The sequence below is a fragment of the Thermobia domestica genome, unplaced genomic scaffold, assembly GCF_964235325.1.
Source record: "Thermobia domestica unplaced genomic scaffold, izTheDome1.hap1.1 HAP1_SCAFFOLD_197, whole genome shotgun sequence".
NCBI classification, from domain to species: Eukaryota; Metazoa; Arthropoda; class Insecta; order Zygentoma; family Lepismatidae; genus Thermobia; species Thermobia domestica.
In genome coordinates, this window is record NW_027655925.1 from 9,445 (window position 1) to 81,533 (window position 72,089).

Genomic DNA, 72,089 nt, shown 5'->3' on the forward strand with positions numbered 1-72,089 from the left:
ATTCTAGAATGTTCCTGCAGTTTGACATGCTTTTCTCTATATGCCACAAATTTACATTAATGGGAAAAGAATAGCTATATTTAATTGCTTAATACTATATTATGTTCCTGACATAATACTACAATACAGATACGTATTATACATGTACATTGTAAATAAATAAAATCTTACTTTTCTGCAATTTCTTGGATCCGAGACACTTGTACCTTGCTTCCGTGACAAATAGTCACTGCAGGGAAAGGAATTCTATAAATTGGATAGTTCGTATCTCCAACAACAGTGATGGTAGGGCTTGTGGCATATTTATTCCAAACAGATAGAATCATGTACACAGCTATTGTACCACTAGCTATAAATGTCAGCAACCAAATTAATCTGAAATGAATATCCAAAGAATAATTTTGTTGACAATTAAAATAAAACAAAATATAGTACTATCTAGATTGTCAATAGTTCAACGCTTTCTGTTCTACAGGCTTTCTATGTTGTACAATGAAATATTACATACACCCGTAGGTTTATTTAATTCTAAAACTGCATATAACTTTGCAGTATGGCGTCATTTTAATGAATAAATGCCAGTCAGCTTTGTCAACCTTTCCTGTTATTACTTCGATGTTACGAGGATTATTATTATTATTATTTTATGATAGGCTACATCTTAGATTTGTTAGATATTCCATGTAAACTCAGCTGTATCTGGAATTATGTTCGTAATTAAATAAAACTTATTTTCTTTTCCTCCTGTGTGAGGTGTAAATTTCGATATAAAGCCACATTACATCGTTTTGTCTAGCCATATTACGAATTTCTTTAGCGCTGACTTCTAACTATCTGTATTTGGAAAGATTTTCTTTTAAAAAGTTAAGTTCCATGCTGTTCTCTGAGAGCAAAGACGATCATCTATAGTTTCTTGAAAGCTTCTGTTTCCATTACTTCTAGAGTAAGCAAATTCGTCATGCCATCTCGTACAATGTACATCCTGAAAATAAGTTCTGTTTGCAACTTGAAGACACAGCTGCGCTACAATCACATCTTGCACCCTAATAGGTAGACTCTTTGTAAAGTAGAGACGTCATTGAGAGTATAGTGATTTGCAAACATTTCGTAATGAGTTGGGATAAGATTCAAGAAAATGGAAACACCAGTCAAATGTAAAGTGCGCTAAGTCATACAATATTTTTAACACTTAATGTGTCAAGTGTCAACAGCCGAAAATTATGTCAAGTTGGCGATGTGTATGGTGAACAATGTCTTATTAATAAGTAAATGGAACGCTTACAGACTTTGCCGGGGAAACATAAAATTTCCAGATCATTCAAATCTTTTCGCAATTGAAAGTTTTCTTCACAAGCCAGAACTTCGGTGATGACGATGCAGTCAAACAAGCTGTTACCACTACATTATCATCATGAGACCCAATTTTCTTCGATATGAGGATATAAAATATTTTCTCTCATTAAAAGGTAACCGTCTTAATAGGAGAGGAAAATATATTGGAACGTAGCTCAAGACCTATAGTTAAGAGTACTATAAAGTGTTTTGTTCCCTTTCGTTTCATGGCGAACGAAACTGTCTAAATTACCCTTATATATATATAATGTGTGTAGGTAAGCGGTAGACTTTTATGTTGAAATGTCCTTGTTGCTTTCAAACTACTAATAATACATAAAAACAATGGATTTTCTACATTGTAAATATCAATAGGATTGAACTTGCCTGACATACTCTGTAGTACCACCAGACTAATATTTTCGACAAGTTGTATTTCTGTCATATGGAGCTAGATCAGGTTATTAAATATTTATTTGTTAAACTAAAACTTACAGTACCACAATTATTGTTCAATGTCAGAAGCAAAGGGCACTACAATACTAGAAACAACCAAGCTTAAGAGATCTCTACAACACTAGTAAGGCAAGTAAGACTGAAGGGGCAATTCACATTCAAAGTATCTTAGTGCCAAATACTATGATCAAGATATTAGGTATTTCCAATAAATAAGAACAAAATTATAGGGGATTACAACTTTGACTTTCTTCGAAGAGCTGTATTTCTAAAAACACTATTTATGTAAGGACATTCAATCACGTAGATAGTTTTCAATAGTCGTAAAGATTGTAATGCTTTTTACAGCAATTTGACGTCAAAAACCGTTTCGGAGATATGATAAAAGTTTGCAATATTGCATAAGATTATGCAATTCCGAGAAGTTGTTATAATTTCATTTACCAAAAATTACTGTTATAATGCTTTATATAAACAATAATTACCTTTGATATATGCCAAAATTACGTCATTTTAAGCAGTACAGTAGAACCTCTCTAGCACTTCACTTTTGGGACTGGGGGTATGGTCGGAACGCAAAAAAGGTTGGATTATCAGAAAATACAGAAAAATACGGATTTACAGTAAAATAACCAATCTTTGAACTCAAAAATGACTGTATTGTTCTCTACAGTAAAAACAACAGTCAGCACTAAAAACTGCACAGTACAGTACAGAAAACACGCACAACGAAAGAAACGATACAAGAGATGACGCAGCACTAAAGCGGATATGTGGTAACAGCAAATAAACAACAATGGGCCTCGTGAGTTACCGACGAGTCGGGACAAGTTCGAAACAACCTGAGTGGTGGACCAGCCGTGGACGGACGAGAGAGGTTCTACTGTTATATGAATCTCAACCTTCCACTTTCTATATGTCCAGAACAGTTTGAGATATCAAAATGTTGTAAGTATTATCATTATTACGTCTACTTTACACTTACGTGCATGATTGATTGTGGTACTTACCTAAGCAGCATTTTGAAATATGTTTAAATCCTACTGACTTTGTTCCTATTTAAATGAAATGCGTCACATCATAACCATGCTTGACAATAACGTATTTCGGATGCTCATTACCCCGTCTGTTTCACTTACTTTCTTGCTATTGTGGAGACAAACTTTAGATATTTGTGATCCTATAGTGTCCTTAGCTTGTAACACTGAATAGTAAATGTGGCAGTAAATGCGATAAAGTTTTATTTTCAATTGGCAAAATTGTTTACTTAGTGGTATTGCAGGGTGTGTCAAATGACTTCCTCCTGTTGATATTTTCATCTTACAAAATTAAAGATCTTACAAGATTAAAGATCGTTTTTTTTTTTTAAATCTTCCAGTTTAGAAATAATAAGAGCACGTCAAGATAAATACTCCATCTATATATATAGAGAAGAGAGAGACAGAGAGAGTTATGGGTGCTGAGTCCCCTTCATCTCCAAATTTACAACGCATAAAATGTAACTTAGGATAGTTAATTGTATCTTTATATTCAATATTTGTCTAAAACCCAGAAACACAGCCTGAATTTTACCATGTGATTCGGAACTTAATCATCTTTTATTTCTTACCAGGTAGATAGTGGCTTTTTGAATTTATTATTTTACGTAGAATTCTGTAGTCTCGTCGTAAATTTACGTTCCTGAAAAAAGAATCGTCTATCTCGTAGATCCAGTCTTCTCTCCTGAAAATCTAATGAAGTCAAGAGATCATATCGTGAAAATGGAAATACCTTGATGGGTAACTACTTTTAGTTGTGTTGTGATAGCTACGTTATCTTAACCTTCGCGAAAACAATTTAAGGTAGAATATTCTTTATGAGCGTAATTTTCATGTAGCCTATTTAATATTTATTCATCTTTTTTTTTTTTTTTTTTTTTTTTTTTACCATTTCACTTTTAGCCATCAATTTTTTGTAACCACCTAGTATTTATTGTAATGCGCACGGTATAAATACGAGGGCATCACAAAAGTCATGGCAACTATTTTTTTTCACTAAATAAAAACAAAGCAAAAAATTCTGATGTGTAAACGTTACATGTAACGAGTCGAATGAACATGCGTATTCCATCAGGAGTCATCCTGCTTCGCCACGCAGGGAAAAAAATTTCGTCGCAATCTCTCCCCTGTCAAGTTGATGGCCATCCTAGTGAATTGCATTAGGGGGTGATTTTGTGCCATTTCGTCCCACATGACCAAATTGTAAGCGCACTGTATTACTTCCGCACTTTCCTGCAACAACACCTACGTCTGGCCATTCGATATAAACTTCCTGAATGCCTACATGGTTTACATAACCTTCGTGGTAACACCTGAATATTTACACTATGTATAACCTTCGTGACAAGGCGACAACCCATATAATAGTGTGTATACAGAACTTTTTCGCGCGGTGGGAATGGAAAGTCCTCGAACATCCACCGTATTCGCCACATTTACCACCTTATGATTTTGACTTCATATCAAAACTGAAGAGGCCAGTCAGTGGAACACACTTTTGGCCATATGAAGACATTACCACACCACTGAGCCATGAAATCAGAAGATTTGCTCATGGTGAGGAAACTGGTATTCATCGCTTTGATTATAGTTGGCAGTATTAATTGATTCTTCGGAAGCAACTTCGAAGGACTCTAGATACCACTGGTATGTGTTTCTGGGCTTTACGAATAACTTAATGGTTTGTAATGTTGTAATCCGAAGTAAAACATGAAACGAACGATTCATTATACCCATTTTTTCTCGTGCTATATAATGATGGGCATATGTATGTTCATCCGATACACTACATGTAAGGTTTATATATGTACTAACCTACTTTTCGTTTAAAAACAAGTTACCATGATATTTGTGGTAACTTGTAATATAAAACAAAAATTATAAATATTTTTTAGGCACCTGTCAATATAAGAAAGTTGTTTTAAACCAACATATCGAATGCCGTGAATAGAGTTATTTTCCAAGAAGAATTGAAACCACGATTGACAGTCCCTAAGATTAGAATGTTCCTTGTCTTCTTGCTTTCTAAGGGATGAAATAGATGGGTTTTGTCTTAGTCCACTGTTCTTGAAATCTGAAATTGTTTTCTCTTCGTATGATGCCATCTTCAATTAAAAATAAAATATAATTAAAGTTTTGATATACTGACACTTGGACAGCAACAGACTTCCTGAAATTGGAAGAATCTTTGTAGCACACTTTTAAGACCAACGTTGGCTAAAACCGTTCAAAAACTTGTGTGACTTCTGTCTCTTGGACCACATATTCTTATTAAGTGAGCACTGCTAATGATTTCAGAACTTTGGCCCATAGATCACCCGTTAAAAAAAAAGACATCAGCACAGCTTTTTTTGGAATTGATCTGATATAAGTAAAGAAATCAGCAAAATATTAACAACCAAACATCATTGGCTACCAATAGCTGTTTCTTGTCCAACTATGTAGCTGCTTGCAAAGAAAAGAATGGAAATGTATATGTCCAGTTGTCATAAACTTAGCAACCAAAAAAGTGTTTTTGTTAAAAGTCTGGGAAATATTCAATCAATATAATGGTGATGTATTTAATATTGATTTTTTTAAATAAAATTATATTTCAATATTTTCTTTCTTTAAGGAAGAGAATTAAATGGAAAATAAATATTGACTTCCACTCATCTGAATCATTCCAATTGTTCTGAGTCAACATGAATGTTTGCTTTAGTTTTCCTAAGTCATAATGAAATTGCTCCGATCAGAAACTACGAGGTATAATATTGTATTTATATAATTCTTTAGCCATTATAATAATAACGAAAATTACGTGTGTGTAAGTGGGGACAAATACATTAGAGCATCGGTTATTCGACTAACCAAGTTAACCGAAGTAATTCATTTTTTAAAAAATAAAAAAAGAAAAAGAAATCCCGTAGCGACCGGCTCAACTTTCAAATGACGTGCGTTGTAATGTATGAGCAGAAACTGAGGTGATACGGCAATTGATATAAATTAATAAAAATAAGAAAAAAAAGTTGAAAAGGGAGTGGAGAAGGCACGAAAGCTCGATCCGGAGTCACTAGTATGGAGCTCTAATTCTATTTTTTCCTCCCTTATAAATCTTCCACCCGTAGAAATGGAACAACACCACACCCACAGACACTGCTGTTAACATTAGCTTTTAAACTTCAATACTATTTCATGATGTAGTTTTGAAAAGTACTTTAATGTGAGTTTCTTACTTTATATACACATTTTCTGTGTTTTGTTGTTTCAAACTGCTATACAGCAATTAATATAGACCTATTTATTTTAACAAAAGAAACACTGACCAAAGCTTAAAACGCACTTTATTTTAAATTATAATAACGGTTTCGGATATCTAACATATCCTTCTTCAGACAATATCGAAAAATCTTATTATAATTTAAAATAAAGTATGTTTTAAGCTTTGGTCAGTGTTTCTTTTGTTAAAATAATCAATCCAAAGCCATGGATAGTCTACCTATTTATTATATTGTACTACTATACGTACAGTGATCCTTCATTTTGTAGAAAGTCTGTATTTTCCGGAGTTAGTCAGATGCATATTATCTCGGATAATCCGGATTCTAATATACCTTAATTAGACGTCAATTATGGAAAAAGAAATCTAGATTCTCCTTAGAGGTTAAATTATTCATTTGAATCATTTATTCTAGAAAGAACGCAGTCATAGTTTTATTTTTTTTAAAAAGAAATAAGTAGACCCAAAAAATTGTTTACCATTAACACAGTTCGTTTGGCTTCAAGTCTTCCTATATAATTTCAGGCAGGATTTCAAAATACACTTTACATATGAGTTCCAAATTTTTTACATAAAAAGAGTGATTTCTGTGGATTTTCGTGTGTTGTGGATATGTACCCTTTCTAAAATAAATACAAGACAAATTAGAGAAAACAGAGGCCACTGTACAAAATTGGGTACAATTCATTTTTCATGAATGCTTTAATGAAGGATAAGTGTACAAAATAATGATAAATATTAAAATATGTGTTTTAGTTTCTCTCTTGGCATTACAAACTGTACTCTATATTATTCTGAGTTGTAGTCAACCACACCGCAACGATCTCGTATAAAAACTCTGCCTCCTTACATATTTGAAAAAAAAATTGATGTCTTTAATTTTTTAGTCAATAATATAGTTCTGTTTTAAAAAGCTTGTTCAAGAGAAAAGTGACATGTATTACATTAGGTTTCTTAAGATGGAATTTACTTTGATCCAGTTCATTGGTAAACATATTTTCTTTAACCGTTTCGTTGTCCATTTCAGAGTACTATAGTTAAGATATTTTAAATATCATTCCTTCTTTCGTTGGCATTGTTTCAGCTGAAGTTACATATTTTTTGAAAGAATAAGACCACCAGATATCAAAATTCAATATGATATTACTGTCTTTTAATAATACTGTTTCAATTTTTTGTCTCAAGCCCTTGTTATTGCCAGTATTGTCATAGAGGAATTTGGTGGCGTTGTATACTCTTCTGGGATGTACACTCTGTCATTTCTAATAGCTCACTCTAAAATAAGCGGGTTTTTCTAACCACACTAACTATGAATGCAGTCGAATTAGTAATGCACCTCTTCTCACTCAAGTCTGAGTACCTCAATAGGGTATATATAGATATAGATATAGAAATACATATTTTAAAATTTAAAAAATGATGTGATTTGTGCTCTTTGAAAATAAACAATTCAATTATTGTACAAGAAAGGGATTCACAAAGAGTGAAAAAGACAAAAAGCAACATAATTCGTATAATGGAGAACAATCAGCATATAATTCAAGAGAAATATAAATAAGTCTGATAGACGGATAGATAATTATTGAGGACAGTTTGTTTCTGTTTTGGGGAAGAGGGTGGTATACACTGTACTTTTGTATATACAAATGTAAAAATACCATTACACAATTGCTTGAAAGTGGTGCTAAGTCTCTGGGTTAATCAAAGTTAAAGATTCAGTTAGACATATATAACATACAGAATATTAAGGTTTTTACTAAATATGAATATTTTCACAAGATATTATGAAATATAAAATTTTAGCACGCTATTTTGATTCGACACGTCATGAAATATCAAGACCTTTGTTCCCCTTACCCTACAAGGCATGTCTAAAATGTGAAATTTCATATTTTACCTCTCTAGTTATTACATTTCGTATAGTCTTTTAACACCAAATAAGGACGATAAATAGGCTAGTCTTTGCTTTTTTCAATATACATAAAATTATATTTTTGTTTGTGATGGTACTTCATAACTAATAACCAACAATATGACTCAAATCAAATAACTGATCAGACAAGTATAAGGTAGGAAGAACATGTTGATTCAATCATTCAAACAACATTTTTTAGGAATGTAGAATTGGGGACCGTTCCTAGCTTTAGGTTCTGGGGTTCCGTTTCAAATATTTCACCGTGTATTACACCAACCAATTGCTTGTAGTAATTCAGAAATATTTTACATTTGTCCATTGCTCGATCTGCTTGTTCACTCAATGGTGTGATGTGCTTTGTGATATCCATTCTGTCAAACACACAAAACTGTTTTTGTATTCTGGACAATATCGCTTTTCACTAAACCATTGGAACACACACTAATAAACCTTACTGTATATTCTCACGGCATTTAAACTGGCCTTTTGCATGTAAATAATAGCCACAACAACAAATTTTCTTATTTATACGTAACAAAAATCTTGTCTCTTCTATCTTCTTGCCATTGCCCGAGCCTATAAAATCTGTTATGGGTAAATTAAAAGTTATAAACAATTGAAGTAAGATAATTCTTACGTTGTGTATTTTTTTTCTATAGACTGTAAACCACACATCAGCTGCATTGAACATACATAGAAAAACTTTGAAAAGACTGTTTTAATTGTCCACAACATTACAGTATTTAACATACTTTACTAACAAAATAAATTTATCCATTGGAAAATTTTCTTCAGAAAAAAGATAGCAGTATGTTCACCAGAAGAGGTGTCAACGAACTATGTAATACCAAAAGAATGACATATTTTTTTTTACTAAAATAAGAAAACACTGTGTTCCTTTAACACAATGGCCCTGTTACATAAGTTCAGGTTAAATTTTTAAACACACTTGGTGATACTTGAACACCATTGAATTCGGGACTAATTTGTTAAAACTGAAGTAGTTAAGCCAAGTTTTGATACGATAATAAGCAGTATGGAGTTATTTAACTAACATACCACTGGTGTTGTTTTGTGTACGGTTGCCAATTATATTCACAAAAATATCTCCTTTCTAATTAAACTTAAATTACTATTATGACGGATAATAAAGTATGTGGTATAAATTATTTATAAATGATTACGAGGAACGAAATATAAAAGACGGTGGGAAAGAAGAACATAGTGAATTTTAATGTTGCGACTTGACAACCACGCTTCATGAATGAAAGAAGAGCATTGGGAAATGACCAGTAAAATAATCAAATATTGTGTCACCTGGCTTAGCGCTATTTCGAAAAGTCTTATGGGTTCAAGTATACCAACAACAAATGTAAGAACATCTACAGCAGATGGAAACACTTCTGCTAATATAAATTTTGTCAGAAAGTTCATACGCTCACATAGCTATTTTACTAAAGATCACAGAAACTGTAGTATGTTGTTCGTTATTTAAAATAAATGACATATATAGTCCTTGCAAGCCAAAGGGCATGCTAAAAGTTACAAGTGTAGTTACTTATGTTTTATACGCAGGATTTTGAAGGTGCTGAGACCACTTCTGCTAAGTCACTGTTCTTAGCTAATAAAAGGCACTATTCTTCCAATAGTAATATTTCTTGGCATGCCACCATGGGCGTGCCACTAACAACCATTGGTGTATTTGAAAAGAACAAAGTAGCGATATTCGTATTTTGGCATTCCTGCGTTCATTCACCTAGATTTTTAATATTCCACCTCGCCACAGTATGATTTTCATGCTTTAAAATTATCACCACCATTTAATTTAATTCACTCAATACTACCTCTGTGTCTAACTGATAATTTCAGTCCCGTGGCGATGAAGTAACACACTAAAGTAATAATCATTCTGGGTAAACTCTCCTTTGTTAAAAATAAGATGTATTAACACTATCATGTTTTATTGTTTACAATTGTGATTATGGTTTCATCAGGTATACTATTACGGCACTTTGTCATGTTGAAATTAGACCACCGAACTTTTGTACACTTTTCTGCAGTTGATTTGAAATAAAATTCCCAATTGGTCAAAGAATATCTATATTTGTTTTATTGTATTCAATATAGATGAAAAAAATTACAAGATTCCCAAATACATTGATGGTAGCTTTTTGAACAAGCCTGTTGATACGTTCAGGTATTGCTGTACAATAATATATCATCGATGTACTCGTGATATTGCAAACTTTATTTATCAGGATCGTAACTTCCATTTTCATAGAAATAGAAAAATCTATTTGAAAAGACAGTGATCTTTCCCTTGTTAAAAAAAAACTAGGTTTCTTGTCATATAACATATCTAGAACGTAAATGTAAATAGGTGATATAGTTGTAAAGTAAAAAAAAAAAAAAAAAAGGACCACCGAGAAGGAAAGCAAACGGATGAAATAATAGAAACAGTTTAACTATAACTGCTTATTAAGATTTAATGACTCAGTTATGATATAGAAAATTCTAGGAAAAAATATTTTCCCTACATCCTGCATTAATTCTGCTTAAAATTTGTAGGGTTAACAGATCTATTTCTCTCATAAATAAAATGACGGAATTGACCAAAGTTAGAGACAAAATTATTGACCAATACGTAAGAAAGATATAAAGTCGTTTTACTACATATTTTACTTCTGTGTGGCTTCACATTCTTCTTTCTTTCGTATATTTTAGTTAGCTATAAGCTAAATTATTTTTAAGTTATTTTATCTAGTTCATGTTCATAATGAATAAACAAAAAGTATCTAGTGAGATTTATTAAAGCTCGTTTACTGCTATTAATTTCTTGTATAGTTTTACACTAGAATATATTGATCGTCATCTTGTTCTGAAAACTATATGTTATTATATCTGTATCACCATGTCAACTTTTACAAGAAGGAAAACAATGTTAGAATAATCAAAGATGTTATAAATAGAGGATCTGCCCATATGTATCTTCATCCTATTAAATCGATGAAGCCGAAAAACAACCGAGCATCGGCACGTCTGATTGGCTATTCTCGTTTCTGCCATCGTCTGATTGGCTACTTTCGTTTCTGCCATGATTGTTGGCTCAAAACATTGCGATCCTATTGGGCGGAGTGGGCAGAGTAGGGGTGGGGAAACTGTGACGTATGGCTTCAAGATTTTGTTGTAAGGGCATATCCTAAATTTTATAAGATCCTTGGAAATAATATATGTTTATTCTTTCCCGATGTTTAGCTTGTTGTATTTAAAGCACTTTCTGTTCAGCTGTTATCTTTGTAGTAATGGCTCTGAAATTGTCTTTAGAATGATTTCATACAATGGCTAGTGAGTTACACAAAAAATTGATATAAATTCGATTTTGTAAATATACCCTGGACTATATATTATATATTAATTAAACGATACTCTTATATAGAATATACTGAATAAAATTCAGAATTAAAATTATGCACAGTAAAAAAGATTTTTGCGCTTTCTAAAACATCTTTTATGATCAAATATTTTCGTTATACACATTTAACTTATTTGTTTCCATGCTTTTTCTGGTACTCGAGAGCTTATCTTTTTTAAATCTCACGTTAAGCTGTCGGTCAACGTTTTATATAGCCTCGCTGCTGAAAGGGACGCTAAACTCAAATCAAATAAAAATCTATCTTCCTTCTTCTCTCTCTCCCTTATATATATAATCCTCACACCACACATAGTTACAATTTGTGTGGATTATGGCCGCAGTTTGAGAGTAAAAATTTCCGCCCGCATACATTTTTCGAATTCTCTTATATATCCTCATTCTCTGCCGTATTTATTATCCGCAGAACAAATTACCCGCAGATCTGATTATCCCTATATCGTCAGTTTAATTTCATCACATGTAAATATATGTTTGGCTATTTGTATTTAAACAAAGAATCTTAAAAAGAGATCAAATCTACTGAAAAATGTGAATAGGGAAAGTTAACATGTGTACGTACTATTGTTTAATAATTTTCAATACATTTCAATAAATTTTTCATGATGTTTTAAAAACAAACTCGAAAGTGAAAGATAAGACATATTGTCATTCTTATGTCGAAAGATAATGTTTGTACAACGAGTTAGCCAGATGGAAGTGTATTCTTCACTTTTGGCATATCAGAATATGGTAATCTTAACTATAAATAGTATATACATGGTGTTAATGAACTATATCGACAAACTGTAAGAGGTGACTCCTCACATCAAAATAAGAAAAAAGTTCATATGGACCTATGGGGAAAAGTGCATAGTTTCAGAGCTAGGGCTGTCCAAAATCGCGAAAAAGCCAAATTTCAAGAGGCCCTATTTCGAATTTGGGAAACTATGGATGGTGGCTCTTATCAGCTTAAAGGAACTCATGCATACGCAGTCCAAAAATGCACATTTCATTAATGTTTAAGAGTGTACAAAGTATTCCCTGCAGGGTGAGATTTTCAGACATGCCATCAACCGAATTTTGAGGTATGCTGACTTTATGATTGGTCCAAAGCAGGCAAACGATAAGCCTTGATAGCAGAGAACACAGAATCCTTTGGCGTGATGTCAGAAGTGTTAAGGATCGTCAGCAGCACGGTTTCTCGTACTTGGGGAAACACATGGTGCGATGTTTTCTTTCACGCTTATAAGTGAAGAAAATGTGAATTATACCGTGACGAAATGCATATCATCACACGTTATTCTGAACACAAGAAAAGTTGGAGCTACGGATTCCTAATATTTCCGACTTCCCTCCGAAGTATTGGATGTCCATTATTGTTAAGGCTTACCTCCTGCTTACTTTGGACCCTCCTTGAAAAAGGGCACACCTGAAAACTCTATTGAAAGCATATATGAGAATTACACCCTGCAGAGAATACCCTGTATACCTATTGAAAATTGATGAAATATGAACTTTTGGATTGTGTATGCATGGCTTCCTTTAAGCTGAAAAGGATCACCATCCACAGCCTCCGAAATTCGAAATAGAGCCTGTTGAAATTTAGCTTTTTCGCGATTTTGAACAGTCCTAGCTCTGAAACTATGCACTTTTCGCCATAGGTCCATACGAACTTTTTTCTTCTTTTGATGTGAGGAATCACCTCTTACAGTTTGTCGGTATAATTCATTAACACCCTGTATATATCTAAAATTTTCAATTACTCAATTGCATTTATCATATCCTTGTATCAACGCTCTAAGTATAGTATCATTTAAAACTGATTAGCGAGTGTAATTATACAGTTGACGTTATTTCGCAGTAATGGGTATGCATTTCTGTGTAATCATTCTGAAAGTCGGAAAAATTACATAATATTGAGGGTCCTGCTCAACATCCTTTCGAAAATAAACGTTTCCACTTCCTATAATGTTTTCAGAATAAAATAGACTTATACAAATAGTATTTGATATTTTGACAATAAAGAGTAAATTGACTTTCTTCCATATTTTTATAGTAGTTATCCTATTTATTTGATAGTATTAATGACTCCCATATTTAATGCAATTGATCTATTTTAAATTTATTTTTGCAGTTACGGTAATGCTGCATACTCAATAGTTTCTGCACTAACTTTGCAATATGCAGTGAAACCTCAGATCAAGATGCAAAACATGATAAATAACTTAAAAGAATGTTAAGTCGCTTGGTAAATAACAATGCATCTTAAGTTACAAGTCACTGAACAACTTCTATAATTTTCTATGTAACACTGAACAAAATCATTCAAGATATGATATAGTGATAGGATGAGTGTGTGATACATCTTCCCTTGCCTTTGGTTGTTTCTCATCCTCTGTCAAATTGTTAGTGCTTGAACATTCGCAGCTCAAGAGCCTGCTACTCTGTACATTTTGTATGCAAGTTTCTTTCGGAAAGCAGCGTGATGACTTCTTGCTGAAAATATACTGCATTCCGAGACGAAAGATCAACCAGTAAATGGTTTCTATACCACTAATGACACTGCAGCCAAGAAATAGACTTGCTATTCCACCCAAAGAAGCTGAAAAAAAAACAACACAGAATTATACTTAAAAGGGATTCAACAATAAGGAACAAAATAACACTAATCCACATCCTATAATTCTCTATGTTTATCTGTAGTGAACAATTAATACAGTGACGCGTAAGAACATACCGGTACATGTTGAACAGTGTTAGTAGCAAGTAATATTAAACATCAATGGAAATGGTCCATCATCAATAATATACCTAAGTAATTGAATTCAGATTAACTAATAAGCTTTTCACTTAATACCTGTAATAGATTTCTCTACAGTATAAATTCGATAGATTCTATCCAAGGTCATGTGGCTAACATTCTTTTCCTGTATTTACTCATAGCCTTCACGTTTCTCTCACTCTCCAGTGGCAGATTTAGAAGGTAAAAACTGGAAGGGTCAAACAGAACTCAGACTGTGATAGGCATATCATAAGCTTACAATAAACTTTCAAAAATTTATAATTAATGCCTTAAATTATTTTTGTCACTCATAAAATTGGGGGGATCTAGGCCTCCCGACTCCGGGCTAGATTCGCAACTGCCACTGTTTTCATTCCATCAGTCCTTATGTTATTCGTCTTAACATGTTACTTTTATCCTTCAGAACAAAAGCACGATACTTGAAAAATATAATTTCCATGTTTATATATGTGTCAATGATTTTGCATTATCTGAATACTCTTGTTTCTTGTAGAATCTAGGAACTTAAAATAAGTACATTTTCATAATATCCAGATAGTTTCATAGCATCACAATATATTTTCAATACTACCCTTAATGCCGACGCAATACTCCATTTGAACTAAATCCTCTACTACATTTTAACTTCGGCGTGGGAGACCCGGGTTCTATTCCCGGCGGGAGCTCATGTGGTTCGGATTCCACGTTAGTCGATAGATCCACGTCTCATATAGCCTCGCTGCTGAATGGAACGTTAAACTCAAAATCAATTCAATGCAATACATTTTAACTTCAAACCGTTGTATATAACAATTAAAAGTTATCTCTCAAACATAAACATGTTATTGCCTTCTCTATAAACTAGATTTTTGTATAAGATAAACTTGATGTATTTATTTTTAAAACATGTCGTGTGTGTGTAGGAATGAAGAAAATATTAAGGGTAACATTGACTTTCAACTTCAAACTAGTATATCCAAGTACTCTCTAATATAATAAAAATAAATATAAGTACTATGTAATATATAATAAATATAAGTTGTATCGAAACTATATATTAACTTTCATATCTACTTGTTTGTATATTTTTGGTTTGTGAGCTACCAACATTCGCTTAGAAGCATAGAAAACTTTCTAATTCTTTTACTGTTTAATCTACTGACATGCTGACTTTCCAACAAAGCACACTTTGTAGCAATTTTCCTCTGAAATAAACATTTTCACAACGGAGATATTTAAAAGAAAATTTGTTATTTGTTTCAACTATAAACAAGAAAGGAGCAGGATTTTATCGTATGATCATAAGGGAGCACTATAACTGTTATCTGTGAAAATAGATTACTCTGTAATTACTGTAGGTGAGCAAACGAAACCTAATTTAATATGACATATACTTTACGTAACATAATAATGCAAGCTAATTTAACTTTCAAAAAATTTACTATTCGGCAAATGTATAATCTCTTAATTTTTTGGAGCTCCTTCGTGGTTAAGCAATTAACGTACGCGCCTTTATGGTGGAAGATCCAGATTCGATAACTGGAGGGAGTTCATATGGTTCGGATCCCACGTTAAGCAATAAGCTCACGTCTCATATAGCCTCGCTGCTGAAACGGAACACTAAACTCAAAATCAAATCAACGTTAATTTATTTGCTTGATGTCATATAATTTAACGTGAAATTCTTTACTAGAAAGACAATTTGTAATTAAATCAAAATTTGAAATACTCATATACAAAACCAATACTTACATACGAGTCCAATCCAATCGAAGGAAGGTGTGTGGTGATATAAAACAACACCTATGTGTTTGTAATAAATGTCAATATAGCCGGTAACAGAGAGAGCGAAAGGATTGTTTCTGAAAATAAAAGCAAAAATTTACTTTCTTTTCTTTTTTCACAAGGACTGCATAATTATTACAATCTACACCTTAATTATAATAAAATGAGTATTGAGTTCACTTTAATTCAGATTATTTCTTCTGGAGAACATGCTGCCCAGTAGTACATATTTTTGCAAAGGACTTCTGGTTCAATTCCGTTCCATATCATTTCGTGATGGATAACATGATAACATGTATCCACAAATATACTTCATATTTTTTTCGTTTCCCCCAACTTTCTTCAATTCACTTATTAGCTCCACAGTAAACGCCAAGAGACCCACAATAAAAGCAGTAGATAACACAGCTCCACAGTAAAGCTCCACAGTAGCTCTACAGTAAAGCTCCACAGTAGCTCTACAATAAAGCTCCACAATAAAAGCAGTAGATAAAACACACACACACATACATACACAATTGAAATCCTTGTCACAACAGGATTACAAAGCTCGGGGAGAATAAAGTACAAATAATAGCTGTTTTGCAATTGACTTTTGTTTCAGCACTATGACATCGTTACCGTTCTTATTGTTAATATTGTCCATGTAGTAAGTTGTGGAAAGTGAACTTGACGGTGCTAATCCAGTACGATATACTTCACTTGCAGAGTGGCAATATTATCTTGTGACTTACTAAATAAAACATTAAGATAAATAACATACGGTAATTTGCAAACCAATACATAAAATAAAACGAGGAGTGGGCACTTAGCAACCAATAGTTTGTTTAAATTATCGTTCTTACATTATTGATGAGTAAAATCATTGTTGATGCTGAATTGCAAGTATTGTTATGTATTAGGTAATTGATGTGAAACTTCTCGAATAGGAAGCGGTGCATTGTATGTCTATTTTCATTAAAACATTATCTACTAAATAGTCTTAAATAGTTTCAAAAATTATCTTTTCTATCTTAGGTATTAATGCTGCATTTTGAAGAAATCATGTTCAAGGACATTCGGAACACATCCATATAACCCTCAGCATTACATCCTTCAAGACATTGATAAGATTGGATCTACCTTGTCTTATCTACCAAATGTTAATTCCACACCGAGCCTACGAACACCTGACAATTGACCATCGGAACTTCCTCTGTGACTACAATACTTCGTACCACAATTATAATACTACAAGATCAAATCTACTTCACATATAATTAGAGGCATTAGCAATATAACAAAATCTAATAAGAAACTCTAATGGTTTCGAAAAGATGATAATCTGCGATTGAATAAGTTATATTACTGAAAAGTAGACTTTCTCGCCCTGAAATTTTCCTACGGCAATACTTGATTCAATAACGTGCATCAGGTATTTAAAAAGAAAACTTGTGAAAAGGTAACAGTGAAACTTCAATCGACAGTTTGGTGGTAGATTATCTAAGATGGTGATAATTCGGTAACCAAAACAAAATTATATAAAAAGAAAACTTCATCTGTCTATGGCCTGAAGTTATAACACACCAAAAATTGTAAATTTGTGTTCCAGCTGCCTCTGTGTAACAATACAACAAATCGCTGATTACTTCAATTTTACGAATATACTATAGGTAGCGGAACAGATAAATGAGTAAATTATTTATTTAATAAGTGAGTAATAAACAAGTAAGTGGATAGGATATAGAGGTATCATTTTTTTAGTTTGTTAATTAGTAGAACAACCTAAAAGCATAAAGAGCATAACAAGCATAACAACAATTTACACATATGGTTGGTACCTTCAACATGCTTGTGGTTGTCTAAGGGTCCAGAAGAAACTAATTTTAAAAGCATAATTTTAGAAAATAAAGCATAAAGCATAATTTAAAATATTTAGCACAATTGTTGGAAAATTCTGTTTAACTGTAAGTTTAACATACTGTATTAATATTTTTTAAAACCAATATTTACATTGCAAAATCATTGAGAACATAACAATGCAACAATGAAAAGCTTATTTTTACTTCTGTCAACTTTTTGGTGTAATCTTTTGATGTACAGAAAAGAAAAAAGGAAGAAAATTTTCCGCCAACAATGAATAGTACACAAGAAATCCACAATATATTGTTATGTGTACCTCTTGAACTTGAGCATTTTTTGTACTTTTTGGTGGCATCTTTTACTTCCCCCCTCTGTATATTTGCACCTCTAAGGCGCACACAAGTAATAAAAAAACTGACTCGAGAAAAGCATCTCTTTACAGTGTATTAAGTAGAAAGTTCATGAAATATAAAAGAAACTGGTTGCATAAAATATTAATAAATAGATCAAGATATTTAAAATATTTAATGTATAATAAATATTGTACGTTATGTAGGATTAATGTAAAACAATGATTGAAATTAACAATAAAGCATAATTTGAAAAAAAACATAATTAAACAAAACATAAAGCATAATGTGGGTTGCTCAAATAATTAGTAACATGTATTACTTAATATAACGTAAGTAAGATGAGTTGTTTATGCCCATAGTACACATTATGAAATTTATCCCGTACATGAAACAGTATTTGAGGGATTAAGCTTTCAGAACCATACATACATACATAATCTATACTCGGAACGAAATAAAGAACAAATCGACGTTTGGAGGAGCACGCGTAGCCCTATTGCACGAAATTTGTTCCAATGAGGTCTCCGTTATGCTCCTTTTACTTCCGTTGTGAAACACGTCTGAACGGCTGCAACGTTGTAATGTCCCTTTTAACAGAAATGTTCCACCTGTAACTACCACCAAGACATTTATGATTAGCCCCTCTCAACTCTTGCAGTGACCTTAATAACTCCGTGACGTAGCTTTTCTTCTCAACACAAATATCCATGTGGCTTTGAGCCGTGAGTTCGTTTCTTAATTTGCTTTATGTTTACTTTTGCCATTGATAACTTAGTGATAGAATAGCCATTCAGCACCGAGAAACCAGAATTCAAGTTCTCCTCTGTCATATGGCTAAAGTTTTCGTATTATTTGAGTGTTTTCGGTTGACACCCCTGCATATGTCCACGGCAAATATTTATCACATGTAAGCAAAAGCATTGGATGTAGACGAAATACAAGGACTAATCCTTTCGTCTACATGTGAAATATTTTCCCAGAAATAATTAATGGATAGTATTATTTTTCTTTATATTCTGTGGAAAGCTGTGTTTGCAGTAAAGAGTGACCTTATATAACACAATCTTGACGTTGTGTACAAAAATATATAAAAGTATGAGTACGATTAATTAACGAGAACGAAAATTACAGTAAATTATTTTGCCGATGGGACTTTTAGCATCTTACACAAATATAGAAAATTAATATAGACCAATTCAAATATTTATGTGTAAATGACAAAACGTTCAGCCATAATTCTTTTAAATTAGGTATATTTGAAAAGGATCTTCTGTCACAAAGATGATTAAGTGTGGCTCTGGGATCTATACATCTCAACTATAGAACTATAAAATATGAATATGTAAACTTTTAATATTAAATCTAATAGAGCATGAATCTGAAGTTTAAAGGTTGACCATGGAAGGTTCGTTCTAATGAAACAATTTTGGAAAAAATATTTTCATAAGGCCACATCAACATGGACGACGGACGACCTTTTTAAATTTCTAAGTTAAGGTTGCAGACACAATGAATTGTATTTTCAACTCAAATTATTATGCATATATACTTAATAACTAAGAGCAATATGCAATTTTAGACTACTCAACCCCTATATATATAATGCATCATCGTACTTACGATTCTGCATAGTTACTGCGTACATCATACGTAATATGATTGCAGACCTGCTGGCATCCGCAATCCATTCCACGCTCACTGCGATTGAAGCCCGAAACTTCACCTGGTGGTTTATGTCTACGTAGATCATCTACAAAATTAACATAGTTATTTTTATAAGTTTTGGTGATCTTAGGTCAGAATTCTACCATGCATAATAGTGAAAAAAAAAAAACAACAAACAGCAAAACACTGGTGAGCTCTAGCAATAACATGACCAACAATCTTCTCCGAGCCTTACAGAAATAATAAAATATTTAAAATTAAATTCAGTTGTAAATAAGATCAACTAATGTCCAAAATTATCAGTGCAACACGCACAAATAGAAAATAATAATAATTTTTTGCTGACGAGTTCCAATGCACATTAACCGATACTTGTACATAATTTTTAACTATATTAGTGAGTGTTCATTAGCTGGATAGCTTTGATCACTCATTACTTTTGACATAACTCATATTCTCCATTCCATTCTTTAAAAATCCTTATCTCAGAATCTTAAAACCAGGATTCGTCTTTCAGATGTTGTCGATTTAGAAGTTAGGACTTGATCAACGTTAGCTTTCCTTTGACTGACAAGGGACGTATGCGAAAAGTGACAGCTAGATATTTATGAAATTTGGTACCCTGACTAACTGCGGATCGCTAATCATCGTGGTAATAGTCAATCGGTGCCGAAATGCCTTGTTTGTCCGCTACGTATAATACGTATACCACGACCACGCAGTGACCGGGTGAGGCAGTGCCTAGTTATATCCTAAAAAACACCGAAAAAAACAGATTATGAAAAATGTATGTAGGTAACCTGATATCTACGGAAGGGGACACGTGACCAAGAACACGGCAGTAGTGTCACACAAGAAGTCCTGTCAACCCTACACAAACTCATAGTTTTTCAAATAAAAAGTATACAATTTTATGGCATTAAAACAATTGGCACGAATCATGAAAGAAAATAAGCAAACGTTGGGTTATCAGTATTGTCAAATAAAAGAGGTACGAGTCTCTAAAGTTGAGAAATTATGGGATTCGTGCAGAAAAACGAACAAATGTTCAACAACAAGATCGCGGGAGGAAAATTTATAGTAGGGAGTAAACCACAGCATCGAATGACTAAAGGGCTTGATGCTTCACATCGAGTGTGCCGCTAGGGCGAGAAATATACGTATTTTGCTATATTATCTATGTTTTTTCTGTTGTGTGTATTGCTGTATTATGTGAAAGTAATATTTTATATACTGTACAGTATATTACTGTTAACCTGAATGCAGTGTGTTTTGCTTTCATCGTTGTCTCGCATGTTAATGCTTCATATACTCTTCACTGATGGCTATCACAGGTCGATTCTGACGTACTTTCTTTTCACAGGTTTGTTACCTTTCGTGCCACAGCTTTTTTGTAATCTTTTCAGGCGCTGCACCGTCGTTTCTGTGGTTTGGAAGGCATGCAGGACCTTATGCAGCGTTGTAACCCCAAGAGAGTTCGTTTTATAGCTTTCGGAAACGGCTTGAGATATCGATTCCTCACAAACGCCATTGAAATTGCTGCACTACAAGAAGACTTCCTGTTCACATTTCCGCATTATGTCACATGGGACTTCTTCTTTCTACGGCTACTCCAACGTGCCCTTTTTAGGTGAATTCCGTATCAGGCCCGTTAGTAACTGGAAGCTGTGCATGCTGTAGTTTACTCCCTACTGTACATTTGTTCCTTCCGTAGTCTTGTTGTTGCTGTACATTTTTTGTTTCTCTGTACGGATCCCATAATTTCTCAACTTTAGAGACTCGTATCTCCTTTATTTGACAACACTGTTAACCCACCGTTTGCTTATTTTCTTTCATAATTCGTGCCAATTGTTTTAATGCTATAAAATGTTATACATTTTATTTTTTTAAAAAAACTATAAGTTTGTGTAGGGTTGGCAACACTGCTTGTGTGACACTACTGCCGTGTTCTTGGTCACGTGTCCCCCTTTCTTAGGTATCAGGTTACCTGCACACATTTTTCATATTTGTTTTTTTCCAGTGTTTTTAGGATATAACTAGCCACTGCCTCACCCGGTCACTGCGTGGTCGTGGTATACGTATTATACGTAGCGGATAAACAAGGCATTTTGGCACCGATTGACTATTACCACGATGATTAGCGATCTACAATTAGTCAGCGTACCAATTTTCATAAATATCTAGCTGTCACGATCAGAGTTGGCGTGGGTCAATGAAAACTTGACCCACCACCCACCGTGACCCACGACCCACCGTGACCCACTCTGACTCACCACACACCATGACCCACTGTGACCCACCATGACCCACCACCCACGGTCACCCACTCTGACCCACCACCCACCATGAACCATTTTCATCCACTTTGACCTACTCTGACTCACCAAAATCCATCATCAACTCTGAACACGATCTACGGCCTCTTCTGAACTGACTAAAGAGTTTACACTTGTAATAAAACAAGACTGTGGAATTGTCACTAATCGGAGTTTGAATTTCTAGTCAATCGCTCAAGCACCACTCTGTTACAATAACGGTGGATCTGACCTTTACGGTATAAAATGGTATAGTGTTTGTCAGTGAGGAAACTGAAACAGTTCGAGGTGGGGGGAAATTAGTGTGTGCCTAAAATATACTTGTACTAAGAGAGTATTCTTGCAAGTGCTAATTTCTGAACGCATTCCAAAAGAAACTTCTATTCGCAGGAAAATACCTCTGTAAATATGGAAATGGTTATGGTTTCTCAGTTCACAGTATTTTTCTCACAAAAAACTTGAAAAATCAGTTTTTCATAGTTTATAAAGGTACTCGGGTACCCAATGTGAGAGCATCTCCATAAAGTATGCTCGTAATTGTAATTTGTGTAACCACTAAAACACCACGTTAAATTTAAGTTACAAATATGGATAATTGCAATTATTATGAATATTTATTCAAAAGTAGTTTACCTAAAGCAAAGAAGAGACTTACTAAAAAGTTGGTACAAAGTTGAATAACACAAATAAGCCATTAGTAATACAAGTATACATTTTCCGTAACTCGTAATTTTCCACCTTAAAACAAATCTGAAATCGGATTTATTTCCTGTTGGTAACTTTTTGGCGGTAAATCATCCGCAGTGGAATGATGTCCATTTCTTCAGCCAAGAAATAACTAGTTCGTCTACTTTGAGTTTGTCTAGCGGTGGGCCATTAACATTGATGAGCAACAAGTTAGACAATGTTTGAGCACTTAATCTATTTCTAATATCAGTCATCTGTAAATTCATAAGGGGTAATCCCCGTTCGCACTCTGTCGTGGAAACTGATAATACTTCTACCCGATTTCTGCAACTTCTCATCGACAATCTACTTGTTAGACTTAAGTCTGATAACGAATTTTCTCGGTCAGTTTTGAAATACTCAGCAAGAAGTATCATCTCTCTATCACCATACAACATCTTTTTCATATCGACCATGTCAGTTGGCAATGTCGACCCATGTAGAACAGAAACTTCATATACCAGGCCTTTGATAGGGAATCTTGTGAATAAATTATCAATTAAAGCCTGATAAACTGATGATTTCTTATTTGTTTATAAATTTAATTTTTGTAATTACACATGAAGGTTTGATACCATTACCAATTTCCCTCCCCCGTCTAAAAAGCGAAAGGGAACGAGGTTTCTGTAAAGTATTCAGAGGTGAATGGGAATTTCCCTCCTTCTTCAACTTCAATTACCACACTGCTGTTTGCCATGTGCCAAATTACGATGAATTTCAATTAAACTATCATAGTATAATTATTTCCTTGTTGAATTATCAATACTTTTCAGTGGAAAAAAAGATGAAATTTCAAAGTTCCAAATCAAAGTAAGTAGACCAACGTAAAGAGAAAAAAGTGTAAAATTTTCCATACAATTATGGGTACAATCCAAACTTCAAATTTCGGTGTAATTAAGCTTACAGTACAAATTTTATGCCTATTTTTCTCACAACTTTATGGGTTGATTGCCCTGTGCTGTGAGCGCTCCATATAATAAACATAAGCTTCAGCAATTATTATAGCAGAAAGCAATGGGTATATGAAGCCAAGCACTATATTTTTTGTTTCTGATTTTTTTCTGAAATAACATCGATCGTTTTCGATCATTTTTACAAGCCAACTCACTACCAATTTTCCATATATAGAAAATGCCCCCCCCCCCCCACACACACACATAAAGGAGAATTTAAAAAATGCTAGGACACATTCTGTTTATTTTCAATAAAGAGTTAATACACTGAATTTCAGCTCCGTAAGTTTAACGGTTTCCGAGATACTATTTTTTTTCCGCAAAAATTCGGATACTCACTACCTCCTTAGGATATTATGCATCATAATAAAAGGAATATAACATCCCAATTTGGATTAAGGTCTAACTATATACCAAAAGTAATTTCATTTGACTTTGCAATTTGACCGTGATGATCAGGCACACATAGTTACATTCAATTTTTTATAAATAATTTATATATTACAGTGATTCAAAAATGTATTTTTTCCAGTAGTTAGCTCTAAAACTCACAGGTCTCGAAAGCCAAATTGTAGTGTAAGTGCTATTGTTATTATTACTATTAAAAATATCAATATCCAAAAGTGCCGGAAGTTCTTTTTTCACTTGGTTAGATATACTCACCTCAGGTAAGTAGACAGAAACAAGTGGGAAAGAAAAGGAAATGAAGGTCTTGAAAGTAAAACGGAGACAAATTTACCAGTCTTCAGAAGATACTCTCTACAATGCAGTGAGCAGAGAGGGTCGGTAGATTATACTGAGTCGGTGGGTCGCAGTGGATCACGGTGGGTGGTGGGTCGCAGTGGGTCACGGTGAGTGGTGGATCACAGTGGGTCATGGTGGGTAGTGGGCCACAGTGGGTCACGGTGGGTGGTGGGTCACAGTGGGTCACATGCTGTTGACCCACGACCCACTTGACCCACTGACCCACTCCATCTCTGGTCACGATTCGCATACGTTCCTTGTGAGACCTATGGAATCTTAACCAAATTTGGTATACTCGTAAATATTAAAATACCTATTTTAGACACAGTTGGTCTACTTTTGAGAAATCAATGTTGTTTGCGATCTTTTGCATTGATGAAACTTCTCCTTTATCGTCTAATATTATTCTCAGAGTCTTAGAGAAACTTTTCGTTTTCCGTTGATTTTTTAGTTAACTCTCGATTTCCATTTTACACGTTGGCTATTTTAACTATATTCTGCAAATTCCAAAAATCACAAGCTCTGTACCAATTTAGTATAAAAGCATCTATATATCAAGTCTTTTCTACTTGTATTTCACGTCAGAGCCTTTTAATATTTTTGTTTCTACTTTTAGATAATTTTCCAGGATTTTCTGGGAAACTAGACAGGAAATTTCTAATAAAATGATTGGAAAAACTCGAGTAAAAGTTGCGAATAGTCTGTGGGATGAAAATAAACATCAGAAAGAAAATAAATTTGATGATTAGTACAAATCGATTATTGATATCAAGTATAAAAGTAAGAGGAGACAATACACATCAGACGAACAGTTTTCAGTATCTCAGTAGTGCTATTATTAGCGAAGACATGTAGTGCGAATGTAGATATGAAAAACAAGGAAAGGAATGGCGCAACAAGCATTTATGAAGGAGAAATATTTATTTTGTGGATATTGAAATAAAGAGTGAGGAACTATTACAATGGATAGTAGTAGTCTATGAACAACGAAAAACGATTACTAGCTCGCAAAATTCAGGTATGGAGAAGAAAGCAGAAAGTTTGTTGGGTCAAAGGAATAATCAATGAGGAAGTTCTGATAATAGTATATGCAAGAAAAAAAACGTTGGATACAATTACAAGGTAAAAGAGGAAGAGAAACTGGTTAAATACAATTTGTTGAAAAGGAACTGTATCTGAAGCACTTGACATAAAGTAGGATGGAAGGAGAAACAGATTAGGTGAAGAAGGCTACAATAATGGACGGTATTAAAATCGATAATTGTTACATAGATTCTAAGAGGTTACCTGAATACGGTTGACCTTTTCCTTAGGATTGGTTTAATAGTTACTGTAACGTTCTTAGTTTGTAACTCTGAATAATAAATGTTATATTATAAATTTTCGTTTAACATATAAATTCTGTTACAATCTAATATACTGCACTTAAAAAAAATTCAACTAAATGTTGGATTGGCAACATAATCTAGTGGTGTAGATGGATCAAGCACAATGTACTTCCGGTTCGTTTCTGGTAGTTGTCAAAGAAATGTAGGATGGACTTTACAATGATTTTACTGTATTTTGTATTTGACATATAAACATTATACTGAAACAGTTGCATTTTTCTTGTCTAAATTTAGGAAACAATAAACTTGAGAGTAGAGAAAAGGTTTAAAAGGCAATGAAACATACATGTGAATTGTATATCTTTTTATGTTTTTTTTTCCCTTTACCTAACAGTCATACTGTATAGTTCCAAAAATGGAACTTTCGAAACCTTGCACTTCCGATGTCACAGGACGTAATGCGTATTTGTCTCACCCATTGCGGAGTATGTCAAATAATATTCCCCTGTTGATATTTGCATTGTATTAAATTTCAGTGTTTTCTGATGTATATGTTTAAAAGTTACAAGGGTATTTCAAGATAAATGGTGTACTCTATACATACATATACTATACATACAAGTATAGGATATACTCTTACACATGGTGGGGCAAATAAAAGTGGCCCGGACGAGTGATTCGATTGGACGTGAATGTATGCATGGAACCACACCACGTGAGGCGCATACCGCCTGTACGCACCTCACCATCGGTTCAGATCTTAGTCTGGGCTGTGTCAGTGTGAGTTGAGCAGTGCACAGATAATATGGTACTCACAGTGCAGCAGAAGATGTTCATTGTGAAAAGTTACGTGAAAACAAATTCGTGGAAAGAGTGTGGTCAGTTGTTTGCTCATGAATTTCATAGTGTCAAAGTACCAGCAAAGAGTGCAATGCAACGATTAGTCCGAAAATGGCGTTAGAATCTGATTTAAACAAGGCAAAAAAACATTCCGAAAAGTGTTCGAACACCTGAAATTGTGGTCATTTTCATTCATGTGGTCATTCAGGAGATGAATGGTGGTCATTTTCAACATCTGCTATAAGCAGGCTAGCGGACTGTTTCCTTTCCTTTGCTGTGTTTCTTTGTACCATGGAGCTCTATTCTCCGGGCCACTTTTATTTGTCCCACGTTGTGTTTGAGTACACAAGCAGGCATATTGTATGTTCACCACTTACTACGAATATCGTATAAACATTTCACATCTTCGTAAGTTGCATGACATTCTCTTACACCTGAAATAAAATAAAAGTTATTTTCATTTTTTTCTCTTTCACAGGCATATGAAATTTATATCTACAAACAGACAGTCATGTAATATATTCCTTTCCTAATGATTTCAATGTGATGACACATTATACAAACTTTGCGCTAGAATGCACGTACCAATAAACATTTTCTATTCAGTAAGAAAATAGTATACGTAGATTGCAGTGAATAAGTGTAGTATTATTGCAAACAGATTTCTCAACAATCATGAGTAACGCAATTCAATAGTTCAGAATTACTATGATTTCAACCTGAACACATACGGTGGCCTCTTGAAGATCTCTGTTGTGTTTTTTATGTTATAGTGTTATAAAATTATAAAATTAAGAATTGCGGTTTTGCGAGAGGTTTTTATGTACTATTAGTTTACCATACTTTTAATGCTAAATGTTTACTTACTAAACGAGAGAGAGATGAACATAAAACTGAAAATTAAAATTATTTGATTGCTTAATGAATATAAAATAGTGATCGCTGTAAGGGTTTGTATATTTGCTGCAGTGTTAAATATAGCGTTGTTATAGATAAATTTTTATTATTTTTATATACCTGCTAATTTGTTTGATATTGTTTTTTTTTAAATGCTATTTTGAGACAACTTTAGTTTTAGTTTTGGTTATTTTGTAAATCAGTTGTTTAATTTAAGATACATGGATTTTATTTGAAGATTGGCTTGATTATGATTAATCTTGGCAGACTAATAATACGGTGTAAATGACTGATTATTATATTCAGTGCCGGATTTACGTTTGATCGGGCCCTAAGCTATTGAAAAGGGTCCTTTATACGTCAAGCTTTCTTGTTCAGCATCAAAATGTAGCCGTTTCTAGGTTTGAATATATGGTATATGCTTATTTATGGACCTAATGGGTGTCAAGAAAGGTCAATTACAAGCATGGATAGGAAACAGGGGCTCCATTATAAGTGAGACTGGATAGGGAAGGCCTCATTACAAACGGGGCTGAGAAATAGAGCCCTATTACTTGCTTCATGAAAGCCTAATACATAACAGTACAAGACACCATTGTTGTATGCGCATTTTATCTTATTTGCTTTTTCTTGTTATTTGGAAATTACGTTACAATCAGTTTTTTCTTTAAATTTTGGGCCCCAAGCGTTTGGGGCCCTAAACTATAGCTTGTTTAGCTTATGCGTAAATCCGGCACTGATTATAATGTTAGTGGGAATGAACTTTAGATTACAGCTTTATGATTTAAATAATATTGAGTTTGATGTGTTGTGGTATGAACTTAAATAGTTTTAATTTTTGAATGGTACGAAATTTTCGCTTTTTAATAACTTTCATTACTATGCGCCATTTTGATTATTTTAAGGTTTTAAATAAGGATTTTTTGTGAGATTGTTATCCTAAGTGTCTCTTGTTGTAGGACTAAATGCCTGACCCATAAATTTAGGTTTATGAACAAAACAGAATTATGTTAATGGAGAGAAATTTCTTCGAGCAAGTTTTTTACAATGAAAACCTTTAACACCATTATTAGCATATAGAATAAATTTGCAGGTAATATTATATCATTTTTTTTTTACATTTTATGTTACATTTTTAGAATATAATTATTTAAAGCGATTTTCCGCTTTCTTTTACTCTTTAATGGAAAGATAATATTAAAATTAAAAATTAAATTTTAACTTGAAACAAATCATAAATATTGACCTTTCACATCATGTTTTATTTTTATACATGACACAGGAAAAAACGTAGATGTGTCCGCAACCTCCGTATTGGAGAACCATAGGCTATTGAAACTTTTGGAGACAATCGATAGAGCAATTAAATGACACACCTCTCCAAAACAAGTTCGTACTTTGTAGAATGTGGGATTTGTTGAATGCAGTTAATATTGCATTCAATCTTGCCCACTTTCAAGTGATACACGTAACAACAAACAAAATAGAGCAGAGTCCGGGGTTCGATCCTCCAACTGTCCTTGGTTAATCAGTTGCCGCCACTGGAGACCGGCACTCAAAACCTGGAGTTTGAATACCAAGTTAAACGTGTATTTTCATCAAACGAATGCTAAATAGGAGTCGGTATGGACTCTACATTTTAAATATAATATAACAAGAGATAGAACATTGATCATAAGCTGCAGACATAGATCTATTAGAGGACATTTTGTCCATTACCTATAACGCGAATGATAAATGTAATATCTATAAAAATATGTCGTATTTACAATGAACTTTCGATAATCATTTAGAAGATACATGAGCTTGAGTGGGTAGCAACAGACAATAAAACGTCGAAGGCTCGAAGCTAAGAGAAAAATCATGGAAGAAGAAATGTGAGGACTAGAAAAAGACAAGAAGATGTAGAATCATTCAAAATAGGCAACGAAACAATTAAAGGAAACTGAAACGCTTGAGAAGGACAGGCATCAATCAATAAGAAAAAAATACTCATTATTTTCCGGAGGTGATTTAAATGAAGACCCGATTCGTGCAACGGATATCAGAGATAAGTTCATTAACTTTTAGTCGATCAAGCCCATTTCGTCCTGTAAGGCTCTGATACCGCACGATCAAAATGCAGTTTTCACACAGTAATTTTTAAATGCTAGTATCTCATTCCCTAATTGGATTAGAAGCATGGGAGAAGGAGTATAAGCAAAATAAATCAAAGATATAAAATGTATGATTTATGTCCATTAAAGTACGCATTTCTAAACGGGACGCCGGAAATGGAAAATGTATATATCTTAACGAAAAAATTAGATTAACCGTTTAGTCTCCCGAAATATGTACCCAATGATTATGAAAATGAGCTAAAACTATTTATTTGTCACGAATGATAATTGTATTCTCACCATAGGACTAACACAACGTAGCCTTTAGCCCCAAAGAAAATTACAACTTGGCAATTTAACAACAACAACAACAACAAAAGTTTTCAATACATCCTGAAAATGAAATTTCACATAAAATAAGTTAAAAAGGCAGAGAAAAACAACTGGTACTCGCTCTTTGGTATAACAAGCCCAGGACATAGTGTAGTACCTTCTATCTTTATACATAATAATCCTTGAAACAGGCCACCACAGACAATGGAGCGTTACACACTATAAAAGCACTTTACTTCATTTTTGTAAATGGTCCACAGTGAAAGAATCTTCCTCTTTACCGCTGTGCCTAGGAAGTGTTTATATCTTCAAACCTCTTGTCCCTTACTAAAGGTAAAGGTTAGGTATCTGAACTCTCTCACAGGTGTACGAAGCGATGTTGGTACATTTACCTTCAGCCAACTTCAAAAGTAATTGCCAACTTTTCACGGAACTCGTGATGTTTCTTGCATGGATGGAAAGTCAGGAAGAATAAGAACGTGTTGAGTATACTCTCACTGAATAGATGGAAAAGCCATTAGATAGTGCATTTGATCGTCACTTGGTTGAAGTTATATGAATTTATCATTTGATAGGTCAAGTCAACGTAGCCCATATGGGTATTGTAAGTAATTAAGCTCATCAGAAGATGAGTTTAGAAATGAACTTGCAATTTCTTCATTGTCGTTCCATTCAGAATGGGTCAAATTTAAATTGGTTCGAATTTAGTTGAAGTTTTTTGTCTGAAGATTGGTTTCCACTCATCATATTACTGTTATGAATACCTATTACTTCACTATATAACATTTTTTATAACAATTGCATTATATGACGCAATTAAATATTTGGTTTCATTGAAAGAAAGATGGGTGTTTGCTATGATATTTACGATTCTCTTTTCCCTAAGTCTTTCAGGACAGTTTAGAAACTATGCTACATGACCTTGTTTGCAGTGATAATACTGTGCTTCATTAGTACATTTATTATTATGCTTTCTTACCACAGTTTTTGCATAGTTTTCTGTTTGCTTTGCATGTACGTTTGGTGTGCCCGTATTTTAGACACCTATCAACTCATTGTCTAATTGGGTAAGGCTTAACTTTACGAATTAAGTAGTATAATTTGATTTCGTTAGTAAATTTCTAGAAGTGAATGTAAGAAATACTGATTTGGTTGCAATTGTAGTATTATTTGGACCATTTCTCAAAATTCTTCTCTGTGATGTTACCGGTATTTCCGCCTTAATATCATTTGACAGGTTATCCATGGATATATCAACTTATATATCTTTTATGATTCCTATTGAATAAAGAGCATGATTGGGAATAATAAAAGACCAATTTTGTTTATTATGTATAGGATGTTTCAGGAAATTATAAGCTACCTTGCCACGAGGAAACACACTTTTAATAAATTCCTACCTATCGCTGTTATTTTACTTATTCCAACTATTTCTGCTATAAAAAGTTTCCTACTGACCTTCATAATGCGCCTTTTCCGTAACTATTAGCCTTCAAAAATTCAAGAAAAGGCACAAGATGGTGACAGTTATATTTGTTCACTATATTATCTGCTTGTTTCGAATATGTTTTGCAATGATTGTTATTCTTCCATGATACATGAACTATAAAAATGATTACTTATATACTTACAAACTAAAATTAAAAGCAAATATAAAACTAAATACTAATTTACGAATAACTAGAACAATCTCACCAAATACACCACATCATTGCTATGTCAAGTTTTCGTGAAGAAAATACATACGTTAAAGTTTCTAATCATTAGTTAAATTATAAGATTTATGCACCACTGATAATAGTCTGCTTCGAAATATGTTGCACACAGTCGTCATATTCTACACACCTTGTTCACCCGACCCTATGTCCTGAAATTTCTTGTCACGATCCGGAAAAAGCATTCATAATCGCATGTTATTTGTTATTGTTGTTTCTAGTAGATCATTACCAACCAGTGTTGCCACACTTGGTACAATTGTACCAGATTCAGCCCTTTTTCTCATCCATCGGCCCGTTGATACCACGCTGGCATTTTCAGCCCCTTTTGTGAAAAAGTTGGTACAATTCTACCCATTTCAGCACCATTTAACAAATATTGTCACATTATCAAATGTTGAGTTACTCGTACTGTGTTGGACTCTTAAGAAATGCTGGTGAACATTCATTCCGTGAAGTTGCACCGCATAACGCCACAAACTTCGTGTAGAAAATTCGTAATTCGAACTATACCGGGGAAAAAATGACGCTAGATGGGCGCATCCATGCCGCGCAGGAAGGAGACGAAAAAGAAGCAGCGTGGTAAAAATTTTAGCTTGAAATTTTTTTTTTTTTTTTTTTTTTACGTACACACACGTTGAATCAAATGTTGCATATTTTGAAGAAGACCAGCGGGTGCTGAAGTAAGTTGTCGTTGAAAATATTCTACATCAAAACAATAATACCACCAGTGCCGTACCGTGGAAAATCAGCGCCTGGGCGAGAATATACGACGTCGCACCCGTACATATGACAGGTCGATATAGTATGGTTGGCACGAAGCGTAATAACATTTTCAAATATAAACCCTGGTTCTCCTTGATTTTGAGCACTTTTTCTTACTTTTCCTATATATATATATATTCCTATTCTCCCATCCGAATGTTACACTCTCTTACTTCAGTGCCCGGGACCGCCCCCCCCCCCTTTACGGCATGGTATAGCACGAAAAAATACATTGACTTAGTTGCCGACTTACCGGGCTAAGTTGTTTACTAGTGACGCCATATTGCGAATATAAAAATACTCGAACATTTCTGCGTTTTAGAGATCTATATCGACTCGTTGTATCAAACTTTATGTATAATCCTAAAGATAGATCAGGGATGATCATACGTGGGCAAAAATATTTTACTTTTTGACAGAAATGAATTCAGCCCTTTTTGTTTCAATTTGGTACTATTTTTCAGCCCACTCCAGAGCTAGGACTGTGGCAACACTGTTACCAACCCCATCTTGGAAGTTCAGTAACAACAAAATTACCAAATGGCCTATTAACCTATGATGTGAGTGTAGCTATAATCGAAATTGTGTGTACTATTGAAAGTAAGTTAAAATACAAAAAGACTCGAGAAAAACTTACCAGTTCTTGGATAATAATAAGGTGTACACTTGCAATGGTCTTTCGTATAATTCATTCTGCATTCTATGTGACAATTTTCCAGATTATATACTGAAATGGTTGAGAGATTAACTTCGTCAGAATAAACACATTTTCTTTTGTCCTTATTTACGTACCGAACACCATCGGCACTAACTGTAATAGATGGTTCGATTTCTATCTGCATCCCATAAGATCGTCTACTACGCACAAATACTCCTCTTTGGACATCTGGGTACTTGTCAGGATCGTGAATGTATATCTGGAATTTAAGAAAATAAGTAAATAGGTTGATAAAGTATTTAGAAACGTCAAAGATTGGTACTTATTGATCATTAAACATTTTTATTATATAGACTAATCTGTTTCTTTTTATTGCAGTCGTTTGATACTCCTGGTTCTAATATATTAGTGATGTCGTGTATTGTTGAAGTGAGTGATTCGCCCTCTCTGTAATTTCAACCTCAAACTGTATGAGTAAGTCTCTATTGTTTGACGAAATACACAATGTTTTATAAAAATTAGGGAACAATTGAATTCAGATTTTCTTTCTTCATAGATTTTTAATGCCAATGCCATAAAGAAAATATACAATGAGTTTTGTCATAATCTTTTAAAAAAATGTGGTTTTCATAGGAAAATTGTTTTGCATGTACACTCATGTCCAAAATTATTGTCGCATGTCTATAAATATGTTGTTGTAAGAATATAATTTGATAACGAATTCGTCCAGTATTTCTTATAATGTTAGGATGTGTATAATCGGCAAAGACATGTATGTGGCAAATTTCATGTCAAAAGAGCAGTAAATAAGAACAATAAAACGAAAATAAAACTTTTATTGTCTATTTTGCAACATTTTCTTTTACTCATTCTAATCTTTGTATTTATAATTCTTTTTCTATGAAATTTACCACAAATATAAATTTCTCGATTATATGCATGGTATCAGTATTAAGAGTACCCTGCAAAATCATTATCATATTATATTCTTACAAGAAGACAGTTACAGATATGCGACAATCATTTTGGACATGAGTGTACTTGTGTAAACTTGCAACATGAAGTAGATTTACTCCTCCCCTTATACTTAATCAATTGCAATTCCAAACAATAGAAATATTTCTGCAAGTGAAAGAAAGACATATACCAAGTTTCATCAAAATCGGATAAATTTTACGAGAGTTATCGTGGAACAGACGGAGGGACAGACATACAAATGACAATCGAGTTGAATAGTAAAAGCTTCGTTAATGCTTGTTTCAATTAACGAATATATTTGTTTTTTCATAACTTCCATAAATCATACTTCCAAATTTATATACATACATCTAATAAGGAGAAAAAGGACATATAGAATGTTGAACTGAAAAGAAATATTTTAGTAATGATATTTGCTAATATTATCAGTTTCGTAACGAACTCTAAAGGCTCTAATTCCTTTACTGATATTAGGAACAAACATATTCAGATATTCTCGTCGACGCTCACAGAGAATCAGACAAAAGACTAAAATACTCAAAGCTATTGGACAAATATTGGTTTGTAATAGTAGCAATAGAAACCAGTGGGTCTTGGGGTCACGAAGGATCTAATTTCATTAATGAAGTTGGTCATCTAATAGCAATCAAAACTGGTGATCCTCGATCTACTGCATTTCTTTTCCAACGTATCAGTATCGCCATCCAGCGCGGGTATGTGTCATCGATCTTAGGCACATTACCTCCTGGTAAAGAACTGGACGAGATTTTTCTTCTATAACCCAAAATAAGACGGAAGTAGAGACATCCTAGGGGGCTAACAACCACTTTGACGATGTTCATGAAGAATGTTTTGAATCCAGTTTGGATAAATATAAATTCTTGGAATTAATGGCTAATACCGGTAACTTTGAGAGTAGTAGCAATATTATCTACATATTTTACTTTGTTGCTCAAAATCGTTAAAGACCCGAATGATATTGTTGTCAAGCTGTCCGATGTTTATTTTGGAACAAATATGATGGTTACAGATAATCTATGTATTCTTAGATGTACTGATAATTGACAAATATTATTATTGGTTATAATAACAATGATTGCGATAAAAAGTTTGAAATATGGAAGTAATAACAATCACTCACATAAATCTAGTAAAAACTCAATCAGTGTGCCTGCTACTGGGATTATATCTGGATCTTTATGTTGCGAGTAAAGAACAGGAAGTTCAGATATAATAAGCTTCTTAATAAAAGAGGATAGGAAATCTTATTACCTTCCTAATTTGTTTGTAAAGTTTTTATGTATATACATTATATGTATTTCTCTTTTAACAGCTTCTAGTCAAACACCAAGTTATCATGCTGGAAATTATTTAAAACTTAACATAATCAATGAATTATTATACAATATTTATATCACGTGTCACTTGTACAAGAGAACGAAAAAGCCTAAGATTAACGTTACACATGCAAAGACTATACTAGACCACAATGCATATATCTATCTATCTATCTATCTATCTATCTATCTATATATATATATATATATATATATATATATATATATATATATATATATATATATATATCATCGCTTACACTGAAAAATTAAATACAGTAGATCCTTTATATTATTTATTTCTTATGGAGATAATATTTATTTTTTATATAAATTACTAAAACCATAAATAAGCTTCGATAGAATAAGTAATGAAATGAAAAAAAATAGAAGAAAGAAATGAATCCCCCAAGAAAGTTTGTGCTTTCCTGTGGTTAAATTATTAGAAATTTAGCCTTTTATTAGAAGTCCTGAGTTTCATCACTGGTAATAGTACAGGTAATTTTCTGCCCACGCTGAACTGAAGATACTAGTCTCATACAATTCCGTTTTTCAAATGGTGCGTTGAACTCAAATCAAACTAATAAACAATCACAAAAGACTTACACACATGGTTTTGACCCATTAGTCTATATACATGATATTGAAATTTTTATAAGGCGAGTGCTTATAATTTTAAATAAAAGTTAAAATTATGATTCTTTTAATATTTAGTTGTTATGGTGACATAATGCTATAAATTAATTATTGTTTTCTTGATTATTAAGTTAATTCTGATCTTGAAATTTAAATATATTAAGTAAAATAGCTAATAAACGAAAACATAACGACACACATTTCCATATTGCATTTTTAAGACTGTATTTTGTATTAGTAAATCTGTCCAAAAGTAAATAGCAGATGATACAATTCGACGTAAATCTGCTTAAACATAGGCAGCATGCTGAGATTTACCGTAGTAGTAGAAAATCTGAAGTCCATTCGTTAGAAAACATCGAAATATAAACGGTATGAATGGTGAGAAATGTATTTCAAAAGAAACTCGATTGCTTACTTACGAATGTTTCTCGGGAGATGTGAAACACCGAAACACTTTTTCGTTTCTTTGTTAGACACTGTGAGGAACTGAAACGTATTCAACGTTGTTTAGAAACTGTCCATTGCAACGTTATTTATATAAAACCATAGATTATATTCAACTAAATAGCCACCGACACAATGAATATTGTTATAACGCCTAAGTCATAGCCAAACTTTATCAAAACTTGAATTTAGAGGAAATGATTCAGAACAATATATACAATACAATACAATAGAATAAATTGTTAAAAATAAATGGAAATACAGGTAGACATGAGAAGTTTTAGTAGATACATGAGATTATGAAAGATCACCACAAGGAACATCACATGAGTTTGAGTTTTGAAGTTGATATGCTATCAAGACAGGTGATACTTCATGTTGGAAATCTTGGTTAGTGTTGATATATAGTATAAATGCTTTGAGTAGTATTCATTGCGAGAGAATCATCTCAGATTACCGATACAGAAGAAAAGATACGAGTTTCTGCTGGTAAAGTTTTGCTTAATTGAAAGGATTTTACAGCTAGAATTTTACGAATGAAATCTTTGAGTTTTACGTCCCACGGTTATGCCGGTTAGGCTAAAGGAGACGGTGATGATAAAGAATGAATGAAATAGTGGAATGAAGAAAGTGGGATGAAACGGGAGAACCCCGAGAAAACCCACGCACACGGTGTTTGTCCACCACAAAGTTCACTTGGTGGGGGCTGCGATCGAACCCGGGACTCCAAGCACCAGAGGTAAACGCTCTACCACTGAGCCACCGAGGCCCCCAGTAGAAGTTTAAGTGACCCGATATGATAAACCACACATGTCATCCTTATGGCTGTCTGACTAACTACCGGTATATCACGAGTTAACTTAAAGGAGTTTAGTTTGAACTTAAACCATATGCGATTAAAACCAATATCTACTTGTGCAGAGATCACAATTATAAGTAAATTCTTCATCTGAATGGTTATTTCCTACAATAATACCATCCACATGTGGACAAAAGTATCCAAAAATTTTCCCAAGAAAAATGTAAAGATTATGACTTTAATTTGTTTCTTATGACTTTAATTTGTTCTGATTCTTACGACTAAGTATAGTTTATCGCATAATATCTGACTCACATTCCATCCTCTCGGAGTAACATCTTTGTTAAGATATTCATCTGATAGATCTTTCATTAATAACTCTAAGCCTGTTGTAATACCTGCAGCATTATTATAGTAAAGTTTCTTTTTGGGTATCCATCTGAAAGCAGAAAAATGTGTACAGAGTCAATAACAAACAAACAATAAGATAAATACTATTATGGTAATAATTAGAGACCGGATGTTAGGCAAAATGCCTATTCTTTAATATTAAGGATATGATCAAAAATAACGTTTTAAAGTTTATATAGGGAGTTATAGTTTCGATTTAAGCCAATTTTATTTTGCCTATTTTCCCTATTTCGACCTTTACTGCCTAAATAATTGCTTTAGTGCCTAATGTTGCCTATTCTATGCATTTTTTTTTCAAAATAAGCCTTCATTAGGAAAATATATAATTTATATAACATAAATAATACATACATATATACATATATTAGGTGTTTGTAAACACAAGCACGTGGCACGTTACACGTGCTTGTGTTTACACAGGGTGAACTTCAAAGATGTGCACATACTTCCGAGGTGATTAATGATATCAAAAGAAGACAAAAAGTTCTCTTGTAGTTTGTCGAATTCCATGTCGTGTGCGAGTGATAGTGATGCCAACTTGGAATCAAAAATCGAATCTTGACAATTGGAATGGAACAGATAGATGCACATACATTGGGGGGTGATTCGTGACATGAAAAGAAGACAAAAAGTTCTGTTGCATGTGCAATTCCGCGTCCTGTACGAGTGGCAGGGGTGCCAACTTGGAATCGAAAATCGAATCCTGACAATTGGAGCGGAACAGATAGATGTGGACATACGTTGGGAGGTGATTCGTAACTTGAAAAGAAGATAAAAAGTCCTCTTGAATGTCACGAATCACCTCCCAAAGTATGTGCACACTTTTATGTCTCGCTCCAATTGTCAGGATTCGATTTTCGATTCCAATCCCCCCCCCCACTGTCACTCGTATACGACGTGGAATTCCACAACTTGCAAAAGGACTCTTTGTATTCTTTTGATGTCACGAATTACCTCCCAAAGTATGTGCGCATCTTCCAGGTTCACCCAGTATATATGGAATGCATAACAAGCTTCGCTTTTATATATACAATAAAAGAAAATATTGACAAAGACGTATGTTTCTATATTCTTTGAGCATTATTTATGACTTGAATCTATTTTTTAATGGTATTGAGTATTTATATTCATTATTTCGAGCTACATTTTAGTGCCTATTTTACTGCCTATTTTTTAAATTTTTAGTGCCTATTTGCCTGCCTATTTTCTAGGTTTTTAGTGCCTAAACATCCGGTCTCTAGTAATAATTGTGCATATAATAAAACGTATAAAGATCAATTTATACTCATAGTATTTTAGAATCAAGTAAATATAGTTTTCTTCTTTTAACTTTGGGGGATGAATTCGATCCTAAACTATAAGAATAATTGTTTTGTTTCTTAGTTGAAGTTCAGCATCCCTTTTCAGTATCTAGGCTATATCAGACGTGAATCTAATAACGGTTCTTCATTAATTATTGAGCCATTAAAATACACCAATTACCTTTTTCACACTTAGTTTAATAATTATATGAGAGAAGTGTACATTTTACTTCTACACACCTTTTTCAAGATGTCTTCATAATTTATTGAATAAAATCTATTTATTATATGTTGTCATGACATTAAGATTAGATTACATAAAAACATTTGAATATCTTTTTAGATATTAACATTAATACTATATTATTTCTTTTTCTTTCTCTTCTATTTGCTAATAACAGAATCAGCCTAGTACATATTTAAAACACATTATGACCCAAAATTACAAATGAATAATAATTTATAAGTAAAATAACAAGTAAAATATACAACATACTGTTGTATATTATGGCGCTCGACGGACTTTTCTTTTATTCAATTATTCAATAAAAAGTAAAAACTCTGGACCGTTAACCTTTATATACTTTTTAAGTGCCCCTCATATATACAATATCTCTCATATCATAATATACAAGTGTTTCCTTATTTTTACACAACAAATATTATTATTAAGTGTATTTCTTCATAATCGTCGATTACAAGGCACAACACACACAAAAAATACGGTCAACATCATAATTCAAGTCCATTATGGGCCATGAAAAGGTTAATAAGAATATATGAAAGAAAATATAAATTAAGACTAGGTCCGTAATAACATTTAAATTCAAAGTTTTTTTTTTGAAAAACCTAAAAATTTGATTTTCATTACTCGTAATTTTTCCATAAAATATGTGACATCAATTTTACATAACTGTCATTACTTTCATTCGTTTACATTAAAAATATCCTCTTTTATTCTTTATTGTTTATATTATTTGCATAAAATTCAAATAGAACAAGAACACAAAAGTAAGAATCGCTTAAATACGAATTCCTTAGGGAAAACATAAATTATTAACTTAAATATATATATTCTTGTATTACAAAAATGCTTTCAAATATCTCTATAACATGGAACACGAATAATGCGACTAATATTGCGTTCTGCAATTATAGAAAAACACACGAATACTATGAAATACGAATATCAAAGAAAACACATAACATTAAGACATATGTTGATATAGATTGAGTAATTACTATTATAGATATGAACTCAAATATTAAATACCATAAAGTAAAATGCATTAAACCAACTCACATATCCATAAAATATTTCGTTTCCACATCAACACAATCTATCCCAAATCACGCTGACTCATAGCTTCAGTTAAATTACATTGTATTTCACAATCTTGAGTACTTTCTTGGCAATTATGCAACATTACAGCATTCGGATTTCTATGCTTGTAATTATTGCCATCTGTAAATCTATTTTGTATGAACAGGCGAGGATTATTGTTCCTATTGAAATTCCTATTACTATTTCTAAAATTCCAGTTTCCATTTCTACGATTAGGTTGCGTCTGATTACCGGTAACATTGTGACCATTTATTCTACTATTAAAACGATATGAGTTAGAAGCATTTTCTGATTGTATATTTAAGTTGCGAACAGGAGCATATTGCATATGGTTATTACCAGAATTACCTTGACTTCTATCCTGCCCTCTATTACCATTTTGTACTGCAGATTGACTCTCATAATTTTGAATAAGCATAATCAAAGGATTGAAATTGGTACACTGTGCAGACGTTAATAACTGTTGTAACCTAAAAGGTAATATAATTCGGATGGAAGCAATGATTCGAGATTCTGGATGACTTGGATTTAATGATCTTAACTCATTATAGGTAGAAACCACAAATTCAGTAATACTTCTATGAACCTTAGGATTAAATGGTTTCGTTCTCAATAAAGCATCCCTATTTGCAATCATAAAATCATTCTCATAGTTGGACAGTAACGCGTTCTTAAAATCAGAATAGGTATGTAGACTACTACTAATGGCCTTGAACCATGTTAAACAAGGTGGCAATAGTATATGTGGTAACAACTTTAAAAATTGAGACTCGTCTACACCTATTAGTTCACACTCATCCTCAAATTTTTCAAGAAACCCTCTCGCAGGTATATTTTCCGGTATACCACTAAATTTAGTAAATGCTTTTACTTCACTAAACCGTAATGATTTACCTGTATTGGTCTTCAAATACCTGTAGTGATTACGTTTCTGCCTGGATGATTGCCTCGTTCTCCTTTCCCCTTCGGTACTATCTTCATTACAGCTTGAGGATTCATTACATTCAAAAGTTGCTCTGGGATGACGTGTAGATTCCCAACAGATGGATGTAGAGTGTACAGTATTCGTGTGCCCGCCATTTCGCACTGCACTCTCGTGAATATACTTTTATTTAATGAAGTTCATTTCATCCTGCAACTGCTTAATTTGATTGGCATGTTCATTTACCGCTGTTTCTATAATATCTACAGAGTCCTGAACCTCGGTGTATCTGTACTATCTTTTCCATATCTTCATCATAGCGTTCAAATTTGGCTGCAATTTGCTGGTTCATCTGATTTAACTGTTGCTGTAATCATTACGTTGCTGTAATTGTTCTAGCTTTTCGTCAAAATGTTGAGCTTGTTGATTCATTTTTTGGTCTAACTTTTCAAACTGTTGAGCTTGTAGATTCATTTTTTGATCTAACTTCTCAAACTGTTAATCACTTTTTCGAGCTTGATCCCTAATTTGTTGGGATATTTCCCTTAAAATGTCTACCATGTTGTCTGGAGAATTCATTACCATAGGAATAGTTTGATTATCGGTCGCTCCACTATCTGTAGCACTCATGATATTCCTGTTTATTATTTTAGCACTTCTCAAAATGGTGAAATTGATGTTGGGCTCAATGATGTTGATCGCTTTACTATTCTTCTAAACGATACAACCTTTTTTTCACTCTCGGCGTTTCGGCACCAATTTATAACGGTTTTTCATTAATTATTGAGCCATTAAAATACACCAATTACCTTTTTCACACATAGTTTAATAATTATATGAGAGAAGTGTACATTTTACTTCTACACACATTTTTCAAGATGTCTTCATAATTTACTGAATAAAATCTATTTATTATATGTTGTCATGACGACAACATCAAGATTAGATTACACAAAAACATTTGAATATCTTTTTAGATATTAACATTATAACTATATTATTTCTTTTTCTTTCTCTTCTAATTGCTAATAACAGAATCAGCCTAGTACATATTTAAAACACATTATGACCCAAAATTACAAGTAAATAATAATTTACAAGTAAAATAACAAGTAAAATATACAACATACTGTTGTAATCTGAGGTGGAAGCTGAACCACCGTCACGATTTCAATATGATTCCCACTTGGGCGCGGTAGTCGAACCCGCGACCAAGTTTACCACATCCGCGCGATCTAGTAACTAAACTAGCAGAGAAAGTGAGAACAATTCTTAAACCTGGAAGAATATGAATAGCATATTTTGTGAAAGTTGGAAATATTTTGAACAATTGATATTGTATTTTTTTTTCTCTTACGAATATTAGCTATAAAGTCACTCATTTCATCTTAGCCAGTTTTTTGTCCCTTAAGTAATACAGATGATTCATAAGTTACAAGCAAAATTCGCCCTATATGTAGTGAAAATAGGAAACGTTTTATGAAACGTATCGAGAGGCATGTTTCTGAAAGGTTGAAGTAGATTCATCCATTTATCCTTGGTCCCTCTCAACCTCAAACAGTGGAGAACATTCGTTAGATTCAAAGGAAATGCAATATCACATTGCATGAAAAATTTCTACCGAAACCATAGTAGCACGTGTATTTTTTATGTTAAAAGAGGATAAATTCAACTCTTTTGCCGCGACCAATCCATGAGAGTTATGAGTAAGCATTTAAAAAAAAATACACGTCATACTTCAACAAAATCAGGTAATTCTGAAGTAAATTATCTTGGAAAGCTTTTTGCTATCACATGACGTACATCCGCAAAGTCATAAATTTTAAGATGCACTCTACCTCTCGTCGTTAATCAATTTCGGTTTTAAGCAATGATTTGTGCATGTAATATCAAAGAAAAACATTAAGCGATATTAAAATCGAATATTTTTACGGAAGTTATCACGCATGAGACTAAAAGACACAACTATACAAGATATGTCTAATAGTAGACACTCGCTTTTACTTGCTTCAAGTAGTCTAACTGAAAGTGGGCTTGTATAATATATTTATGTTATTACTAATGATCCAGTACGCAGTAGAAGCGACTAATGAATGAGTTTTAATTTGGAGTAATTTTGGCCTTGCCTCCAACGTATTTCAACTTGAAGCAGTACAAAGAATGCTTCAAGAAAACGCATGACGTGCTTCATTGAAGAGCTCATTTTCGAAACCAAACATTTACATTTTATTTTTCCAATTCACTTTCTAACAGTCGCTGAATCTTTGGAATGAGCTCTGCCGGATTGTTCAAGAGTTTATTCATATGGGAACGTTTGGGAAAGCAATCACAATGTAAATTTAGTCGCTTCTACCAAAAGGGACTATATCCATTCGAAAGAATACGATTTTTACTTGTACTGTAAAATTACTAATTGCGGAAATCTTCCCTTTTAACAGGTTGACTGCCAAGGTGATTTGAGAGTACTGGTCCCAGGAGGCCATAAATTTCTTCTTACCTTTGACTCGATTATGGATAGTTATATCACATTTTTGTCGCGATATTTTTTTTCTCCCGAAAATGTATCAAAAATGGGAGCCGAGCACCATATGTGATGCTAATGGTCTTTCTCAGTAATTTGTGACAATGAGCATCATATATGATGCTCAAAAACCTGAATAGGTTAGTAATTTGTGATATCAAACATGAGCATCACTATATGGTGTTCATAGCCCCACAGAAAAACAAGGTAAGCACCACATATAATGCTCATGGCAGTCAACCTGCTCTTCTCAATATCGAAATATTTTGAAGAAATTTATCTTGGAACATGTTTAAGCAAGAAAGGAAGTATGAGTGCGTATTCTTAGCTAGACCAAATTAAAACCCAAATATTTGGTGTGATTAGAATGATACGAAGCAGAAGTTAATAGTTTATAAAGTACGAAGTGTAGAATGAAAAGCAAATGTATTTCTCAATCTCATTTCTATTCTGTTATTATGATGCATGGAATATGTTCGTACATAACAACCGACTCGCTACTAACGTAGCGAAACAGTTCCTATTGTAAGGAAAGTTTACCTGCAACAAATATTATCTTAACTATCTCTTTTTATACACAATGGGCGGTATTCAGAGAGAATTCGTTAATCGAGATTTAGTCACAAACTGGTTAGTGGTAGTAGTCCCTCTTTACTAAGGAAGGTGCACTGTTTGGTATTCAGAGTCCACTTTGAGTACAACTACAAAGTTGATTTGGGTATGATTAACTTACATAACCGCAATGCATCGGGTGAGAAAAATAAATGTGGCAACTACGGAAAAGTAGATGAGCGCATGCGTAGTCTGTAAAAATGAAAATACATGAAATACGAAATACGAAATGTTATGTCGCACGCTAAACCGTGGGTAAAAGATTAGCATCTGATCTAGATTAATTAGTCACATGTGATTAATTTCGTCCAATACTAAGTCCTAATCAGAGACTCTGAATACAATTTTGATAACCAACCGTTAGTAAATCCCGTAGTATGACTTTGATTAGACGTCTAAACGACTCTGCATAAGGCCAAATATCTATTAGATTCTGAGTATTTTCAATTTCTGATAACAAGGCAATAGCTACTTACTGTCCAAGGTGATTTTCAGCTGTTCGAGAGTTGAAAGAATAACAAAATCCTTCTTCAGATCTCTGGAGTTGAAGTACTTGGCAACAATTGAATTCTTCTCCTTTCCAGTAACATCCATTGAACATCTCTCTGCATTTAGGCATCAGCTTCAGAAACGGTAAGTAGATTGAAAAATCTGGTCTAATCAAGGATCTTATAAAATAGAGGATCTGCCCTTACAACAAAATCTTGAAGCCATACGTCACAGTTTCGCCACCCCTACTCTGCCCACTTCGCTCAATAGGATCGCAATGTTTTGAGCCAACAATCATGGCGGAAAGGAAAGTAGCCAATCAAACGATGGGGGAAACGAGAGTAGCCAATCAGACGTGCCGATGCTCGTTTTTTTTTTTTTTTTTTTTTTTTTTTTGTTGTTGTTGTTGTTGCTTCATCGATTTAATAGGATAACGATACATATGGGCAGATCCTCTATTTATAACATCCTTGGGTCTAATATTAATTCTAACAGAGATATTAAACAATTGATATATCTTTTACAAACCAAAAGGGGAAAGTAATTTTACAAACTAACATTTAAGAATAAATTCTTTACCTTTATAAAAACAACTAATTAGTTCCAGGACCTACAAACAGACAATACTTAATAAATTCATAAATGATCGCAAGATTAAAAATATGTGCTCCAGCAACAGTACGAACGGTAAGACGGTACGATGCGGCACGAAAAGCTAAAATTCGAGAATTGATTCCCATTTAGTTCCACATATTCTCTCTGAAATTTTGTATAGAATATACCCGAGTGCTCTCTCATTCGCGTCAACCCAGTACTATACAAATGAAGCCTTTATTTCTTATCGAAGATCTAAACGCAATTACTACGTACTTCTTTCAGGCATTAGTACTAAAAATAACACATTATCATTTGAAAAAAGTATTGTATTGTTCATTTATTTATTTTTGTTTATACTATAAACTTTAACAAAGTATGACTGAAGGTAATGTTATTACATGAACGTAGCGAACCTGAAAGATTGATGGATATTGAGATATACGGAAATCAACTAATTACCAGATATCAAAAAGGACCAAGAGAATTTCAAATTTTACACGGCAATATCCTTTTCTGGTTATAGCCTACGTTAAAAGAAAAATCGCCGTAGCTGTTTTTGTTATCATTACCTGCACTTGTGATAATTCACATCAAAGTTAAGTAAGGATTGTTGATTGTCATCATTATCAATAATTTATCTCGTTGGTGAATTGCTTCAGTTCATATAATTTCAGTGTCAATTTTGCTTTCGATCAGTTGTCATGATCAATTTTATTTGGTGATCAACCAAGTATCACCGTCAAGAACCTGTGTTAATGACGATTATTTTCTCATTATCGACTACTAGTTTCATTGTGGAATTTATCTGTCCAAATTTCCACTTTCGACTTACTATCGTTAAGTGATTTTTTCTCTTCCTTTGTATCCTCGTCGCCAAAAGTGCCTTTACATCGCTGTGACGGGTATGTGATCGCGCAGTACTGCAAGGAAGGGATGGTTGCATAAGAAATTGTGATTAATTTTGAAAAGTTTTTATTTTGACTAGGGAATTAACATAGGTGAAGGGAGAAAAGACACAGATTTGAAGCATCAGTGCACTGTTATTGAGGGATCAATGCACGAAAAGATTCGTATTCTCAGTTGTTCTATTTATTGTTTTATATGTTAAGTTAAACACCACAATATGTATCACTGATATCGCAGATAGTATTATTTTTAAAATCGTGTTTGTAACCTATTGTCAAAACATTCATCTCCAGACATGATGTAGAGAGAAGAGAAAGAGATACGACATCTGTAATATATGTATATGTGATTCACTAAGTAACTGTAGAAATTAGTTAAAGGACACATAAGAGAGCGAAAAGCAGGTCTAGAAGTCTGAACTTTTTAAAAACGTCCTAGATAGGTGAAAATATAGTTAAAAATTGCGAAATGTATCATGTAATTTACCTTTCTTTTCTAGTATACTTTTTCTTTCACATCCAAACATCTCTATTCAGAATTACAAGATAAAGGTGAGGAGAGAAACATTTCCATTTGAAGAATTATATCAGGAAAAAAATCTTCTGACTTAGACTAGTTTTGAACTCGCAACCCTTGAATCCATAGCTCAGCGCTATACCGATTGAGCTAACAACGTCTGCAGGAAAAGCTTGATTTCTACAACTACCGGTTGCTGAATGGTGTGTATTAACCAAGTTGGCCGAGATAATTGCTTCACATAGCTATTGCAATAATAATAATAATAATAATAATAATAATAATAATAATAATAATAATAATAATATAAAGCAGAAGAACAGAATTTAAAAAGTCGCATATGTTAAAAGTTTGACATGCAGAGTAAGTCCTAATATGATATTTTATTAATAATAATAATATAAAGCAGAAGAACAGAATTTAAAAAGTCGCATATGTTAAAAGTTTGACATGCAGAGTAAGTCCTAATATGAGATTTTATTAATTATATATAATCAATGTAAGCGTGGTTTATTCGTGCATGCTACTCAAACTGCACAACTCACTACCGTAGTCCCATAAGGGTCGTACGCGCATGGTACCGTAGCCTTGCGTCCTCCAACCGTGAAGAATGTTTCGGTTTGAACCTATGCGTGTCCTAAGAGGAAGGAGGAGATTCAAAGAAAGAAAAGTGGCTTAGAAATTATGCAAACGTAGAATATCTCACGAGGTGAGGTGATATAGAGTTCAGCGTGTCTTTCAGCTACTACTCTATACAAGACGTGCATCTACGACTTAACGTGAAACCCGAACCACACGACTCCTGACGAGAATCGAAACCCGTATCACCTCTAATTCTATTATGGGAGACACAGGAACATGTAAAAATAATCGAAAATGAACTATATTAATGTTAAATCCATAGCTTTTGACTACCAAATTTCTCAAAATTAAATCCCCACGTTAAGCGGGTTTGCATATCCAGGCTCCTAACTATGACAACATTTACGATCACTCTAACCCCAATCATTTCACAGATTCAACCTGTTGTATACAAGTTATTAGGACGTAAAATTGAACATAATTTATACGAAAAAGACTTTTATGCATTGCGACCTGTAACTGCCAAATATTCACCACAAACTTATAGTCGTATCGACATAAACAAAAAGAAGTGTGAAGCAGGAAACTACTTTACCCAAAAGTCAAAAGAGACGCACTGAAGACATAGGAACGGGTCGAGCGGTTTGGGTTATTCTTCTTTCAATTACAAGTTTATGTGTTCAAACCGTGAAGTGTGTATTCGTTTTTTTTAAAGTGTGTTCCTATTTTCATGAGAGAACTGAGAACATTTCTTTAAATAAATCTTTGGCAACTACTTTTCTCTCAAATTCCATTTGAAGGGAACATTATATGAATTGCAAATCTAAAATCCACAGCTGAGAACAAAATATTATGTTCAATATGTCATTATTATTCTTTGATTTGTAATGAAAAACTAACTATAAGCATTGACGATTTCAGAAGATTCTCCCCCGGTAATGGTCAATATATGAATGAGAGAAAACTGATAAAACATTATTAGTCCACTTTGAGCATGATCGAAGATAACTTATGGCCATGAAGGGGGAAATTTATGTCGACAGAGTCTCAAATTCTCCCACAGGTCATGCCCTGAAATCATCACTGTTTGAAAGGTTTCCTTAACAAATAGAATATTACATTTATTTCTCGTTCTACGTTTTGAAATGGAAAAATCATAATTTTAAAGTGAATTATAATACGATAAACATAAAGATTTATAGAACTAATGAAGTAAATATTCTTGTGTAAGTTATCGATTTCTAATCAGATTAAAACTCGAATATTCGTTTGCATCACACTTTAAAGTAAATCCTCTCTCTATATAATTCTTACTGGAAAGTATGTTTAACTCCAATTACTTAATCAATATTTTTAATAATATATTTTTATTGTAATACTTTTACTATTCAATGTTGTATACACTACATTTCCCAAAGCAAAACCTCGCAAATGTATAGTAGACTAGTGAATATTATCAAATAAATTATTATTTTGTTTACGTAAATACTTCATCGCCTCATTTGAAACTTCGTACTTTAAATAATAATAATAATAATAATAATAATAATAATAATAATAATAATAATAATAATAATAATATTAATAATAATATTAATAATAATAATAATAATAATAATAATAATAATAATAATAATAATAACAATAATAATAAAAATAATAAAATCATAGCCATGCCTTTATCAGAATTTCAGGCTTAGTCAATAAATGAATACAACGTGGTCTCTATTCGAAGTTCTATTTAATCGAAACCGATAGGAATACAGAGAGAAACTTCGAGAACAAGTAAAAGAAAAATGTTACTTTGGTGGGATTGGAAGTAACTTTTACAGTGCCCGAGAATTATCCTGGCAGTGACGTAGACTTCGCTCTTGTTCAAATGCTATCCCACTGGTTAAAGCAGACGCTTCGTTGAATTTAACGTCCAATTCCAGGAAAGAGAAAATGCGCGAACAGAAATACCAACTTAAAAGCACGCTCCGTTCTCTACAACAGGAAAGCGAAAGGAAATGAACCGAAATGGGAGATTCGTTTTTGATAAATATACTTCTCATCTTTGTATAACGATACCTGGAGTTCGAGGAGACATAAATGCTACATTTTTTGCTATTATATTTATATAATTTTCATGAAGAACATGGTTATTTTATATTTGAATTTTATATTATAAGTATGTAGAAAATAATTTTAAATGATAGCCATTTATGTTTATTCTGTTCTAATAATACTCAGATTTCAACATGCTACAAACTTTCGTTCTATTGAAGATAGACACAAACATGCTGTGGACGAAATGAGAAGGGGGAGTCCAAAGTTTATTTTAAAGAAACTCTCATGTCTTTACCTATCACGGTTCTTGAGTTAGAGGATGATATATGAATGTGTTTCCTGGTCGCGGAAACAGAGCGTGGGGGTTAGTGAGTGTAGCTTCGAAAAGTATAACATTTACCAATAGAACATAAGAACAGCATTCCAGGAAAAACACACAAACAAATTAAAAAACAAAAGCGAAATGAAATGAACTGAAAAGCGCGTGTTTTCTTTGTGTAGGGCTGCACAGTCTATGCTGACTGGTGAAAGTTGTCAATCCTTTGTTTTATTCCCGTTCTCGAAATTTAGTGTATAACAATGGGTGATAGTACCTTAAAGAAAGGCAAGCCGTTGCATTGTGATGCAGGAGACATTGTTTTTAATGTTTACAACTTTTCTTGCAGCAAACAATAATAAATCTGACAGTGTTCATGAAACCTCTCGAGCAACATATGTCAGTGAGAGATCCGTGTGGCGAATTGTGAAAGAGAAGGAGTAAAGTCTGGACAACCCGTCGTAACACCCTGTAAAGCAAGGCCAAATATACAGAAAAGACAAATAAATTTAGATTATTTCGATGAAGTAGTAGTTCGTAGAACAATTCACAATCTCTATGCTGAAGACATTGTCGCCACCTTAAATAAATTATTGTGCGAACTTAAGAAAAACATTGACTTCAAAGGTTTTGAGTGGGCATTACAACAAATACTGCGCATGTTGGGATTTAGGTTTAAAAAAAATCTATTGGAAATAGAAAACTGCTTTTTAAAAGGAAAGATATTGTTGTTTGACGACATAAATATAGGATCTAATCTTATTTTTTCTTTCTTTGTCGTAACAATGCACATATATATGCTAGCATTATTCAAATACATTGTTATCTAAATTCTCTCTAGTTCGCTACCAGCATTATTTTAAACTGTAGTTACGACGTGGCGTGCGAAGCGTACCATCTGAGCACTATTTGTGAATAGCGTAAGTTGGTAGCCTTGCAACTGAGAGCGTTGACGTCACTGCCAAGATAGTTCTCGCCGAATGTAGGAGTTCTTTACAATTTACAAACAAATGCCTTAGACAGTTTTTTTCTTTTCTTTAAGTTAACTTATTCACCGAACGTATCTGAGTAACTTGTCTCTATTTTCTACTCGGTTATATATGTTTTACAATCATTTCCGTTAATCTTGAACGACAGAAACACGAATACAAAAACATGTAAGAGAATTAAAATTCCAAACTCCCCCACCGGGAATCGAACCCGGGACCCTATACAGCTAAGGCACACGTGCTAGCCACTAGACCAGCGGGGAAACCAAGTGAAATGCATTTTGTAGTATCTGAAGTTTACACCTATTTCATCCTGCTGTAATAATGTTTACCGTAGGTTCTCTTACGTATTCGTCTGTAAATATTATATAAATTATCAGAATTATTCATGATCTTTCATGGAAATTCACTGGTGCATGCGCAGTAGAAACAGAAGAATGCAGTTCACTGATATTAGTCAGAATGCAAATTTCTAACAGGCTATCAGAATTCCTTATTGGAAAGTAGTGGTTCCCAACCTGGGGACGCGCAGCTTTCTCCTGAGTAAGCATGAAGTGGGAGTAAGGGGGCTAAAGCTACTGGCAGAAATGAATTGTGAAATAAATTATTATTATTATTATTATTATTATTATTATTATTATTATTATTATTATTATTATTATTATTATTATTTTTCATACCACTAAATCAATTTCTTCACTGCTTTCTCGTCGCAGCCCAAAACCCAAGCGATCTGAATGAGAGTTTGTTCCACTTTTACTCGACTATAATTTCTCCTCGCAGAGTAACAGATAGTTCTCTACAGCCTTTAGAGCTAGGCATTTTGACAACTTGTAGAAATTTGCATTGCGATTCGTATTAGCAATGACAGTAAAGTGGATCTTTCTGTTTCTTCTGTGCATAATCAGCATCATTATATCAGAAGTATTCCGCCATTACCAGCGGTCACTTACCGTAGCTGAGAAGCTGCCATGCTCCACAATCTTCTGTTAACCTCTCCACCTTCACATACGATTTTTCTGTTTTGAGATCGCCAATAGCCTAATTATGTTTCTATATAGTCTATTCGTCCCCTCCATCTCCAGCACATCCCTCATGATACAGTTCCTTCCTAACCAATATTCCAACCACTTTCTCTTCCTCTTCTTAATAATATTTTTTTCCTTCCATTTCCAACCATCTCATTCGTTTTCCTCTCGACCCAGCTATTTCTCTCCATTCTTCTCCACGCACATATTTCGAAAGCCTCCAATTGTTTCTCATCATTTCTGCGTAATGTCAATGTTTCTGTCCTATAAACACAGTAAAATACAGTACACGAAGCATTTTATAAGTCTTTTCTTTTCAACTCTAAGGCCCCACAAAATATTATTTTCTTCATCCTAAAGGCTTCTTTCACCATTTCTATCCTTGCTTTTATTTCACGTTCGCATGTCATATCACTAATAATACTATTCAGACATCAAAAACTAGTCACCTGTTTTTTCCCCGCTCCTACTTCTATATTTGACACCGATCGCTTCGTTTCTATCACTATGGATTTTGTCTTTCTAACATTTATTTTCATTCCATATTCTTCAGAAGCCTTTCTCAAGTTTTCTACATCTTATTAATTTTCTTTGTAGATTCTGCAACAACTATCATATCAACCCCAAACCGTATACACCTCATCATTCTATCTCCTACCGAAATTCCATCTTCATTATGAAAACTCATTTTTTGCTATCTCTTCTACATAGCTATTAAATAATGTTGGCGAAATATATAATATCTGTTGAACTCACCTTTCAATTACACTGCCTGTCTACTGTGCATGCGCCAGTGAATTTCCATAGAAGACCATGAATAATTCTGATAATTTATATAATATTTACGGACGAATACGTAAGAGAACCTATATGAATAACATATATCATTCCTCAAAGTAACGAATACGGTAAACATTATTACAGCAGGATGAAATAGGTGTAAACTTCAGATACTACAAAATGCATTTCACTAGTTTTCCCCGCTGGTCTAGTGGCTAGCACGTGTGCGTTAGGTGTATGGGGTCCCGGGTTCGATTCCCGGTGGGGGAGTTTGGAATTTTAATTCTCTTAGATGCTTTTGTATTCGTGTTCCTGTCGATCAAGATTAACAGAAATGATTATAAAACGTATATAACCGACCAGAAAATCGAGACAAATTACTCAGATACATTCGGTGAATCAGTTAACTTAAAGAAAAGAAACAAAGTGATTAAGGCATTTGTCTGTAAATTGAAAGGAACTCTTAAAGGTTAGTTCCAGTCCCACCAAGGTAACATTTTTCTTTTATCTGTTTTCGAAGTTTCTCTCTGTATTTCTAGCGGTTTCGATTAAATAGAACTTCAAATAGAGACCACGTTGAATTCATTTATTGACTAAGCCTGAAATTCTGATAAAGGAATGGTTATGATTTTATTATTATTATTATTATTATTATTATTATTATTATTATTATTATTATTATTATTATTATTATTATTATTATTATTATTATTTAAAGTACGAAGTTTCAAATGAGGCGATGAAGTATTTACGTAAACAAAATAATAATTTATTTGATAATATTCACTAGTCTACTATACATTTGCGAGGTTTTGCTTTGGGAAATGTAGTGTATACAACATTGAATAGTAAAAGTATTACAATAAAAATATATTATTAAAAATATTGATTAAGTAATTGGAGTTAAACATACTTTCCAGTAAGAATTATATAGAGAGAGGATTTACTTTAAAGTGTGATGCAAACGAATATTCGAGTTTTAATCTGATTAGAAATCGATAACTTACACAAGAATATTTACTTCATTAGTTCTATAAATCTTTATGTTTATCGTATTATAATTCACTTTAAAATTATGATTTTTCCATTTCAAAACGTAGAACGAGAAATAAATGTAATATTCTATTTGTTAAGGAAACCTTTCAAACAGTGATGATTTCAGGGCATGACCTGTGGGAGAATTTGAGACTCTGTCGACATAAATTTCCCCCTTCATGGCCATAAGTTATCTTCGATCATGCTCAAAGTGGACTAATAATGTTTTATCAGTTTTCTCTCATTCATATATTGACCATTACCGGGGGAGAATCTTCTGAAATCGTCAATGCTTATAGTTAGTTTTTCATTACAAATCAAAGAATAATAATGACATATTGAACATAATATTTTGTTCTCAGCTGTGGATTTTAGATTTGCAATTCATATAATGTTCCCTTCAAATGGAATTTGAGAGAAAAGTAGTTGCCAAAGATTTATTTAAAGAAATGTTCTCAGTTCTCTCATGAAAATAGGAACACACTTTAAAAAAAACGAATACACACTTCACGGTTTGAACACATAAACTTGTAATTGAAAGAAGAATAACCCAAACCGCTCGACCCGTTCCTATGTCTTCAGTGCGTCTCTTTTGACTTTTGGGTAAAGTAGTTTCCTGCTTCACACTTCTTTTTGTTTATGTCGATACGACTATAAGTTTGTGGTGAATATGTGGCAGTTACAGGTCTTGCAATGCATAAAAGTATTTTCGTATAAATTATGTTCAATTATACGTCCTAATAACTTGTGTACAACAGGTTGAATCTGTGAAATGATTGGGGTTAGAGTGATCGTAAATGTTGTCATAGTTAGGAGCCTGGATATGCAAACCCGCTTAACGCGGGGATTTAATTTTGAGAAATTTGGTACTCAAAAGCTATGGATTTAACATTAATATAGTTCATTTTCGATTATTTTTACATGTTCCTGTGTCTCCCATAATAGAATTAGAGGTGATACGGGTTTCGATTCTCGTCAGGAGTCGTGTGGTTCGGGTTTCACGTTAAGTCGTAGATGCACGTCTTGTATAGAGTAGTAGCTGAAAGACACGCTGAACTCTATATCACCTCACCTCGTGAGATATTCTACGTTTGCATAATTTCTAAGCTACTTTTCTTTCTTTGAATCTCCTCCTTCCTCTTAGGACACGCATAGGTTCAAACCGAAACATTCTTCACGGTTGGAGGACGCAAGGCTACGGTACCATGCGCGTACGACCCTTATGGGAATACGGTAGTGAGTTGCGCAGTTTGAGTAGCATGCACGAATAAACCACGCTTACATTGATTATATATAATTAATAAAATCTCATATTAGGACTTACTCTGCATGTCAAACTTTTAACATATGCGACTTTTTAAATTCTGTTCTTCTGCTTTATATTATTATTATTATTATTATTATTATTATTATTATTATTATTATTATTATTATTATTATTATTATTATTATTATTATTATTATTGCAATAGCTATGTGAAGCAATTATCTCGGCCAACTTGGTTAATACACACAATGCAGCAACCGGTAGTTGTAGAAATCAGGCTTTTCCTGCAGAAGTTGTTAGCTCAATCGGTATAGCGCTGAGCTATGGATTCAAGGGTTGCGAGTTCGAAACTAGTCTAAGTCAAAAGATTTTTTTCCTGATATAATTCTTCAAATGGAAATGTTTCTCTCCTCACCTTTATCTTGTAATTCTGAATAGAGATGTTTGGATGTGAAAGAAAAAGTATACTAGAAAAGAAAGGTAAATTACATGATACCTTTCGCAATTTTTAACTATATTTTCACCTATCTAGGACGTTTTTAAAAAGTTCAGACTTCTAGACCTGCTTTTCGCTCTCTTATGTGTCCTTTAACTAATTTCTACAGTTACTTAGTGAATCACATATACATATATTACAGATGTCGTATCTCTTTCTCTTCTCTCTACATCATGTCTGGAGATGAATGTTTTGACAATAGGTTACAAACACGATTTTAAAAATAATACTATCTGCGATATCAGTGATACATATTGTGGTGTTTAACTTAACATATAAAACAATAAATAGAAAAACTGAGAATACGAATCTTTTCGTGCACTGATGCTTCAAATCTGTGTCTTTTCTCCCTTCACCTATGTTAATTCCCTAGTCAAAATAAAAACTCTTCAAAATTAATCACAATTTCTTATGCAACCATCCCTTCCTTGCAGTACTGCGCGATCACATACCCGTCACAGCGATGTAAAGGCACTTTTGGCGACGAGGATACATGATTTTTTAAAAAGTATTTGCTGTTTTTCAAATTTACCTATACGTGTAAATAGACTAATTGTAGCAATAATGCGGTATACGTGTTTAGAATCAGTGTTGATCAGACTTTTGAACGGTGTTAAAAATGTGTTATTACTAAGAGCACGTGAGGGATATTTGTAAAAGAGACTTCAAACCTAGCATAAAAAGTGCTAGTACACACCAATGGACCGCACTTGATAAATTGTTCTACTTTAAATTACTTTCATGCATGTTACTTTTCCTCATCCATTATTTTTAAAAATAGATTTCATTTCGGAATAATTGTCGCTAACGGTTCTGTCTGTTTATAGGTGCAAAATTTCTATAAATAGACTGCTGTATTGATAATTTTCAGGTACGTATGTAAAGTGACGTTATCTCTAAGATTGTGAAAATTGAGTTATTTAGCTACAAAGGAAGCGCAGGTTGGTATAAAGGAGTATCTCATAAAGTCACTGATAGTGCTCTCAGACGGGTCGGGTCAGTCGGGTCAGCTCGGGTCGGGTTGTCGGGTCAGCTCGAGTCGGGTTATTCGGGTCGGGTTGTCGGGTCAGCTCGGATCGGGTTATCGGGTCGGGTCAGTCGGGTCAGCTCGGGTCGGTTTGTCGGGTTGGGTCAGTCGGGTCAGTTCACTTTGGTCAACTGAGTTTAGGTTGAGCTTAAACTCGGCTGGAGTCGAAAGCTGCTGTTTTTCTCTAGCTGCCTAATTAAAAATAGCAATTTTCAATTGATTTTATAGAAAACATAAATCTATTTTGAACACTTGCAGCTAGTGTTTTTATGGTAAATGCTTATTTTTGTACTTGTGTGTACTTTAATTTTGAAATGTGGAAGATTGATTTTACCAATCGACTGTAATATTAATATCTACGCCAATATTGAATCTGGATTTAGAACAAAACTAGAAGTTGTTTAATCAAGGCCAAAAGAAAGATTGGATATGGACGACCAAGCCCAAGCAGGGCTGCGGTGGCTCAGTGGTAGAGAATTCATCTCTGGTTCATGGTGTCCATGGTTCGATCCCAGTTTGTGCTAAGTGGGCTTTGTGGTGGAGAAACGCCGTGTAGTGTGTTTTCTTGGGGTTCTCCTGTTTTCTCCCACTTTCTTCATTCCACCATTTCATTCGTTTCTCATGGTCACCATATCCCTTAGCCTCGGTGCTGAATCGAGGGACCTTAAACTGAATATTTCATTTTATTTCACCAAGCCCAAGAACGACGATACAAGAACAAGATAAAGATTGGATATGCAAGACGAATTGCATAGTAATCTTGCTCTTGGCCTTGTTTTGGTGATCACCAAGTAGCGATGAGCATATTTTCTTGCTTTCCGGATAGTATGAAAGACCATAATCAAAATCACACTTGGTCTTCATTTGTACCGATGAGGCGAGCATTCTTGGCTCTTGTATAGCATGAAAGACCACCAAGACTACGAAATGCAGGACCAAGACTTGACTGTGCAAGACAAAGAATAAGACGCAGTATTAGTGATCAAGACCCAGGGTGCGAATTGTTTGAATTTCATTTGTTGGGCTGAAAGTGATGAAATAAAATTAGTACTTTATAATTAATTATCATACTGTATTTTTAAATTTTAAATTACAAAATTCATATTATGTATCTTCTTACTTGCAACTATATATACTGTAAAATACGTTTTAATTACTGAGAAAGAAAAATCAAAGTGGCGCAGGTCCCGGAATCATAAGAACCTAATTTGAAATGAAAGTTGAAGGGTTGGAAAAAATCACAGGTGTTCTTCCGTTTCCTCAACCCTTATCATTTTACGATTTCCTTTTGTCTCCGCCAAGAGACTCTTGTTACTGCCTTTCGAGAAGACTCCCTGCCGTCCGAGCAGGTGAGAACACTGACCTTGAAGAAAAATTTCGTCACATAGAACTAAAGCAAGAAAAAAAATTTCTCCCACGTCGGACATTGGTATCAGTTATAAAAAGAAATAACCAAAGCTCAAAAGTGCCAAATATTCATTAAGATGCATATACAAATCCCCCGCTTGATCTAGCTACTGGTTAACGTGTAAGACTTCGGTACACGTGGTCGGGTTTAATTTCCAATGGGAGTGCATTTAGGCGTTCACCCAGTGTCGTGACCTAGTGCTCTCAAACGGGTCGGGTTACTTGTCGGGTCAGTCGGGTCATCTCGGGTCGGGTTGGTCTTCAACCCGACCTGTTGAGAGCACTAGCACTGATTGCGAAGACCAGCGCTTTAAATTCCGATTATCTCAAAATCAACTTTTTTGAGTTCTCAATTTACACACCCTACCGAGAAATTGTCTTCTTCATACCGCCACAGAAGGAAAGATGGAAGGAAAGCGAGGAATAGGAAGAAGAAGAACACAAGTGATGGATGATTTGAAAAATAGAAGAAAATATTGGGAGTTAAAAGAAGCTGAAAATCGAGAAACATGGAAGAAACATTTCCAGGTCCAAACTGAAAATTAAGAAGAAAAATAAGAAAAAAGAAGGAAAAGGAAAAAAACTCACTAGTCCCAGTACCTGACAAAGGGCTGAATACTTAATAATAATAATAATAATACCAAGAATTAACATCTCGTTACAGATCACTTACCTATCCTACCCTTTAATTGGCCCTGTCTTTCTATTCTATAAGTCTATTGTCACTTATAACCAATTGTCATTGCAGATTACATTTGGTTATCGATTAAACTAATTTTCTATTCCTATCATTCTCTCATTATAATTCCTTGTCCCTTAGTAAACTGCATTTATCTATGTGTCATTGTCATGTTCGATTTCATTTGGTTAAAGACACAGTTTTGCTATCAACAAATTGTCTAGTTCCTAGAATCAATTTACAATTTCATCCAATTATCATAATTGGTCTTATTTAGTTGTCGACGTAGTATCAACAATGGCTAATCATCTAGTTAGTTGCTGGGGTCGAATTATGATTTCTATAAATACCGACAAAATACATAGAAGTACAGTGAAACCTCCCTTAACGGACACCTCTCAATAACGGACACCTCTATAATACGGACAGATTTTTTTGTCCCGGCAAAAACATATGTTCTCTTACGGAACAAAACCCTCCCATTTACGGACACTCTCCGATACGGACGCGGACAGTCTTTTTCCCCAAAAATGTTTGAATAACCTCTTCATAATGGACAGGAATTGTTCTCGGTTCTGCGATATATTACAGTAGACAGAAAAGTCTTTTCCCCATAAGTGTATCTCTCATGAGTTCAGACCTTGTGAACCATCGAACAGAACAGCTGAACTTGATTTTTTTTTTCCGCAATAAACTGCTTTCTGGCGGAAATCCTAGAAAATTTTCAATAAGCAATAACACTCATGCAGGGTTAGTCGTAAGGCCAGGAATTCTATGCGAAAGATCTTAAATTCCCTAACAAATTTAATCCTTTTCGTCTGGACCTTGCATCTTTACCGACGATTTCATAGATAACGAAACAAACATTGTTTGTTTTACAATAACATTTTCAACGAGCAATGCTACCTCTCTTACTTTTTTGGAAAAGAAACAATTTTCTTTTACTCATGATACTGGAACAAGTCTGGGTTGGAGTTTTCCCGGCTTCCTTTTTTACTTTCTCTAAAAGGATATTCTTTGTGACTGAGCCTGGGTCAATAAATATGCACCCCCAATAGCTTGCCTTTTCATCCATTCTGTCAACGAAGATGCCGCGCCAATACACAAACACACACACACACATGTTTCTTCTGCAATCGTACTGAGGATTTTTAGAGGACACTTGCTAGTGAGTTTTATTACCGTTGTAGAGAAAAAAGTATGCCTTTTTCGTTAAACATTGCCCAGCAATAATAGGCTATGATTTAATAGAAATGAATTTCTCCTTCATCCCTCCCAGTATTTCAAATTGTACTAAATAAGACTATTTTCATATTGAATTTTACGTATTTACGCCCATACAAAATGTATTTACTGTATATTACTGCATACAATTACCCTTATGAGAAATTAAATTTCTGTAACCTCTCTATAACGGACACCTCTCAGTAACGGACAAAACTTCATGTCCCATTGGTGTCCGCTGTTGAGAGGTTTCACTGTATTAGGTATCTTCTCACTTTAAATTGAAAAAAAAGTCATATGAGAACATACGTATTTTCAAACACAACAATCAGTATAGTTATTTCTTTGAGAGATGGGTATCATACATCTATTTTATTATTATTATTATTATTATTATTATTATTATTATTATTATTATTATTATTATTATTATTATTATTATTATTATTATTATTATCATTGGATATAATCTTTTCTCAGATGCTTAGATTTCAGTTTAAATGATTTGCTAAATTCAGGGAAATTACTAAAATGTAACATTGTTTAATGTGTTTGCTCAATGTTTATTTTCAAATTTTAATTCCCGTCTCTTCTATATCTTACAGTACACTTGGTGCGTTCAGTGCACAAGGAAACCAAGTTACTTTGGTCATTTTGAACATGTTTAATCTTTTAAGAATTCTGCATAAAGCTCCTTTCAGTGCTTAAAGAGCTGATATTGTAAATAACTCTCATAATGTATAACAAGGCGAAGCCAAACGGTGAACTGAAGTCAGAAGCTTCCGCCGTACAAAGTTTTGGAATACAGCCTCTGTTGTTGAGCCGAGCCTATCTAGCGATCTCTGTTCCTTAGAATTTCAGCTACTTGCCCACCAAATTTGGACCAGAGAGTGGCATTTTTGCTAACCCTCACCCTCAATCAATTCCCTCACACTCACCCTTAGCCACCCTCACCCTCAATCGATACCCTCACCTGAGCCACTCTCACCCTCACTTGATTCCCTCACACTCGCTCTCAGCCACTCTCACCCTCAATCGACCCCCTCACCCTCAGCCACCCTCACCCTCAGTCGACTCCCTCACCCCAACCTCAACCAGCCTCATCCTCAATCGAACCCTCTCACACTCACCTTCAGATACCTTCATCCTTAGTCTACTCCCTCACCCTCAGCCACCCTCACCCTCAATCGACTCCCTCACACTCACCCTCAGACACCCTCACCCTTATCCACCGAAATGAGGGTGTGAGGGTGAGGGCGGCCCTTTTGAGTGCAAAAATGAGTGAGGGTGCCCATCTGTGATTTGGACACTGTAATCCAGTGATTAGAGCGCTGGACTCATGTCCACGTGGTCCCCGGTACTATTCCCGGGTGGTGCTTCTCAATTTTCGGCGTTCATCCAGGGTCGTGAGGCAAACTTGGGAGTCACGTGAATAAAAGACGTGACGGCCACTAGATCTAGAAAGCTCCTGATAGCTGTTGGAGACAGGACAACGCAGCGCGATGACCACGTGTTTTGCTAGGCTGGAGGTAGTTCAGCCGATCGCTAACAGGTGACATTGCAACGGCTCAGGCCCGCAAAAAGGACCGTACGCCAAGTTGTTTGGTTTTTTTTTTTTTTTTTTTTGTTTTTGTTTTTGCCCAGCAAAGTTAGCTCAAATCCAGTCAGTAGTTACCGAGAAATAAAGTGCCACATATAAATCAAGCCAAGCCGAGTCGAGTCACGCTGAGTCGAGCCTGTACCTTCAGAGCCCTGCCATCAAATATAATAATCTTTATTTCGTAGACGATGGGCTACTTGGACAGTAATCACAAGAAATCAGAGCACAAGAAATAAATTACTACATACACGTACAGTACGAATTCTCGTATGTCTCCTTTTTTCACAGCTTTGGCAATTGAATGTGATTCTTTGTGCTCTGAATGCCCCATTTATGGTAGCTGGGTTTCTTTTTAACGTCCAGTGTTATCTCTAAGGTTATACCGTGAGTACTTATACAGAGTGATTCTTTTAAATCTCATGGATTTCATTTGGGTCTAGAATTTCTAACTCAAGTCCGATTTTCATGCGGTGATCAAGGAAGGATTGAAGATTTATGGGGCCATGCTTACTTGTTTAAATTCATCCGGGATAATATCTATCACGCCTCAAGAAAAACAGCAAAATTTCGCCAGTGTACCTTACAATTAGAATGAGGTTTTGGATTTTTAAAGCGAAATTGCAGAAAACAAATTAAGTGTTAGTAAGAACAGAAATTAAGTGTTAGTGCTAACACCCATAAATCACATGTTGAATAGCTATAGCCGGTTTCTTGCCACAAATGACTGAGAGATTTCTTGGGTGACCTAAGGAGTCGACAAGGGGCACAACACCCGCCTGCGGGGTCCGATGCTTCCTTGTCTCACTCAGAAACGATCCTGTTTCTTTCAATTTATTCACTAGCGACCATATTATGTTCCTGTCTGGGGGAAAATGTGAGGCAAATTTGTTTCTGAATGCCCTTTGCATAGGAAAAACAGATTCCGTTCTCCAAAGTTTTAACGATAAACTAATGTTGCTCCAAAGACTACACGATTCTCACTATACGCTGATCATGCTCACACAGTAGCATAGGACTGTACAGCACAATTTCCAATACAGCCGGCCCAGTTTCCTGTTTCTTATTAACTTTGGCGAGGTTGCCTTCTAACGAAGAAAACTCAAATCTCCACACACACTACACCGCACTATTCCAATTGTAAGGTACACTAGCGAAAATTTGCTGTTTTTCTTGAGGTGTAATCGATATTACCCCGAAAGAATTTAAACCAGTAAACATACTCCCATAAATCTTCCATCCTTCCTTGATCATTTGCCAGAAACCGCATGAAAATCGGATTTCATTTAGAAATTCTAGACCCAAATAAAATCCGTGAGTTAAAAAAAAAAACACTGTAATTTAATGCAAAATTCCAACCACAGCAGTTACCATATGGAACTGAACCCATGTCTTTCGCGCCAAGATACATCTGCTAATCATATAATCACACGGAAACTCCTGCAGCGTATTATGTGGAAATGCAAACTTTACCAAAACTAATTCATTTCTGTTGTTTGTATTATTTTAGTAACTACTTTTATGTTATCTGATGCTTCGTCTACATAAAGCTATTCTACAATAATATTAATTATGAAGCTTATGACAATTACAGTACCTAACTCAAATAAAACTTTCTTTTATTTTTTTAAAATAACTATTATTTTCAACATCAAGATATGCTTACCTCTAACATTAGGTGAGTGACATTTTCATCTAATTTTGGCAGTTTAGATAATGTATCATTACTAAGCCAATCCAATCCTGCAAAAAGTATAGGGAACCTGGCAAGGCTAATAGTCAACAATATTTGTTGCAATTCACTGTTGGAAATATTTAATCTGAAACAATGAAAAGACCTTAAATATTGCTTATGTTTAGAGAAGTGGTATTGAAGATAAGAACTCCTAAAATCTTTAAATGTACACCGTAAATAGTACTTTAAGTTATTTTTATGCTTCTGAACATTTTTATTATTTGTTCAGAATCTATTATTTGAATATTCGAATAATGAATTGTTCGAATTTTAACAACACTACTTCATACCACTAAAAAGACCATGTAAAGTTACTCATATACCAATTAAAACTCATTTTTCAAAGAAATGGACACTAGACTTTCCAATTTAAGATCTAATGTTATCTTGTCTAATTATACTGCTATACAAATAAATCAATAAAATAAAATAAAGTTTCTGTCACAAGAACAAAGCAAACTTTTCTGGATGATAATTTGACCCTGAATCTAGATTAAATTGCAGAATTTCTCCATCGGCCTCAGTTTTCATGTGAAAGTGGCTTTTGTGCATGTCTATTGCAGCTTACGTATTATATCTAGATATACCCTATGCATTTGTCATAAAGACATGCTCTCACAACAATAATTTCTTACATAAAGTTTTAAAAAAATCGGTATTAGTACACAAAGGAATCAAAGGAATAAGCAGCATAGAAGTAGGTGAAAATTAAGAAACTTACCTAAAAATGTTTTCTACCCGATTTCCTGCGAAACTTTACCTCAGGAAAGTCCGGTCGTCTGGTCCAGCAATGGTCAGACAACATTGCTACACTCAACTTCCTTTGATAACGATTTTCCATTTCAGAAATATAATTGTGAAAGCGTTCACCATGTTCGTCACCGATGCCACGAAGGTTATCCGGAAAGAAGTTCAAATGGTCATTCAGGAAACGCAGTTTAAGTGACATGTTACATGCCATACAGTGATATAATCTCACTATTTCATGTACAACATATCGATAATTATCTGCCTTATGGTTTCCTAAAAAGTTCTTGCACACACTTACAAAGGACAGCCATGCCATTTCTTCAACATCACTAAACAAGTCAACAATATTCTTATCATTCATTAATTCCCTAATTTGCGATCCTACAAATATTCCTTCCTTTATTTTAGGATTACTGATCTTTGGGAACCTCTGTCGCAAGTACATGAATGCACGTGATGTTTGATCCATAACTTTTACAAAGTTTTTGATAAGTCCCAATTTAATGTGAAGTGAAGGTAAATCCAAATTTTTAGAGTTAACAACAGGAGTGTTCGCCACCTTTTTTATGTCTAGGTAGCCGTCCTTTGCGAGCAGGCCATTATATTTCACAATAGTGATTTTTTCTGTTCTTGCTGCCCCACTCGCATAGAATGCAGCAGTACTTTGTGTACCCCGGCTGCATGCCAAGCAGAATAGCAATTACCTTTAGACCTCCACAGATATTCCATTTGCATATGTCATATTGGATACGAGTGAGAAGCAATTTAAAAGTCTCATAAGCCTCCTTAAGGTTAACTGAGTGAGGAATCGGAACAAAAGAACATTTTTTTCCGTTGTAGAGAAAAACTTCTTTGAGGCTCAATTTACTAGAATCTATGAACAGACGCCACTCATTTACACTGTATACATGGCCGAGAATAACGGATTCGATATTGTTACAAAAAAAAATGCGTCACCTTCCTTCGAGAAATATTCAGAAAAAACAGCATGGCGGACACGAAAAACACTCACCTTTGCATCGGGAGAAAGAAGATTTTATCCTTTCGATCGCGAAGCTAAAAGCTCAGATTCCTGCTTAGACAAATATTTGAATCACGAACAAGATCGTTGAGATCACCTTGTGTCAAAACGTGTGGGATATTTGATTCACAGGGCAATTTAAATGTTGGGTCGGCATGAGTGGATCCCTCATCTTATGAACTTCTTCATGTTCGTTACCAGATTCATCGTCATTCACTATTAGAATACCTTGCTCTTTTCTCGATATCTCACTTTCTCTCAACTCTATTTCAATCAATAAATCTGCAAGTTACTTAAATTCAGCCATGGCAGAATAAACCATACGCAGCTTTTTTTTTTAAACTGATTTTCAAGGATTTCAAAAAGGTGGGGAAATATTAGACAAGAAAACTGAGCCCGATAGACAAAAACTGATTTCATTTTTTGAATTTAGCATCCTCGACTTAGCTTAGAACACTATTCAGATTCATTGTGACAAAAACATTGTTGACCAGTGCTATAGAGGAGAACAGTTACGTTCAATTGCTTAATGTTATATTATATTCCTGGAATAACGCTATCAGGAGTTACATATTTACATTGTAAAAAATAAAATATTAAAATATTACTTTTCTGCAATTCCTTGGATCCGGGACACTTGTATCTTGCTTCCATGGCAAATAGTCACTGCAGGAAAAGGAATCATATAAATTGGGTAGTTCGTATCTCCAACAACAGTGATGGTAGGACTTGTGGCATATTTATTCCAAACAGATAGTATCATATACACAGCTATTGTGCCACTAGCTATGAAAATCAGTATCCAAATCGCTCTGAAATGATTACCGATTTTTATTTGTAGTATAAGTATGATAATTAAAGAATAATTTTTATTTTCTAGTACTGATGGCACATCAAGAATTCAATCAACCAAAATTGTGCGAAACGAAATTAAAAATAACGTTAATAAGGCTTCCTGTTACTTCAGTCCATTCAAAGAATTAAACAGCTATTATTTCATAGTAGTTTCTCAGTTATTTTACATGCACTCATTTTTACCCACTCTACAATTTTTTAAGAACTACGAATTCTTCCTAGGCACTGTATATCTTGTCTCTTTTTAAACAATCACAGGCTTTTTTACAGACTATGAACGCTTCGTAAAACATATCTTCTTTTCGTCTAATAAGTGCCTGTAGAATGTCTGACCCAGTGTTGAAGTGTCTAAAGCTACTACTGATAATATCTGTGCATCTTCTATATACGTTATACGTTACACAATTTATAGAAAATATTTGGAGAAAATCTTATACATTTGTCGTTTCACAATACTTATATATGAAAGCTCTACCTGCTGGTCTAGTGGGTAGCGGACGAACCTTTGGTGCGCTTGGTCAAAGGTGCGATTCCCGGTAAGAGAACCTTGATATTTGAAAGCATTGCGATGGTTCGGATTCCGTTTTAAACTGTATATCCACTTTTAAGATACCCCACAGCGCTGAAAGGGGACGCTAAGTTCTAACCAACCAACTCTTCTATGTAAGTTCTTTTTAACTGCAATTCATAAACTCAGATAACTTTTAATAAAGTGAAGGTCGAATCAAATTGATTTCTTGCATATCACCATAGTCCATTAACGCCAATTCATGCGAACCGTTAGATAACATATTTAATCCATCCCACGTCTCCGAAATACATGTTTACATATTTTAATCCCTCTCCCCAAACAGTTTATTGAAATATTCTAAAACTCTCCTCACCTATAGTATCCTTACAAATAAAAGTAGAGTATCTGTAAAAAATGTCAATTTCCTAATCTGGACAATTTTGGAAACCTCAGTAGCTACAAAATACTTTACGCTCGTTCTACTCTGCAAGTGTCTAATTGCACAAAAACCGATCTTATTCAAACTCTAGGGTTTATAAAAACATTTATATAAAATTTAAGTTTCCTGTGAACAACATATAACCATTACGTGGTTATATCATTTATGTGATATATGTACCAAATTTCACATAAGTAAATCCCCGCGTTAGGCAGGTTTGCATATCCAGACTCCTAAATATTAAAACATTTACGCTCACTCCAACCTCTATCACTTCACGAATTCAACCTGTTTTACATATGTTATTAGGGCGTAAAATCGAATGTGATTTATTCTAAAAACACTTTTATACGTTGCAAGAGCTGTAATGTCCACATATTCACTAAGAACTCATAGTCGTATCGGAATAAACAAAAGCGAGTATGGAACAGTATACTGCTTTCACAAAAGTCAAAAGAAGGTCTGCAAAGGCATATAAAATGGTCGAGTGGTTTGGGTCGATACCCTATCAATCATATGTTTGTTTGTTTAACCCCAGTAGGGAATGGTTTCTTTTTTGAAGTGTCTTTCTATTTTCATCCGGAGGCTGAAAACAGTTTTTTGAGTAACTTATTAGAAACTTCTTTTCTTTCAAATTCGATTAGAAATGAACATTATACGAATTGCAAATCTAAAATCCATAGCTGAAAACAAAATATTAAGAATGTTCACTATTCCATTATCTTATGATTTGTAACGAAAACCTATTTATAAAAAGTGGTGATTTCAGAAAATTATCCTCGTGGGGATTTTCAATATGCGGTGGAGGACATATCCCTAAAACACTGGTAGTCTATAGTAAGCACAATTGAAGATATAGTTCCGAAGGGGGAAATTTCTTAGCCCGAGAGAGGTATCAAATTCTCCCTCAGATCACACCCTGAAATCATCACTGATTAAAAGCTTTTCGTAACAAATATGATATTACACTTGTTACTCGTTTTACATTTTGAAATGGTAAAATCATAACTTATAGAGAATTATAATAAAAGCATAAAAAATTATAATACAAATCACGTAAAAATTATCCTGTAAGTTACCAATTTTTGATCGGATCGAAACAAATATTTCTTCGGATTGCGCTTAAAAGTAAGTCCTCTCTATATAATCCTGACTGGAAAGTCATGTTCAACTCCAATTATTTAATCAATATTTACACGAATATATTTTTATTTTACTATTTTTACTATTCAGTATTATATAATTACACTTCATTTCCAAAATCAAAATCTCGAAAATGTATGTTGAACGAGTGCAGACTCGCAAATAAATTATCATTTATCAGATATATTGGTCTCTATTCGAAATTCTATTTAATCGAATTCGAGAGGAACATACACACGCCTTAGACCACTTTTTTTTATTTAGATGCAGGAAAGTATTATACATTGGAATATATAACAATTCTTTGTTTCCAAAAAGGATAACATATACTGTATTATGAACAAATAACAAGGAATCAAATCACAAACAGCAGAAACATTAAAAATTTAAAAAAACGTTAAAAACATTAGTAATGCAAAAATTATGAATACATCATTGTTAATTTTTCATCAACAACAGCTAAATAATTCGAGAACTGTGTCCGTTTGATATTTTCAGGTATCTTCCATCGTTCTTTCAACAGGTGAAAATAGTAGTCTGCAAGGGTTGGCGTTTGACTTTGAATCAAATATTCCACAGTTACACCACACAACCAGATGACACTATTTTGTTTGTAATGAGGATAATATGAAAAAGCAGAAAATAAAATCATTAGCGGGGAAATATCCTGGATCCCACAACGAACTAGAATACACATGAGACGTGCGAACGTCAACCATATGTCGTGCACCAAATCACAAGTTGAAAGCCGATGTTGTAAAGTATCGTCTCTACTACAATGCGAACATGTTCCGATAGACATCAGCTTAATCTTCTGCAACTTTATATTAGTTGGTATGACGTCATGTACAATTCGGTACCACACAGAGCGTTGATTAACATTTAGGACCGTGTTATTGATATTTTTCCAGATCATATCCCAATTATAGTTAGGAAAGTTGTCTTTTCGTTTAATAGTAACATTTTGTTTACACTGATATGAGCTGTACAAAATTTTAATATTCTGACGTTTGGGAGTATCTAAGTCTAGAACCATGTAATTAGAATTCAAGAGTACATCATACAAAAATTTTACAGTGTTTGAAAGAATCGACATATTAAGAGGAGGGGTGACCGCCGTGGCCTGTACCCAATAGAGACCCCAGGTTTTAGCAAAACTGGGTGTATTTAATTGTAACTTGTACATCCAATTAATCAAATATAAAACAGTGCTTTTGCAATATATATCCACCATGTTGAGACCTCCAGCATTTTTAGATTGAGTAAGAACATACATGGGTGTTTTAAAAATGTTACCTCTCCATCACTCGGCTATGATAACAACTAGTGATTGTAGCAAAGACTTCGAATAGCAGTTCTTCTTACAGAATAACATGTATTTCGTATTGCCTAAAATGTAAGCCTAATTTACTTTGATGTAATGTATCTATTAATTTGTTGTGTATGTTGTTGTATGTTGTATGTTGTTGATGTATGTTGTATGTTGTTGATATAGGTTCTATTACACGTTCTTTCATAAATATTATAGAAAGTATCAGGGTTATTTATGACCTTTCATGGAAATTGACTGGTGCATGTGCAATACACAGAGAGTTCAATTGGAAGGCGAGGAAGGAAATGCTAACAGACTGTTAGAATGTCTCGCTCTCAACCAGTAGTTCCAACCGGAGGGTGCTCATACTGCTCCTGGGGGGCGCGAAGGGTTTATGAAGTTTCTTCGTTTCGTTATATTTCTTGAATGATTATACGTAATATCCAGCCACATCTTCCACACATTTGGAAGTGATAAATCGTAGTATAATTTAACCGTCCTCGACACACAGTGATCGTTGCTTTTCCAGGATTTAAAACTGAAATAATTTTTTTATTTTAATAGAATATAAAAGTTTCAATGGGAGGGTTATAACCCCTTCAAGCCCCTGACTCTTCGGTACGTCATTGCCTAAACTGCAACTTTCAAGTTAGAATTGAAAAATAGAAACATTTGACCTACTAAATATATTTTTGGTTCATTATACTTTTTCAGAAATATAATATCCACAATTACAATGACAGTAAATGATAAATAGTTTATTGTAAATCTTTGCACTTTCATTTTCACTCTTTCTTCCCAACTAAGCTTGAAAATGTAATAATAGTAGGTTAAGAATTCGAAATATTACGCAAATTTTTAGCGTATTACGAAATATCGAATCCGACAGGAACACAAACAGAAACGTTAAGAAGAGTTGTACTCTGGTGGGATTTGAACTACTCTTGAATAGTGCCTCACAATCTACAGCCAAATGCCTTATTCTACTCAGCTATTGTAACAAGTTGCGATTGTAGTAAGCATATTTCATATTTTGTATTATCTGAAGTTTAAGCCTATTTTGGTCCGATGTAGTATATCTATTGAAATTGTTTTATGTTTTCGGTATTCCTTACTTTGACGAATGATATATGTTGTTGGTATAGGTTCTATTGCTTATCCGTTCATAAATCTTAAAGGAATTATCAGGATTATTTATGATCTTTCACGAAAATTCACTGGTGCATGCGCAGTAGAAACAGATAGATACACTTTACCGACATTTTCCTTACGAGTCAGGACACAAATTTCTAACAGGTTGTCAAAATGCCTCGTTCTAAAGGCTGTGGAGAACTATCTGTTGCTCTGCGAGGAGAAATCATAGGCCGAGCAAAAATGGGACAAACTGTGCCTCAGATAGCTAGGGATCTGAGCTGTGGCAAGAAAACAGTCAAGAAATGGATTCAGTGGCATGAAGAAGGTAGTGAATGATTCAGGTTTCAGTCAAGAAATGGAAGGCTTAAAGTGACAACTGAAGCTCGAGATCAAGCGTTAGTTACAGAAGTAATCAACAGGCCTCTACGCCACACGTCGATCCTTTTCGACAAAGCCAGATAATATAATTGTTCTCGCGAAACAATAAGAAGATTATTGTAGGCTGGTCTACACTATTCAAGATCCGCTAAGAAGGCTCTCCTGACTGAATCTCACAAGACCAATGGATGGAATGGGCACAGAAGAACATAACTCAACCTCAGTCATATTGGGACTTAGTCATCTGGATCGACTAGAAGGTTTTCAAGGGATACGGACAAAATCTCGCGGCCGAAACATCGGTGCCCAAAATCTCGCCAGTCAAAACCTCGCGTGGCCAAAACCTCGCTGCCCAAAATCTCGCATGGCCAAAACCTCGCGGGACAAAATCTCGCCGAGCCAAAACCTCGCCGCCCAAAACCTCGTGGGACAAAATCTCTCCGGGCCAAAACCTCGCGTTGCCAAAACCTCGCCGCCCAAAATCTCGCCTGTCAAAACCTCGCCATCCAAAACCTCGCGAACCAAAATTTCGCTTGGCCAAAACCTTGCGGAATAAAACTTTTCTTTAAAATTGACCCAACGAGTTTCTTAATATGCAATTCCACATTACAAATAATAATAATAATAATAATAATAATAATAATAATAATAATAATAAGAAGAAGAAGAAGAAGAAGAAGAAGAAGGTACAAAACATCGTGTGCGTGGGCTTTCTCGGGTTATTCCCGTTTCCTCCCACTTTCTTTATTCGATCATTTCCTTCATCCTGGTCATCTACGTCTCCTTTAACCTACAGGACATAATCAAGGGACGTCGTAAAAACTCATATATTATCTCATACTTTCATAAATATTATTAGATTTTTATTAAAAATTTTAAGTATATATTATTTGAAGGTTGGCACAGTTCTCACAGCTTTGATTAAAATCAGTCAGGAATAAACGATGAATTTAGCCTCCAATTAAGGACGAATTAATTCCCCTTATCCCCGATTTTAAAAAGTTCAAATATACAGTAATTTTCATTTAAATAAATAATATTACATATTGACGCAATATGGCGCTTCTTTTTAGTTGTTTTCAATAACTGGGGACTCGAGGTCGGTTGAACCCGAGAGCCTGCCATTGGAGCTGGCACACGTTCGGCCTAGAACTAGGTGTGTTCGATAAGGCTGAAGACCTATCGAACTTCGGGAGTGAAGATTTATCGAGTTGCCATCGGTTACTCGAAACCGTTAGAGTATTTGAAATTTTGGGTATGGCGATATTTTGGGGCACGAGGTTTTGGAAGACGAGGTTTTGGCAAGG